Raw genomic sequence first — 72089 nt, forward strand, 5'->3', positions numbered from 1 at the left:
TTGAAAAGTTGAACAAAAATGGCGACAGTGAATCATCTGATGAGGAAACTTTTTAAACATTAATTTCAAACCATTTATAAAAGAAAATAATATGAAATCTGCTGTATATTCAAATTAATGCAAAGACTATCTTAAGGATGTTCTCTGATCTTCCTTTTGACAGATTTTCGGAATCCTCTGGTTTTATCCATATGTCATTAAAAATTAATCCCGCTAACCCCTACTTTTTCTTTTCATAATTTTATTACAAATAGTTTAAAAAGTAATTTATTAAATCTTATAACATCCTTGTTATATTTTCATAGTTTTTGAAAGAAAAAAAGGTGTTAATTTTAAATGCATGAAAACTCTAGAGAGAATCATTTCCCGCCAAATTTCCAATGGCTTATAACTCAAAAATAAGGACAAGAACCTTTCTCGAAGCTACATACATGTACTATAATTTTAGTATAAACACGTATATTAGTACTGAATCAAGGAAACCAAAGCAAAAGATCAGAGGTCTCTTAATCTTACGGTTTATGACCGAATAACACTGACATACCGCATACAGGTCAAATGCGTAAATGTAATAACTTATAATATATATAGGAGTTGACCGTTAATATAAGTTATATGGTTCGCTAATGACCCCCTGCGGATCCTTCGGCCTCACCCCCTATGGGTTTTACTAACCCTCTATGGATCCGTAGGGGGCCAGTAACGAACCGTATAACGAATTTATCGCACGCGGGACTTTTTCTGCCGCGTTTTGTAGACCAATAAAGAATGCATGATATACAACAACATCAATAGATGACGTCACCATTAACAGTACACGTGACGTCATGAACCCCCTATGAAATTTACTAAACCCCCTACGGATCCATAGGGGTCACCACGTGACGGCGTTTAAACAATCACAACGTCATAATTTACCCGTGGTGCGATAAAAATCAGTATCATCTAAAATTGTTCGTTAATAAAATTGAGAAAGTAAACGGGGAATGTGTCAAAGAGACAACAACACGAACAAAGAGCAAAAAACAGCCCAAGGCCACCAATGGGTCTTCAACACACAGAGAAAATCCCGCATTCAGAGGCGGGCTTAAGCTGGCCCCTAAACAAACATGTGTACTATAAAAATATACAAGAAGGCCAGTGGTTCCTGACTTGGGACAGGCGCTAAAATGCGGCGGGGTTAAACATGTTTTGTGATATCTCAACCCTCCCCTGTACCTCTAGCCAATGTAAATAAACAAATACAATGAACAAATACAATTGCAATACACACAGTAAAACTCAGTTTAAAAGAAGTCCGAGTCCGATGTTAGAATAGGTAACAGAAGAAACTAAGCAAAATGACAATGATAAACATAAATTAACACAGGACTACTATCAGTTACTGACATGCCAGCTCCAGACCTCAATTAAACTGATTGAAAGATTATGTCTTCATCATATGCAAATCAAGCACAATACCTCCCGTTAGGGATTTAGTATCATACCATCATAAAATATACGAGAAGAACATAACCCGTATCATGCCAACAACTGGTTTTAGAATAAATGTGATTATTTCCGATGCAAAGACCCTATGATTGAATCAATATTAATTGTAAATCAAAGTACTGAAGTACTGAACATCGGATGACCGCAGGTTCTTGTGGATGGTCAAAAGCACATGTCACAGAAACAGATCACATCTCTATACCTGAAACTGAGATTAATTTACAGAGATTTTTTTTCTTATACAAGTTCGTGCTTGGATGATGAATAAATGACAGGAAATTCAACCTCACCGTAATAACTATTATATTGTAGTGATACACATCAGTATACCTTAAGACTATTATACTAATATAATAATAGTTCCAGAGAATACACTGGTTTGTTGTTATATATTATATTAATATTACGGTTGCATGTATATATAATTTTCATCTATTTGTATGTCATACTATTCTACTATTATTATAGTGTAATGCAAGTGCATGGTGGACACTCTTCTGTAAAAAAAAATCAAAGTCTTAAAGGCTGTAAAAGCAATTGCTGCCATGTTAATGTTTTGTGGACTTTTATTTTTCATCCATATATATAAGAATTAAACCTGACAGGACAGGAGTGTTGACTAGTGAGAAGCAAGACGGTTTTAACTTTATATCAATATAAGACTTTAGCAGGAAATCATTTTAAATATGTTTTATATTTTACAAGGAGACAACAAGTTTACCAGGCTAAAGTTGGGGTTAATTATACATGTGCTGAAACATATAACTGAAAAAAAAATCATTATGGATTATCCCCTGGTAGTGTTTGTAACTGGGCAATAATTTCCTTTATTGATTTAATTTAACCATTTTCATAATTAATTTAAATTAACCATTCAGTTAAAACATTTCAACTTTCCAGACGCTAATGTTGAAAAACGGGACAGAAATAAAATATCTTACAAGACATAAACATGTAAAAAAATAAATATATATTTCAGCTTACTAAAAATATTTTCATAATGTTACTTTGATATCATTTCTTAAAACTAAGTCCCAAACATAATTGCTCAGTTGACATGTGTCATCCTCATGCGATACGAGATAACTATAATTCTGATGCAATCCCGAAAAGGGGGGTCATCACAAACAAACATGACATCAAATTGTCATTATACGAACTAGAACAAACAGCTCTATGTTGCTTTGATATTTATCAATTTTCAGGAAACATGTGAAATAAATTTCAGGTCCATTTCATTATAGTGCCTAACAAGATTGTGTGAGGTAGACGAAATTGACCTTAAAACGATCGTATTGTCTTTTGATGTCCAAAAATAGGCAGATCGGACATATACGGACTTTATCTAATGACTACATAAATTTGGGATTTATTATTATTATAATATTCTAATGAAACTGAAAATTGTATTTTTTTTAGGATAAACAACAATTTTACCTGGCGTAGCCGTTCATAAATGTTTTTCTGCATTTATCTTCGAAAAATGGCGTATTTAATGGAATAGAACGTTAATACAGTAAACTTTCTCTTTTTTCTCCGCAATAGGCTATCAGAAATAATTTATCTAATGTGTATGTGGAAAATTATGTGAAAAGATAAAAAGTGGCAATTGTTACCTTTCATACCTTAAGTTTCGTTCATCTGATTCTGACCAAATCACGGCTTATATACTAAATATCTATTTATATGCCGCTATTATTGTTGTTGTTACCAATTATGTAAATCAATTGTATCTGATTTTATGCCCTTTATGGGCCCTGTAATTTGGGAAATAAAAAAAAATCTATTCATTGATAAAACGTAATATGGACTGGTCCAGTGTCCAGTTTGCAGGTCATTTAATTTTCTGTACACATTCATGCACGCTCTGATTTAATCAATATACTCGTACGAAAAAGCATGAACAGTTTGAAGGTAATCTAATAATAACTTAATCCAATCAAATTGCATAAGATTCAATAACAATGTCAAGTCCATCATAATGAGTAATAGAGGTAAACTGGGTAGGGAGAAAATGACAGATATTTCAAGTTAATATTTATGCAATAACGAATTAAAATTTGTCAACCAAAAGTTTTGCTACAATTTCAAAAACATGGCGTTCTGTATGGGTATAGTTTTCGGATCTTTCATTAGCGTATTTAAGGCTATAAAAAGTTTGGGCTTCAAAAGTTCACACAATTATTGACTTTATACAGAAAATTCGTCCTTGTAAAACATTTAATAGTTCACAAATGATACGCGATTTTAAAGTAAAATTATTTCTTAAAACACTGCAAAAAATTTCATTCATATTGATAAAGTGGTATCGTCATAAAGTGCGTTGAAATGAACTGTGGTATAGCAAACATCGAATTCCCTCACAAAATGTTATCACACACTACAGTAAGGGGAGTCAGTTAAGTTTGTCTATTTTTTGATACTATACAGGTAATCTTTTGACACTACGTATACAACCTGTGTGACCTGTGTAGTGATTTTGATTTTACGATAAATTCATGAATGAACGATAATTTTATGAATGAACATGAGCACCTGACCTCTTTCTTAAACACCTATTAAACATATAAAACCGTATTTAATAAGGAGATAATTCAGTCAAATTTTCAGTACTAAATCAACAACTGAAATGATTCCATTTTTTGATGAAACATCGTACGAACGGAGAACGGAATCGCAGGTATAAAAATGCACTTTTTTCCCTTGTAATGACCGCGGATCTATAATTTTTATAGATCGGTTGAAATCCCAAAACTAATTTGCATAATGGAAATTTAGGCGATAGCAATACATCGGAGTGACCTCAAGGTCATCCTCTGTAAAAATGCCATCTTTAATGACCTGACAACAGTATCGTAACTATATCCCTTCTGAATAAGTCTGTTTAAAGGTTTGGTTAGCTTTTGAGGTGAAATACGACATTTTTGTGCTTTGTATAGAATATTGCCATAAAAGATTGGATATGAACGTATAAGATGTCTGCACGTTGATTCATATTTACGAATAATGTCCTTGTATCGATGATAAAATTTAGTAAATATTTGTGATATCGAAAACCCTATCAAATACGTTGTTACATACACGAGCGAATCGAACAAGTTTAGATATATAAAATCCATAAGATGATGGCAAGGGAACGTCACCATCTTAAAATGAATAATTAACAATAGGAAATGAAAAATCATCTCTTTTATCGTAAAGGAGTAGTGCCGAATGGACCCCTTTTTGGCCCCAAAATATAGCATTGCAAAAATTTGTTAAATATATAAACTGTTAGCTATTCATTGGAAAGGAGAATACTTTTGTTACATAAATATGGGCTGTTTTTTACAATACAATGCACATGCATCGGATACTAGCATCATTACTGAATTCAGGCAAAATTACTGAAATCTTCACAATTTTTGCAATTGTGCTTATTTTTAGACGGTTTTTGTCTAAAATGAAAGTGGCCGCACTTGTGTTCAGTCTTAATATTAGAATATATGTTGTATTTGATAATGATACATACACAATGTAACATATGTAAAGGTTGAGACTGAACACGAATGCGGCCACTTGCATTTTAGACAAAAACCATCTGAAAAGTGACGTTTTGTGGCATATTTGATAGATTTTTCATATTTAAGCTTGAATTTAGGCGTCTTTAATGACCAATTCAGTTCAAATATTTTACATTTACTAATTGAATCGACTGAAGTAGACACTTGAGTGTTTAAGAAATGTCAAAAATCTTTCATCAAATGTACTTCGAATTTTAGGCCGAAATCAGCCCTTACCGGACCTTCTCCTTTGGGTATTAAACTTCCCGTTAAAGATATAGATATCAAGATCCAGGAAAGGGCAGTGTTCATTGTTAGTATTAGCTTTATTTAAAGTCAGCAGGATGAATCTCTTTAGTGTACATACTGAAGTCGTCATTATTGCGAGCCAATATATCATCAAAATATCTAGAAGTGTTATTACATTTTTGTATCAGATGTTGTTTCGATGGGTCTTTGCTGATTTTAGACATAAATTGTAACTCATAACAATACAGAAAAAGGTCCGCAATAAGTGTTGCACAATTAGTCCCCATTAGAATTCCGATAACTTGACGATATACGGAATCCCCATAGCAAACAAAAATTAATTTATAAATATAATGAAACTAAGGTTTCAACTTCCTCCGGCAAAGTTGACATTAGATGGATATGGCTATTTGTAGGTCCTTTTTGCGATATACCTCTTCATCTGTTTCGGTTTTTAAACATCATTGGCTTTCAAATATTCGGCTTTGAGCATCACTGATGAAGGTAAATACAGAAAACCGCTCCGGACGCATGACATTTATAAAGTGTTTTCATTTTTTTATCCTCTCACTTTCATCAAAGGCAGCTTCAGATTTTCGAAAATAAACCAATCTGGAGTTTTTCCTAAACGATGCGTCAATAGCTCTTTTACATTACCTATATAGTAGTTGTCCGTCACAATCTCTATAAATTGGTCCAAAATCAGTTTAAGGTACCCCACCCCCTATTTTCGTTTTGTCAAATTCAGTTTTTCTACTTAAACTTCACATTTTCGAACATAAATCACTCTGAAATGTTTCCTAAACAATACACCAATGTCTCCCTTACATCACCTACATAGTCGTTGTCCGTCACAATCTCTATAAATTGGTCCAAAATAAACTAATATATATATACACATACATAATTGTTAGCAAGGTCTCTGTAATTGTTCGCTAGCTCGAAAAATACTGATCCTCTTATGGCAAATTGGGGTTTTTAGTTATACCTCTAAATTGTTCGCTAGCTTGGTCAAATGATAAATACACTTTAAAATTTCGTGCGTCTGAAGCGATTTTCTGGATTTAACTTTTATTATCAGGACCGATCAAATCTGACAGAAAAAAATGAGGTTGCATGTACCGAACGATTAAAAAACGAAGGCGATATTTTATTTTGCGTATTTTCATGTGGAGCAAAAAAAAAGTAGTGTAAGCATGGTAAGTGGAAATTATTCCCATAGGATTGATTAATTGATAGTTGTTTGTGTAACAACACAACAGGTGCCACATGTGGACAGTATCATCTGCTTACCCTTCCGGATCACTTGAGATCACCCCTGGGTTTTTGGACGGGTTCGTGTTGCTCAGTATTTAGTTTTTCTATGTTGTGTTTTGTACACTATTGTTTGTCTTTTGTCGTTTTTCGTTTTTTTTTTTGGCATGACATTGTAAGTTTGTTTTCGACTTTATGAGTTTGGTTCTGTCCCTTTGGTATATTTCCTCTTTATTTTCTTGACGTCCATTCGATGTAAAAAAAAATATTAAAAAAAAAAAAAAAAAACACATAAAAAACGGTAGCGGAATACCACAGAACAAATTAAAATCAAAAGATCTTTCCACAGAAAAGTTGAAAGACCTAAATATTGTATCGAGATGAATGACAGTTACTTAAATGATATAACAATAACATTGAGTAGTCAGACTAATGAAGAAATCGGAAACCAAATCTTGGAATATTGTATTTTTCTATGTTTAACTGTTATGTTCCTAGGAAAAGCAGATAATTTACCATTTATCAGTTCCTTCGGTATTTTTTACCTAATTTGCATCTTCCTAATGGATTTATGAGATTTTAACATCGGTAAATAAACTCATCACATCTACGATTACTCCTAATGTAACAATGCGTAAGAACGACTGTCCTTTTGTACATTAAGTCAAAACATTTTGGAATCTTGTGCAATTTTTTTAAATGTTAACGTTGGAAAACAGAGTTCTTTTACATTGCATTGTACTGAATCTCCCATTGTGTAATATAATTTTAGTAATGGAAAACAAAGAAACCGAATAAATAAAATTAAAATTTATCAAAATTAAAATTTCAATAAAATACTGGAAATAATTTAAAGAAAAAATAGTTTACTGGTCATTGTAAAGGAAAATATATCACAGTTTTAAGACAGAAGAAAAACAAATGAAAATACCTCACTGTGACTTTGAGAGGAAGAACAGGATTAAAGCGTTGTGCCCTTTGTTTTTGTTTTTTGCTGTGCATATACTGATTTTGTGTCATGGATGGATGGATACCCCATATCCTTTCTTTTCTATTATACACAACCTTGCTTATGTCTGTAAAAATTACAAATGTGAGAGCGATATTTGAATTATTGAATTGTCACAATTTTGACTTTGAACTGTACAAGCAGGCTTATATATTGTTAACCTATAGTCTGTCATCCGTGCATAAAAGTCGCCTCTCTTATTTCATAATCGTGGACTTCTTTTTTATAATGTCATTGAACATATAGACTGGTTCCCTGTCCTTTATCTGTTTGGCTCTGACAGATTAAGGTTTCTCAGATACCCGTATGTTGCAAGGTAGAGAACGAGCCTATTGAACATATAATTTGTATGTACGATTGTTCAATCAAAATTAAGAAGACTTGGTAAGACGTACTAGTGTTGTGTAATCTAACGTCAACCATATTTACAGCTACAACTTTGTCTTGTGATACGGAATATTATCTACAGCATAGACGTTTACTCCTTAAAAACTTGAATACCATATACGTTCACCGAATTCGCAGTGTTTTCTATAACAGATAACTTAACTTCAGAAATCTTATCATTTATTTACATTTGCAACGTAACTGATTCAATTACTTTAATTTATATGTGACACTGAACTCTTTCAATAAATCCAATGTTTTAGATATGTAATTATTTTGTATTGTACGAGATAGTTCACCTACAAAATATTCGACCAGAAGGAAATAAAGTTAACGTTATTCGAGACTTTGACTTTGTCAGGTTTTATGGCCTTCTTTCCTTTATGATTTTACCTTAATGGAGTTCCGTATTTTTGTTTATACTTTTTTTTTTGTATTTCCTATTTTCTCTACTGCTAAACATCTTGTAAGAAATTTGTAATCATCATTGTTAATTTGTAGTATATTGTACTATTGTTAATTTGTACTATATTGTACTATGGACTTCATCAGTACAGTCAACTCTATTCGTCACAGTTTCATATAATTACTCGACAAACTATAATACTAAAACTATATTAAGGATTGAATGTATATACTTATATATTTATGTTATAATAAGTTAAAGGTGCAATTACTATATAAGTAAGCCGCCTACCAAAACAAATAACAACAACTTCATCAGTACGATTTCTGGTGTCTCATCCAACATGCTGATAATCAGCAAATAAAATGTATCATGTATAATATTGCTAGAAAAAAAGCAGAAAATTTACAACTCATCAATTGTTAGTACAGCTGTCCTTTTGTACAAAGAATTTGTATCTTTTACCATTTTATTGGGATTTAATGATGGTCTGGATGGGGTCCTTCATTTCTTTAATTTTTTAGGCTATTTTCTCTATTCTTTATGTTTTTGCCCATTATTGTGACTCTATTCTTTATGTCTTAGCACTCCATTATTCTCTATTCTTTATTATTTTGTTATTTTGGTGTATTTTTCTCTATTCTTTATATTTTTGACCATTATTCTCTACCATGTAAACCCCCATCCAGACCCTCTTTTATACGTTGCATTATACTGAATTTTACATTTTGTAACAAAGAAGGATACAAAGAAATAAAAATAATATAACATTTCAATAAAAGACATGGGATAATAATTTAAAGATGAAAACAGTTTTTTTTTATCAACGGAAGAGAAATAAATCACAGATTTTGGACAAAACCAAAATGAGATATTGATAATAATACAAACTATACAAAACCTTTCACATGTCAGTGAAAATGACAAATGCGAGAGTATTGTTTAAATCGTTGAAAAGGCCAAATACAGTACGACGTTGAAGAGCATTGAGAGCCCAAAATTGAGAAATGTTTTTTTCCAAATACAGCTACGGTTATTTATTCCTGGGGTAGAAATGGAACATACCTAAGCATTTCTTTCCATAGAGGCTAAGGGAAGTTTGACTAAATTTTCCTTGTACAGTGAGAGTTGTAAATTTCAAACTATTGGAAAACAGGAAGTAGTTGCACCGTTGTTTAAATTGCTTACACGCTACAACTCCACATTATCAAGCTGCTGACCAAACATAAACTTTTAAGTCATTCTCTTTCATAGAAGTCAAGATAATAAACTATTCACAGGAGGTGGTTCTCTTAGGTACATTTCCGCATTATAATTAGAGTATAATTAATTATATACAAATCCTTTCGCAAATAGAGTCATTAAAACAAACCAAAGTTGCGTAGGTCCTAAAACTGTCCCTTGTGGGACACCAAAATCAACAGTTGGTTTTGAAGATGTCACACTTTACTAATACCTGCCGTTGTCTGTCAGAATACAATCAATTATCCAATTCAACTTTGGATTTTTGATACAATAATAATTCGGTTTCTGGATTGATCTTTGATGGCACACTTTATCAAATGCTTTAGAAAAATTCTTACATAATTATTGAAACATGTCATAATACCTTGCAGTAGATACCATTCTATAATTAAAAGGTGCTACGTATACATTAGCCTATTTCCAATCTGTTCGAATTATCTCTGAATCTATCGAGTTTTGGAGAGAAATATATTCTAGGAATGTTGACAATTCTTCTGATAGATTATTTAAGAAATATGCTTGGATGTTTTCTGGACCGTTATTATAAATTTGTGTGGATTTATATTTTGAAGTAATTTTAAAATACCATTGATATTATATAATTTGTATATCTGGCGTAATAAGATGGGACTCAAACCTTTGTTTGGCATAGATGATGTGTCTACACAAGTTAAAGTTCAACTCTCTTAGGCAAAGTTGACCTTAGATGTGTTTTGCTATCATTTTTCGTTCCGTTTTAATCATATATTTCTTAAACTGTTTTTGGTTTCCTTATACATCCACGGCTTTAAAATATTTGGCTTTGAGGTTCCCGATGAAGGTAAATCAAGTACAACGCTTCGAACGTATGACATTTATAAAGTGTTGTTTTCGTGTTTTTAAAGAACTTTTTAATTGTTCGTTGGGGATATAAGCCTTGCTGTTATAGGCTCACTGAAAAATAGGCCATTCTTTCCTTTAAAAGGGCAAACTCTTGAAGTTTCAGATTTCGTTTGCCATTTGTAATAGAAAAGAAAGGATATGGGGTATCCATCCATGACACAAAATCAGTATATGCACAACAAAAAACACAAAACGCAAAGGAACAGCGCTTTAGTGTTATTATTGAAAAAAGTCAAAGTGAAGCCTTTAACACGGAGCAAAACAAAAAAAAAAAAGAATTCTCACCTCCCTGAATTTTTCAGACGGCTGTTGGCACTGGTTTGAGTCGAATTCTTTGCAAACTGACGATCACGCCACAACTGTGAATTGAAGAATAAAGCCATTGAGAAATATCAATAAAATAAATCTGGCAAAGAAATAAACAGTGAACTCCAAGAAATATTTTTATAAATAACTTTACATCCTTTCTTCCAGTCTTCTTTGCTTTATTAAAACCCTCCTTGATTTTTATAAAATGCTCGTTGGTAAAATATTTTCTTGTCAAATATAGATAAAGTTATTGTTTGTACTGATGTTGATTACTAGGGCAAAAATGCAACGCATGTGTCGCGCATATACCTTGAAACCCATGTGTTACAGGTGTATCACGTGCGTTACATGCACGTTTCCTGTCACGCATGTAAAACCTGCGTGACACACATGCATTCGCACGTGTCTGAAAATACGCATGTGACACACATGTGTTTGGAAACACATGCGATGTACGCATGTGAAACGCATGTATTTGAAAACACAGGTGACACATGCGTTATTTTCATTTGTCCCATGTGTGTAAGCTTACATTTAATTAATTTATTATAAGTGAAAATCAGATGTCATTAAAGTACTTTCAGAAAAGAACAAAAATAAAATTATAATTTTTGAATGTGAAAAATGATGTCTTCATAGGAAGAATGTAGCTTTAAAATGGAGTATTAAAAATACATGTAACAAGGATTTTTAGTTTAATTTGGCCTCCAAAAATGAGATCCTTTGAGAAGTCTATCATTATCAAAATTTTTTTATTTCGTGGGAGTCATTTAGATCAGCATTCAAAGAGATCATGTGAACTTTTGTCATTACTTCAAATCTTGCAAATAGTCCATCAATAATCATTCAATCCCATCCCACAGTTATGTGTACGAAAATTCTGCATAACTGTTAAGATGAACAATCTTAAATTACTTTACCTTCCTCATACTGGCATTTATAAGCATTTTATTTATTTTCAATGTTAAAAATAATTAAACTGAATATAATGAACATAAAAAAGTGTGTATACAAAAATAGTCTGTTAAAATGACAATTTGAAATCTTTCTCACAAGGCCTGTATTTTACGTATTATTGAAAAGTTCAAGAATATACTAGATAATTTACATGCGTGAGAGGTCAACGGAAACTGTTCTGAACGTGTTGCGTTTGATTTTACATTTCTAGATTAATCATTATCAGCAATTAAAAAAAATCATAAAATTAGAAGGTTATGGGTAGGAAAGCTAAAATCACTGGCTAGTGTTTCAAACAAACAAAAATCCAGAAGAAAGCCTTGAAAGAATCCCAGATTGTTATAATACTATCCTTAAGTGTTGGAAATTACCTGGTGGAGGTCTAATGAAAAAGCCTGAAACATTCACAGATATAAAAGAAAACAAATAGTATGGAACAACAAATTAATTCAATTTGAAACTAAAGCTATAGTTTAAAAAAAAATGGATTAAAAGCAATCTTATTTATGAGAATGATATCATAGATGAGAAAGGCTGCGTTTCACAAGATGTCATTTTGAATAAACTAAAAAAAAAAAATCAAACTGGATAGCTGAAATTAATTTAGTAAAGAAATCCATACTACAAGATTGGGCAGCCATCTTAAAGTCGGAAATTCTATAAAAAGCACTGTTAACATAAGAATCAATTTATATGGAAAGGTTTACCTATAAAATTAGAATCACTATCAAACAAAATTTTATATTAGTCTCTGATAAATAAAAAAATTGAACTAGCTATTGGACCACAAAAAATGGCTGCGTATACTTAATATAGATGATGTGTTATATCAAACCAATCTATATGAGTTTTTATTCAAATATTTAAAAGAACATAAATTTAAAACTTTTAGATGGAATTTGCTACAACACATTCTACCCACACAGAAACTTTTATTCAGGTTTAAAATTGCAAACAATAGTTTTAGTAACTTTTGTACTCCTGAAGGATATTTTAACAAGACAAGACAATATTTCATTTAAGTCTCACCTCTTCATTTCATAAAACATACAAATAGTTTATAAAACAATATCATAAAACATACAAGAGCCACTCTAAAAAGAGTTATGAGAGACTATCTAAAATGTATATAGTATATTACATTATTTACACTAAAATTAGCTATATAAAATACATCTTCGTTTCAATATAATGTCATTGTACATATTTTCATCTCTGAATAAAAATATAAATTTATCGTCATCAGACAAATGCATCAAATTAACATTATATAGAGATGCTTGATAAAACAAATAGCAACGTAAATCTTCATACACTGGACAATTCATTAATACATGTTTTTCGTCTTCGATTAAAACAATTTCATTACAAACGCTGTTATAACAAATTCTATGTTCAACTAAAAGACCTTCATACCTTCCAGTCTCAATTTTCAAAGGAGCAGTACCACTTCTAAATTTGGCATAGGCATTCCTATAATTACCAGGTATGTTTTTTAATAAATAGTTTTCTTTACCAAATTCATTTTTGAACAGTGTGTAAGTACGTAGTTTGCTACGCTCGTTTGACATTAAATCATTATACCATTGTTCTTTAAATCTATTAAAACAGATATTCTCAATATTTTTTATAACATGTTTATCAATAATTAAATCAGTATTACAAAAATGTTCCATATCAACTTCTTTAAACTTTAAGTGTACTCTGAAATTCCAATTTTTCAGTCTATTATTACATATATTATTTGCCCATATAAACACCTTTTTGTTTATTCTATTATTACACATTTTCCTAAATCTACGATATGTTCTAAAAATACATGTCCATTGTTTTACAATACATGGCATCCAACCCATATCACCATATAGGGCTAAATTAGGCGTGTACTTTCCAACACCAATAAAAAAACGCATTGCCCTATTTTTAACAGCATTAATGCAAGAGTATTCTTTACTTCCCCATAATGCAGCACCATATTCAATAACAGACATAACAAGAGTGTCGAAAAGCTTAGTAAAAGTAGAATATTCAAAACCACCATTTGCTTTGCATTTAGCAATTAGTAAACCTAATGATCTGCTGGCTGATTTTGCTACAATTTTCGCCATCTCATTATAATCCAAAAACTCATTTAATAATTAAACCAAGATACATATATTTTAATACAATATCTAACTGGTTTCCGTTCAACATAAATTCCAAATTTGTTTGTGTCACAGATTGTGTTCACAAATGAACAATTTTTGACTTGTCCATATTAACAACTAAGTCATTTACATTACACCATATACTTAAAACATCTTATATTCTTTGAAGGTCATTTTCATTTTCGGCTAATAATACTACATCGTCTGCATATAATAATATACAAATCTTTTCAACATTTACATTTATACCAATATCTAATCTCTTAATGTCATCCACTAAGTTATTTATGAAAACATTAAATAATAACGGCGATAATATGCAGCCTTGTTTTAGGCCAGAATTTACTCCAAACCAATCAGTCAAATTGCCATTTATCTTGACACTAGATTGAACATTATAATATAAAGAATGTAAAGCATTTAACATTTTGGTACTTAAACCTAAAGTTTCTAATTTACAAAACAACAAATTACGATTAACCCAGTCATATGCTTTTTTAAAATCTATAAATGCACAGAATGTTGAAAGTTTACAAAGTTTTCTTGTTTCAATAATAGTTGTTAAAGTTGATAAATGGTCTATGGTACTGCGACTCTTTCTGAAACCATTCTGTTTGTCGTTGATCACGTTAAGATCGGTAAGTTTTCCTGTGAGACGAGCATTAAGGACGCCACAGTATAGTTTATACGCCACTGGTGCTAGACTTATCCCTCTATAGGACATCGGATCTCTGGGATCTGACGTGGATGACTTGGGGATCGGTGTATTGATACATTTATTCCACATAGCTGGCACTTTACGGGAATTATAACATGTATTGAAAACAAGGATAAGCGCAGTCAATGCTGTAGGATGAACAAGCCAGAAATTGAAATAAATATTTAATCATGTTGTTAAAAAAAAGATTGTGAGTCTCAATACATGTATACGTATAATATACATCATTTATAGCTTTATATAATAATTATATTGCCATAATTATATTAAAAAGTGCTCAAAAGGATTAGCCTATCATTCATACTCAGTAAGAAAATCTGGATCTGCCACTAATTATTGTCCAACACTAACTATTGTCTCGAGTCTGTAACATTGTGAATTAATCGAAAAGAAACATTCAAAGATCTTCTGTCAACACACATTCTTGAAATAACAAAAAAACTAAGATTTAGCAAAAAACAACCACTGACTAGTTTTCTTTCTGACCTTAGACAGACACATGGATATGCGCGAGTTGGTCGTTAAAATTGCTTTTGAGATCTCAACCCGCCCCCTTTATATTTTGATCAGTATATTTACATCCATTATATATGAAGCATTGGAGTACTAGTAGTAGTGGTTTAAGATTGATAAGGCTAAATCAAAAATACCTATCATATTGTTTAGAATGATGAAATGTGACGATACAGAGCACATCATATTGTTTAGAATGATGAAATGTGACGATACAGAGCACATCATATTGTTTAGAATGATGAATGTGACGATACAGAGCACATCATATTGTTTAGAACAAAGAAATGTGAAGATACAGAGCACATCATATTGTTTAGAACAAAGAAATGTGAAGATACAGAGCACATCATATTGTTTAGAACAAAGAAATGTGAAGATACAGAGCACATCATATTGTTTAGAACAAAGAAATGTGAAGATACAGAGCACATCATATTGTTTAGAACAAAGAAATGTGAAGATACAGAGCACATCATATTGTTTAGAACAAAGAAATGTGAAGATACAGAGCACATCATATTGTTTAGAACAAAGAAATGTGAAGATACAGAGCACATCATATTGTTTAGAACAAAGAAATGTGAAGATACAGAGCACATCATTTTGTTTAGAACAAAGAAATGTGAAGATACAGAGCACATCATATTGTTTAGAATGAAGTAATGTGATGATTTATTATATAATAGATATAAGAGGATGTGGTATGAGTGCCAATGAGACAACTCTCAATCTAGAGGATGTGGTATGAGTGCCAATGAGACAACTCTCAATCTAGAGGATGTGGTATGAGTGCCAATGAGACAACTCTCAATCTAGAGGATGTGATATGAGTGCCAATGAGACAACTCTCAATCTAGAGGATGTGGTATGAGTGCCAATGAGACAACTCTCAATCTAAAGGATGTGGTATGAGTGCCAATGAGACAACTCTCAATCTAGAGGATGTGGTATGAGTGCCAATGAGACAACTCTCAATCTAGAGGATGTGATATGAGTGCCAATGAGACAACTCTCAATCTAGAGGATGTGGTATGAGTGCCAATGAGACAACTCTCAATCTAGAGGATGTGGTATGAGTGCCAATGAGACAACTCTCAATCTAGAGGATGTGGTATGAGTGCCAATGAGACAACTCTCAATCTAGAGGATGTGATATGAGTGCCAATGAGACAACTCTCAATCTAGAGGATGTGGTATGAGTGCCAATGAGACAACTCTCAATCTAGAGGATGTGGTATGAGTGCCAATGAGACAACTCTCAATCTAGAGGATGTGGTATGAGTGCCAATGAGACAACTCTCAATCTAGAGGATGTGGTATGAGTGCCAATGAGACAACTCTCAATCTAGAGGATGTGGTATGAGTGCCAATGAGACAACTCTCAATCTAAGTCACAATGTGTAAAAAGTAAACAATTATAGGTCAAAGTACGGCCTTCAACACAGAGCCTTGGCTAAGCTTGATTCACATGAAAATCACATGAAATGTTTCACGAAAACAACATTTGTCTGTGGATATAGCTGTTGCATATTGGATGGCCGTCAGTGTTTTCACATCTTAACATAATTAAAATCAAGACTGCTCCTACTACTAGTCATGCATGCAACATACACTAAATCACTGTACTTACATTTTTGGAATATCTGTATTATTTGTTTTGATTGATCTTTGTTTATTTATAAGTTGTTTCACGTTTAATGGACCACGAAGAGTATATGCGATACAGCTAGTTATTAAAGTTTTGCTTCATGGTAAACTGTTTGATATATAAACTCCGTTCTACAATACGCTGTCACTGCGCATCAGAACTACAGTATTGACAGTAACTACATATCCAGTATTGACAGTAACTACATGTCCTCCATCAAGGTCATTGGATATATATTACCATTTAGCAAAACAATATCTGAAACATGCACCGAGTTACTTACGAATATGTCACAGGTGTGTTTTCACATACATGAAACACCCATGTGAAACGCATGATTACATGCGTGAATCGTGTGTATCACATGCGTCTTGTATACATGTGTCACATGCGTGGCAGGAATCTTCTCACACACATGTATGTGACACGCAAGAGAAACGCATGTGTCACGCATGTTCCCTGGCGTGACATTTTTGCCTGTATAGGTAGGGATGTAACTGAATAATTTCTTTTCTGTTTTTTTTTCTTTTTCCCTTTTCACTCCTATACTATGTGTTATACTTATTATTATTTTTTAAACCTTATTCTTTTAGAAAATGTCTAATATCTGCAACTATAATGGATTTATAATCATGATAGTTCATATCTTACATGTATTATATTGTTTGTATGTCATGTTCATGCTTTAAATTGTTTGGTTTTTACAATCTATAATATTACCTTTATAATTGGAAATTCAAATATATGATCTATGCCTAGTTTATTTAGCATATTTACGAATCTTTTGGGTACATTGTGTCTAGAATTGTTTGATCAGGCCATCTTATGTCAGGGAGGTTAAAATCACCACTCAGCCAGAGTTTTCAAAATTTTTATTAAGGCTCTGTAATTTCATTTATAATTTTTTTGTAATATATGAGGGTCTGGATGGGGTTAACAGAAAAGAGAATAAAGGGCAAAATTTGCAGAATAAATGGCTAAAAAATTAAGAAAGAGAGAATAAGTGGCAAAATTATAAATAATGGAGAAAAATGGCAAAAAAATTAAAGAATATAGAAAATAAAATATTTTGTATCAAAAACATTAACTGAAGCAGCAATGAGCTTTATGTCTAACCTCTAGATATTCACTGGGGAATATTTTATGCATACTTAGGACGATAAGTAAACATGATAAAAGTCAAGGTATTAACTTGTCTTTACATTTGCTATAGTTATAGTTTAAACTATAACTATAAACTAAAAACTATAACATTCGCTACCATTTTGCAGGAAAAATGTCTATTTCTAATGAGACAACTATCCACCAAAGTTCAAATGCAGTGGATGTAAATAATTATAGGCAACTGTACGGCCTTCAACAATGAGAAAAAAACACGTATAGTCGGCTATAAAAGGCCTGACATGAAAAATATGAAACAACTAACGGCCTTATTTATAACAAAACAATTTGCCAAAAACAAACATGTTCAGTTCATTCACACCTTATCAACACCAAGGGCGATTTATAACTTGTCATACTGTGTAGTTACTGACACATAGTTCATATACCGTATGTTGACCAGTCAATACCTGGTCATATTTTAATTGGCTAACTTACATAGTTAAATTGTCGTCTCCTTGACATTAATCATTACATTTCTTTTCAATCATATCAAATTATACACAGCAAATAATGTACTACATTCAGGGGAGGATCCAGGATTTTTGAAAGGGGGAGTAATTCCATATAACGGATTATATACCGTCTTATCTTTTTTGGACGATTCTATGCTAAAAAATCATATAAATCGTGAACAACAAAGGAGGGGGGGGACGTACGCCCTCTACGCTCCCTGGATCCGCCACTGACATTGTCTGTCCAATATGCAGATGTTTAGGATAGGGCATCATTTATATATACTTGCGCTGCTCCATTTAGTGACATAAAAATAAACTGGCGCATCTACTGAGCGCTCATCCCCCTTTTTACATTGGTACAACAGCAAAGCATAAGAGCAACATGTAAAAATCTGTTGTAAATGGCTTGAATCATCAGTTTGACACGAAAAATCTAACTATTTGTTTATTACCTTACTGTTTTCTTCCTGTCTTTTACATGAACTTCTCTGATTTTTTTAAAGTAAAAAATACAGAAAACAGAAAGTAAACAGAGCACACATTGTTATATCTCTCCCTAAAACGAAACAGAAAGTAAACAGAGCACATATTGTTATATCTCTCCCTAATACGAAACAGAAAGTAAACAGAGCACACATTGTTATATCTCTCCCTAATACGTTCGAGATATCTTCATTCAAAACACTTATATTTATACACTTAACATTTTCTTGCTATTTCATCTTTCTGTTTAATATCATATATTGAATCATATAAATTATGGAAATGTGGTATGATTGTCAATGAGACAACTTTCCGCCACAGGATGAGGACGTCAATAACTATAGGTAACCGTACGGTCTTTAACAATGAGCAAACACTATACTTTATAGTCAGCTATAAAAGGCATTCTTTTGACAAAATGTGAAACTTTTCAAAAGAGAAAACCAACGGCCTGGTCTTCTGGTCATAAAACTTGAATCAGCACTCGGAGTACATCATTTGTGATCGAAACACCAAATCCAGTATTTTGATTGTTTAATTTCCAGTGGCGAATCCAGAACTTTTCATAAGGGGGGCCCGCTGACTGACCTAAAGGGGGGCGCTCCAGTCATGCTTCAGTGATTCCCTATATAATCAACCAAATTTTTCCCACGAAAGGGGGGGGGGCGGGCCCCCAGGCCCCCCCCCCTGGATCCGCCTATGATTTCTGAGTCGGAGAACGATAATTGAACTTAAATGTTGTATGGCTGTCAGGTCAGATTTATGTTTAAAGTAGGCAAAAGTGGTTAACCGATGTTCAGATCTCATAAATTGATTGAAAAGATACAAATCAATGTACTAGTAACTAACAAAAACCGAAGGAAACGCATGAACTTCAAAAGGAGCGAGACCGGTTGTGTCGACAGGGTAAGGAGCGAGACCGGTTGTGTCGACAGGGTAAGGAGCGAGACCGGTTGTGTCGACAGGGTAAGGAGCGAGACCGGTTGTGTCGACAGGGTAAGCGTGTCCTGCTATGCATGCACCACCCCAATCTCCGGCGCAGAGATCATATCCGTTCCGTTCAATACTTCGTAACACTACACTCAATATGACCTCTGCCATACCTTTTTTGCGTACTTTTTTCTTCCAAATCTTTGCAGAGAATACCGAATGCTTGTCGGCCATGAGTCAAAATCCTCATGGGGTCAGACAATTGTATGGCAGAGGTCATATTAAGTGTAGTATTGCGGAGCATGTACGGAACGGATATGAACTCTGCGCCGGAGATTGGCACCACCCACTAAAACAGTAAACGATAAACAGATATAGCAGACATTAATCAACAATAATCACTGAATTACAGGCTCTTGACTTAGGACAGGCACACTGCTTAACCAATCTGATTAAAATTTTGATCCATATTAACTCGCATGCTCGTATATATAGACTCTGATGAGGATTACTTTAATTAGATTGACTGCTTAACCCTCTCCTTTATAAACTGGGACAGTGATATAACAGCTCAACATAACGTGTCATGTCATGTCAGATGTTGGTTCTGAATTTAAGATGACAAAAAAAAACCAATCAATAAAAACGTTCAGAAGATAGACAATGAGAAAAGTAGCGTAGTTGACTGTTCTAAACAATAGTAGTGCAGCTTTTGTCCTTTTGTCGGTTGTTATTCTATTGAATTCTTAAGATCTCTCCTTATTGACATGATGTCATCTTCTTAGGTGACGACGTAAACTTGCTTGCTATTATACATGTAACGTATGGGTACCCAAATTGCATCTATTTTGACAGTTTTTCACCTACGTTAATTTAAGATCCAGACAAAAGTTTCCATTCTGTGTGCATTTTGTAGATGTATCCTTTTTTACTATTAATAGTTTCGCAAATTTAATTTTGAATCCATACTGAATTATAGAAAAAAAGGTAAATTATAATAATACAAATTATTTAGTCTCTATAAGAAAACTTGTAAGATTTCCGCTGCTTATATTGCAATATGGTTACAATTTATGTACCGTGAGTAACAATCGGAAAGTATACCATCATCCCAGTGGCCCAGCGGAGACAAGATGTGTTTCTGGAGTATTAACCAATCTCTCTTTTTTAACGCGAACAAGGCGAGAAATAAGCACGGACGCTATTTTCGGAGATTCAATCAACAGCACCCTCTTTTCTAATTTTCAAAAACTGCCAAGTCAACCTCTTTAACATATTTCACAGGAAAAAACCTGCACATTGTTTGCGTTTTTGGATTAGTGTATGCATTTTTGTAATTTATGTTGGAAGTGAGCCGTATTCTCATCTATAATTATAAAAGTTCTGCCATTATTATAAATTATGTATATAAATATCCACGTACTTAGATGACATGAACATGTCTGTATACATGTCAAATTAATCACTTTATTATAAATTATTTTTGTCGAGACCTTCAAGGTAAGTCTATGTTTAAGGTTAATATCTAAAGCTAAGAGTTAATATTCAGACAAATCAAATCTTGAGAATGACGTTAATAATTTCAATTACACTCAGCTTTTAAGTAATTGAATTGTATTTAACAATGTTTTGTAATTGGCACTAGAAAACTTTGTTAAAACAACCAATATCCTAAAGTGATGGTGGCAAGTCAGAAATGGGACATTCTTAAGCCGTATCTGTTACTGCCATATTTTTTCTCTCGATATTTGACAGCTAGGTTTTTACTTCTTGAATACTTGAATATTCTTGAAATACGTTACATTTTTCATTTGATACATTTATTTTTTGTTAATTTTTCTTTCGTTTCTCCCTTTTTTTGTTCTTTTTCATGTCTGCTGGTTTTTTTTTTTATCTTAAATAAAGTTGGCAAATCATTTGATTTTTAGTTACTTGAGGTTCTTCTTGGATGTATGAATTTCAGAAAAAAATAAAAAAAAAAGAGCCAATTAAAAGATGCGTGTTTTATTTACTAGCGTTGTAATACATTTCGAAGGAAGAAAACTATATATTTTCCCATTTTTATTTGTACAAATTCCACATAAAGCAATTTTCCCCAACATCCATTATAATCGGTATTATCATATTAATTTTAAGGCAAAGTTTGGGTTTATAGTTGCTTGTCGTCTGCTTGTTGGTAGTTGATTAATGGTCTGATGTAAAAACAAACTTGCATTAAAAAAAATATTGCAGAAAATCTTTTTGAAAGTTTGAAAATAATAACTTGAATCCACCATTTCTATATAAGGAAATGCCTGTATCAAGTCAGGAATATGACAGTTGTTTTCCATTCGATTGATGTGTTTGAGCTTTTGATTTTGCCATATGATAAGGGATTTTCCGTTTTGAATTTTCCTTGGAGTTCGGTATTTTTGTTATTTTATTTTTTGATAGGAGGACATTTGAACACGAGCCATATGAATGTATTATTCGTTATTCGATTCAAAATAAAAACGCTTTATTCTGGTGTGAAGTTTGCTAAATAAACATTTTGAAAAAGAATCATTTTGATGTAAACAAAAATCAAACTATATATACGTTTATTTTCTTATGGATGTGCTTTTTTATGTGTTTATCGACCTTACTGGCTAATACGAGGGTCTAGATGGGGTTTACAGAATATAGAAATAATGAACAAAAAGTGCAGAACAAAAGTCAAACATATAAAGAATAGAGAAAAACTGGCCAAAAAATAAAGAATAGAGAATAATAGAGTCCTGGAATATAAAGAATAGAGCATAATGGACAAAAAAAGAAGAATAGAGAAAAATGGCCTAAAAAATAAAAATACTTAATTTTTGGAAACGTGATCAATACACAAAACAATAACAAAATAAAAATAAAAAAATAATAATAACGGACTAACAGAAGCAAATGATGTCATATCCATGTAGATGTATTTGTAAACAAAAAATATCGTCAAGTTCTACAAATTGACCCTACAGAATGTTTTATATGTCCCAATTATTCATTTTTGACAGTTGATATATAAAACGTTATATTTTGTGAGAACAGGGTAGTGGATGAACACCAATTCAATGGTAAGTGAGAAAGAGGTTAATATGTAAAAAAATTCTTATTCATCTAGGATGAAAATAACGCTATATAAGAGCGTCTGGATTGGGGTCTTTAATTTCTGTATTCTTTAATTATTAGGGTATTATTTTTTATCTTTAAAAATGATGCAAAAGTCTCAAGAAAATGATTGTACTATTTTTTTTTCTGCAATTATATGATTTCTTTATTCTGTATATCGTTCATTTCTGTAATCTGTATTATATAACATAATTCTTTTATTTTCCACAATTCTCCTTTATACTTTTGCCCCCAATTATTTTCTATTCTTTATTTTTTTGTCTCATTTTTCTCTAACTTACTCATTGTATTATTTGGCCATTATTCTCTATTCTGTGAACCCAATCCTTACTCTCATAAATAATGCGACCAACGCGCTTTTCTGGATTTACCTTCACAAGAAACGTCGAAACCGACGAAGTAGAAAGCCAATGAATTGTTATTACCTAAATATGTGAAGAGTTAAATGACCAAATAGGGACACATAGGACATAGGGATAAACAGTTAAGTCAAATTCATAAAGGTAAAAGAGAGGCGAAAGATACCAGAGGGGCATTCAAACTCATAAGTCGAAAACAAACTGACAACGCCATGGCTTAAACAGAAAAAGACCAACAGACAAACAATAGTACAAACACACAACATAGAAAACTAAAGACTGAGCAACACGAACCCAACCAAAAACTGGGAGTAAACTTTGCTTGTGGAAGTTGAACCACCTTTAGTTAGTTTCTTAATAAAAACGAAGAATTTAAGAAAAGTAAGTTATAAATCATGTCAATACAGAAACACTGACTGCTGTGGTGATGTTATCACCCTCTGAAAATACCAGTCCACCAATAGTGGTATCAACCACGTGCTAGAAAATGTTAATACCGCTATCTAAATTTAGTGATTTCAAAGCGCTTTTTTTCATTTACCTTCACCAGGAACAATCGACCCCCCTACCCCACTTTAAAATAAAAAAGAGAGCCTGGGGATATATAAATTCATAAAGTAAATATAAATAAATCAAATGATAGTGAAAAATGTCCTGATGAGAACCACACTGATTGAAAATTTAAAGAAGAAAACAACAACAACAATACTTTATTTCAAAGGGATGCACAGTTAGCTATATAACTAATCTTCCCTGAAAATTATAAACAAAAAATCGTCAAATACTGACAATGCAAACAAATACATGACATAAATTAGCATAAACGTCAAGTATAATAATCAATGTTCAATACAACTGCATAAAATGTTATGACAAAATAAACATGATAAAATAATTAATATTTATATTTTATTCTCTGTTCAACTATCATCCACTTTAAATGTTTGAATAAGGGTTCAGAAGGAGCGAAAGGGTCTGTATAGTATCATTGTAGCAACTTTCTGTTTTAATTTTTTTTTTAATGTTTGTAATTTTTAAATCCTATTTAAACCCTCACTGCTACAACTATTCCACACTATACAACAATAATCAATAAGTGGTAAGATGTAACCATTATAAAATAATTTCCTGCAGTCTAGATTTAGAAATTTCTTAATCTTTGATAGTAGATATATCCTAGATGAAATTTCTGAGCAGATCAAATCAATTTGGTTTGTCCATGTGAGGAAGGGTCAATTTAAATCAATGCCTAAGAGACTTTCACATGTGGAGGGTTTTATCACTTGATTGTTAATAGTTAAACGACTTCCACTGTAATGTGGTATCAGAGGCGGATTTAGGGGGGGGGGGTGGGTGGGGGCAGGGGGAAATATTTGGTTGATTATATAGGGAATCACTGAAGCATGACTGGAGCGGGCCCCCTCTTAGGCAGTCAGTGGGCCCCCACTTATGAAAATTGCTGGATTCGCCACTGGGCATTGCTTTTTGCTTTGTTCCAATAATCAGATATTTTGTTTTAATTTCAAGTATAATCATATACTGTCATCATTGCACCATTTCTCAACGCAATGCTAATCTTCTTGTACCGTTGACTGCAGATTTGATAACAATTATCAGAATGATGCATGTAAACAGGTAACGTTGAATCATCAGCATACAAGTCAGTGCAACACTTTTTCATATAGATAGGTTTTATCCATCACACGGATACACAAATAATCGTTGGCTCTTCTGTTTTATGACATTTTCTAAAATAATCATACGCCATTGCTTTACATTTTTATAAATTATTGTTACGGAATTGATTAAAAGCTTAAAAATGGTATACATAGATATAAGAAGATATGGTATGAGTGCCAATGAGACAACTCTCCATCCAAGTCAAATTTATAAAAATAAACCATTATAGGTCAAAGTACGGTCTTCAACACGGAGCCTTGGCTCACACCGCACAGCAAGCTATAAAGGGCCCAAAAATTACTAGTGTAAAACCATTCAAATGGGAAAACCAACGGTCTAATCTTTATAAAAGACGAGAAACGAGAAACACTTATGAACCACATCAACAAACGACAACAACTGAACATCAGATTCCTGACTTAGGACAGGTGCAAACAATTGCAGCGGGTTTAAACGTTTTATCAGTACCAAACCTTCACCCTTATCTGAAACAATAGTCTAACATCACAACATAGAAAGACACACTATAAAATATCAATTGAAATGGATTAACTCAATCAAAAGACATATTAACAAAAGTGCACATACACTGAACGAATAAATTTGATCTATGATACAATGTATTACTAAATACAAAATCAATAAAATAAGGGATGAATAATTAAAGTAACAGTATAACCATGTTTCCCATAAATAGCACATTGTCAAGCCGTTTATGGTTCGATTTTTATAACCAGATGTGGAAGAACGCGCCATTGTCAGCAGTTCTTATTTATTAGTAATATGTTTGTCTTCAGATGTTTTTGTACTCTGCAGTAAACACTTTATAATTATTTTAAAATAACCAAAATCTAGTCTAAAATTATATAAAATTATCCGCCATAAAATTATACTTGTGTGGTTACATTCTCGGCAAATGGAAACGTTTCAAAAACGTTACAAAATTACAGCAAAATTAATATTAAACCGAACAAAGAACATATAGTGATACCAAGGGGATTAAAATTCTAATCAGAAATGAAAAATGCAAAAGTAAAGAATTCTAATATCCATGCAATGTTTTTTTTTCTTGTGTAATGATCGGAAGGAAATAAATTGCACAAAAATAAACACGTGTAAAAGAATACGTAGTATGTAGATACATTTCTGGTGAATTTATCATTCTGCACACTTCGGCAGATAGAGTACCGGAATCTACCGAAGTTTGTCGATTGGTATTTTTATATTGTTCTTCTTGTTTGGTTGCTGTGTCATCAACTGAACATTGCCTTACAGGACATGACCTTGAAATTAATCTAACAAACAAATATTTGAATGGATTTATTCCACATCTTTCCGTTTTTGTTCGGTTCAATCTCTTTCGTATTTAGTAAAGTGATTTGAGCATTTTTTTCTTCTTCGTCTTTTCTCGTTTGGACATGATGTTGTCTTTTGGTCAATTTATAATTTTGGTTGCGCCCTTGTTATCGACTTGACACAGAAATATCTATCCTGAATTAAAGAAAGGTTGGAGGGGGAGGGTCTCTATCTCTTTATTCTTTAATGCCGGCCGTTTTCTGTATTCTTTGTTATATTTTTGACAAATAATTTTTTATTATATATTTTCGCACTCTATTATTCTCTATTCTTTATTGCTTGTCCATTATACTGTATTCTGATTACCCCATCCAAACCCTCATGAACACATTTTTTAGTTTTATATAGATCAAAACTTTACTTTTCTTCTAGAATACATGGAACCAAGTCTGGCTTTAATGGAAAAGTCTAGTATCTATTGCTGCGTGTTTTTATTTTTTGTCATGCTACAAAATTAAATATGTTCTATGTAGTTAAGGGAATAGGGAGATGGACAGTTATACAATACAATAGCTGAATATTATGTAACCGATGTCATGCCCTAGGAAAACGTTTAATACATCCTTATTAAGAATGAATTAGATCCGGTTTAATATTCAAGCGTTGTCATAGTGATCTGCATTGACTACATTCATCATGTTTTACATATTATGAACAATCTTAACAATTTGTGTAACTTATTGAAATTTATCTTCTTTAAATACCAATAACATGCATATATGAAAAATAAAAATGTGTTAATCATGAGATAAACATATATTTACTACCGTATGTCCTGGGGTGCTTCTCATATAAGAAAACTTCTGTATCACGTTATTTGTACAGTGGTATTATACAACGTTTACGTAAAGTTGTTCAAGGACATGATCTTAGTAACTTTAGGAACTTTTCAAACATCAGTTTATGCAACTTTGGTCAACCTTCTTACGTCTGTAAGTAATTACAAAATGTATACGCAAGGCATTTTCAAAACAATATTTTCTGTAGAATTATTATTTCTATATTTAAACAAGTTTGATGATTATTTACGTATTTTTTTTCCAGGCTTTAAAGGTAACCGTTTCATTGAATTTTGTTTGCACTTCATTAATAATTTTGAAAATATTTTAGCTTCTCAATGTGTCTGTCCGAAGTCAGGAGCCTATAATTCAACGGACGCCGTAGGTTGCTGTCTTTCAATATTTGTTTTTTGTTAATTATATGTCATAAACCATGCCATTGTTTTTATCGTTTGAGTTACTTCACATTTTGTCATGTCGGTTTTTTTTAGCTGATTATACTGTATTGGGTATGCTCATTGTTGAAGGTTTTATTGTATCTTATACAGGTTGTTGCATACAACCCCAGCTTGGTCTCTGATGGATAGTCTTCTCATGGGCAATCATATCACATCTCTTTATTAGTTTTTCCTATTTCCTAATCCATATTTGTTTTAAAGGTACCAAAGAAAAATGACTAAAAGTATCAAAGATGAGAACAACAGTGCAACAAACCATATTACAAATAATGAAGGTGTATGTGGAACGAGATTCTCGCAGCAGACGTGTCTTCAGAAATGCCACAATATAACTGTATATTCTGTAATGTATGGATTAACTGTACTGATGACCAATGCTCTTACTGTCTACATATCATCCCAGATCACCACACTCGAGAGACAGTTTGATTTATCGAGTTCACAGAGTGGATTCATACTCAGCTGTAACGATATTGGATTTACTTTGACTGTTCTATTCGTCAGCCATTTTGGAATCAGGTACCTGTTAGATATAGTTTCCTTTACCGACAAAATCTCAAACTAAAGTTATATCTATGACAAAATTAACGGTACACATTTTACTGCAACAGGCACGAATTTCGACAATTATTGTTTCTTTGATAATACGCGAGACCAAATATTTGAAAGTCCAAAACTTAAAACAAACGACAAAGAGCTTATAACACCAAAAAAATAAATTATGACTCTAACAATTCATTTGTCATGCCAGTCTATATTACACCCGTTTTGCTTACACGAGTGGGCATATTTTATAACAGTGACAATGAACAGACCATACAAGGTAATTTATCGTCCTTTCCTGCGCGAATATCACCCTGTTCAGGTGCTCCATTATTCATGTATCACAGCTTTGAGACGCGAGCAGAACTTATTAGCAACGTCACAATCTCAGGGGAGAAGTCACAACGTGTGAGGAGACGGTATCAAGCTTAATTTTGTGAAGCGTAAAACTGGGGAAAAGATCAGAAAAAGTACGAAATTATCGGCTTTATTGCGTGAAAATATAGGAATAAATCAACCGCTCGATTCAATGTAAAGTTTTTTTTTATCGTTCGCCGAGCTCACTCGCCAAAAAGATTCACATTTTGACTCGATGATCTAAACACATCGTCAGTGTATAAAATATCACACCCACTTGCTTTCCATATTTAGGCAAAATCAGCAACAAGTCTTACTTATTTAATACACGTGGAAATATTTTAAAATAAAGAAAACTATGAGTTTCATATATTTTTTGTTGCAAATTTGGCACATCATGTAACTTCTATGCTACTAGTATCAAATAAGGATACGTACTTAAACTTTTCATGCAGATATTTATCTAAAACAAGAAATTTACAGGTATAACTAAAAAATAAAATCCCAATGTATTAAAATAGGATTTCAAATCAACAAATAATTCCTACCAACAAAGCACCACAACGTTCTATAATGAAAATAAAACAAGTGAATACGAACGAAACTATATCGCATTAACAAATTTTAACCGAATTCGGTAAGCACACGTTATTCTTAATACTCAATAAACACGAAAATTGAAAATAGACATCTTAATTCAACTCACAACATGACACGACTCTGCTATTGTCTTCTTATGAAGTACTGTTTAAAATGGACAGATGTTTACTTTTATGTGAAAATAGAACGATAATGACACGTAGAACAATCGTGAATTAAACCTTCATGTTGCGTGGTTAAACCTATTGCCTTATTTTTTGACAGATTTCACATACCACGTGTTTTGTCACTATTTACAATTATATATGGACTGTCTGGTGTATCAACAAGTTTCCTTAGATTTTTATCGGACCATGGGATTCCAAGTGATGACGACAACTCCATTTCACAAAGAAACAAAACTTCTAACTTGTTATGCATTATAAACCGAAATACAACACTAGACTGTATAACAGAGGGACATGAAGACTCTTCCGGATCTATTTATAGAATGAAAGTTGCATTTATACTTTTGTGTATATTTATGGGGATACAAGGTCTTGGAAAAGCCCCCAGAAGTTCCCTTGGAACATTTTACATTGACAGTAATGTGCCTGATAAAACGAGGACCGGATTTTATTTAGGTAGGATCGATACACAGATTAGTTTTTGCATGATAAGAATTCAATTTCACCGTAGAACTTTGAAACCGAATCATTATATTTACTCTTTTAAATAAAAAGTGTAGAGTAGGTCGTTGAGGCTGAAACCCACAGCTACGCAATTAAACAAGAATAGATATATGGTCTCCAACAAAAAGCGTCTATCCCTAATGAAAGGCTCATACCGTGTATAGTGTTGACAGTATTATATATATCGAACAAAAACAAAAACAACAATTTTTCAAGACAGAAAAAACATGATTTGACAGCATTAAACATTTAAACGATTTCTATCCATTGTCATTCACGTTCAAATGTGGCGGAATTACATTAGTTTTACGAGTATGCCACTTCAAGAAGTTCTGCATTTTACCTCGTCTGGGTTAAAACACATTTGAATTTCTACACTTACGGTTCCCTCAGGCATGTAAGCATATTATAAAGAGAAAAAAATTTGGTGTATTCCAGATGCACGTATTTTATGCTTTTGTCGTCTTCATTCATTAAACACATTTTTCTAACGTTTATTGCGCTCAAAAGCATTACACAAAAGGCTATACACATTAAATTCTTCAGAAACAATGCGTTTTATCCAATCCTTTTAATTCTAAACCAAGAATTATATAAATCTAAAAAAAGGTATTTGCTTTTTTCTTCTTTAAAAATCACCTTTCGTGGAACCCCAGCATTACATTCGATATATGATCGCGCATGAATATATCACATTGAAATCGATACAGGGTTTACGAAAGAGATTTTGGCAGCATCGTCTGTTGAAGAGAGAATTTCTTACGGATCAATCACATTCGAGTATCTGTGTAAATGCATATCCCATAAGAGTTATACGGTGTTGACATGTATTTATTACAGGGATATCCAGTACCATGGCTCTGTTCGGACCATTTCTAGCCATTACCTTAGGTGGAGTGTTTGGTAAAATACCAGTTGATTTAAAGGGTAATGCATTTTCAGTTTGTATTTTATTTTTGTATTTTCTTTTGGATCTTTAAATTTATTGCTTCGACTATGGGGACTTTTGATATTGTTGGGTGGCTGATGTTTAGATGATAATATAGTCTTGGCCAATAGATTAAATCTACCGAAATCGCATCAACAGTCATTTACGCATTTGATTGGACGCTTTTTACCCTTCTGATTGCGCATATGAAAAAAGTGCTAACAAGATCGCTTTGTATGTCTAAAAGAGAACGTTGATTTGTAGATTTCTGTTATGTGTAATCTTTTCTGAAAGGGAAAAACAAACAAATGTTGTCTTGCTCTGCACTTGACGAATTGAAAACTAGACTACGTTAAAAGACACGTGTAATGATCACATAAGTTAAGATTTAAAACAATCAAAATAAAACAAACCAAACAAAACATAAAACTCTTCCAATAATGGTTAGATAGTTCCTGATATACAAGGAACATGCGGGTTTTTTTTTTTCATTTAGTAATAATTATAATTTGGTAACATATATTACTTTGTCTTTCTTTGTTTTTATGGACTTCCACGAAGTTTCAATTTTTCACAAACTGATTGATAAAAACAAATACAAAAGCATTTTAGGGTAAAAGTTTAGTTTTTGAGAACTAAAAAATAATTATTTTTATAGAAATTCTACAAATTTATAAATGTAAATCACTCTTGATTCCGGAACCAAGGTGCCAAACCATCTGGTCAATCCCAATGTCATGTAGTTTGAAAGATATAGTAATTCAAATATTGAATTACAAAAAAATGAATATTAGTTGTGCGTAGCTTTTTTTGGTTAAGTAAACGCTGCGCATTACATCGTCACAATGTAAAGTTTGAATAATGCAATACACGCTTCTTCTCAAAACTACTCTTGCATCTGTACCTTTTCAGTCACTATAACTTTGAAGTACTGTAAACGTATCTAAATAATGTTGTATTGTTTCAGTACTTCAAGATCATTGTACTATTTCAGTAGGTTAATTTCACAGAACTTGAGTTGTATAGGCTAAGTTAAGCTTCCAAGTTGAAAATAATACTATAGTTTATACATTTTAGTACATACATGTATAAGGTACACAGACCATTTATACAAGTCCAGAACTTTCAGCAATATTTCATATTATATGAATGTACCAACGATGTACTTTATATTAATTGTACCGTTGTAGCACTACACATCGTAAGCACAAAATTGATACTTCAAATCTGTCCTACAGATGTAGTACTGTAAAATTATGGTACTCAAATGGAATATTAGTGTTTAAGTACTACAGCAGTACGACATTAATAGGTAGAGTTTCAGTACTGTGAAATTATTGAACTTAAAAGTGTATGTGTAAAAGGAGCTGTGTATTGTATCATCATAAACATTTGTTTATCTATTTATGTTTTATTTTAGTTTCTTTGTACAGTTAGGTTGCTGTCTTACAACAACAACTTTTCATGCAGCTTTAAACAAAATGAAACAAAAAAGAGTTGTGTTTGTCCAATTTTCTTTATAGAAACAACAATGGAACCAACAGATCCGCGGTGGATTGGAGCATGGTGGATCGGCTTTTTGCTGTTTGGAGTCCTAGGGATTGCATCAGGCTTACCCCTCCTTTGTTGTCCAAGAAACATAGTCCCAGCTGATAATACAGATAAGGAAAAACAGAAAAATTTTGGCGATAATTCATGCTGTTCTGTTCTGAAAGGTCAAACAATTAAACTTGTTATTTTGATATTCAAGCAAAGAAATAAATTGATTGTTGTTTGCTAAAACGTCAAATGGCAAATAGTTAATGCATATTCAGGACGAGAACGAATTAACAAGGAGTATAATAGGTTTGAGATGCGATGTAGGGGTCGTCGACCCAGATAAATGGCTGGACATTTGGACTATCACTGAAAAATGAGGGTATGTTGGATAGGAAAAGACATTTTGCCTTGCAACATGCCACATACAGACCTCTCAGAGACTTGTTGCAAGGGTTCGTAGATGTTAGATCATGGCATTCTTTCTCCACAAGGCATCCCCATTTCGACCGGACGTGGCTGCGTATTCATAAATTTCACACAGCCAAACGGACGCCCTAAATGATTGTTTATAAAGTACTTTATAAAGAAAAAAGGTACTTCCAGCTTAACAGAGGTGGCCATGCTCCTTGACTTAATTGTATCTTCATTAATGTAACATGTCAGGTAGTCGAATGGTGAAGACTTTAATTCCCTACGACTATTCACTTCCGAGTTATGGCCGTTCTCCGGAACCTTCGATTGAGATTATATCCCTTACGAATTGGTCATAGCTTTTCGATTAAAAATTATCATAGTTGCATTGCAACTTACATAAAATATTTTCCATCATTTACCTTATCTCTAACTATTACGGTTTCCAATTTAGACCATCCATCAATTTTTAGATAGAAAAGTCACGACGGTTACCTTGACGTAGATCTTTTTTCAAAGTCGCACATCAAGTAGACCAATGGTGAAAATTAGAGCGTATAGCTATATTTCTGGAACCTTCGATAAGAATAATCTACCAAACTTAGGGTTCATAGCTTTTCAGCCAAAACATTACGTAGTATGTTAACAACTACACGACCTTCAACACAGAGCAAAACACATACCGTAAAGTAAGCTATAAAAGATCCCGGCATGACAAAACGTGAAACAATTAAAAAATGAAACCAATATCCGGATAAATGCTAATTATATATATATATATAAACACAATTAACAAAATAATTATGACAGACAGCAAATAACGAAACCCTCTGGATTACAGGCTCCTAACTTGAGACAGGCGCATTAAAACGTGACTGAAATACAAGTGTTTTATTTTGTTTAGTGTTTGAATGCTCGAAACCTCCCACATTTTTCACCTTTCGACAGGGTAAGCGTCTCCTGAAATGCATGCATCATCCAACATGCAAATCCACACTTAGTTATAAATATACAACATTTTGTAAATGACTTCATTCATTTTGTTCTTTTATAGATATTCCAATAGCTATATTTAGAATACTCCGAAGACCCGTTTACAGTTTGACGATATTAGGATTAGTATTTCAGCTGTTTGGGTTGATTGGAGGACTGTCATTTGGTCCTAAATACACAGAAAACCAATTCAATATCCCAACATGGAAGGCAAACATTATATTAGGTAGGTACTGAATAAGTCGACGTTTAAGATTCTAATGCATTCTGGGTAATGATATTCAAAAGCGCACAGCAAAACATTCTAATTGGTTATCATCATGCTCAACAAGGGTTAACCATCCAATGGCGTAACGTTATATTCATTTTGGTGAAGGAAATTCATTATCTTCTGATTATTGCGCATCTTGAACTAAATTAATCACAATATCGTAGGCTTTGATCTTTTGAATTAAGACACCAAATCTCATAAATCGATTCAGAAGACAAATCAAGGAAACAAACAAAAAATGATGGAATCGCATGAACTTAAAACGGTGGGTGGACAATGTAAGCGCAGGACTAAAATAACTGAGTGCAAATACAGTAGATCAACTAAGAGATAGTTGAATGGCAGATTGAAATACTGCTATACATTTTCCTATGATTTCCACGAGCAACTACCTTATGACGACAACTTAATTTTGGTTTTGAATTGAAAAGATATTGTGCATTTACATCCCGCCATTGTGTTATTGTGCTATGGTCAATTTTGAGTTCTTGTTTTTCATGTTTGCTTATGTACTTTGTTTATATGCCATTTTGTGTTTCTTTGTTGAAACAGTTATTTGTTTTTATAGTGATTAAGATTATATTACAATGTTGACTGCTGGACCCCAAATTTTGACGTTTTTACCTATTATGTCTGTATGTTTTGCTCACACATTGGTGTCAATATAATGAAATTCTATGCGACTGTCATACAAGTGAGAGGTTTAGCTAGCTAAAAAACCAGGTTTAATCCACCATTTTCTATATGAGGAAATTCCTATACCAAATCAGGAATATGACAGTTATTTTCCATTCGTTAGATGTGTTTGAGCTTTTGATTTTGCCATTTTATAAAGGACTTTCCGTTTTGAATTTCCCTTGGAGTTCTGTATTTTTGTTATTTCATTTTTTACTAGAAATATTTTAAAGTTCTGAATTCATTAAATGTAGTACATCATTTCGTTTCCTTGTTGTCTAACACATTTACGTACTTTTTTCTATTTTTTTTTAATCCTATCATCAGTTAACAATCTGCATGACAATTTGATTTTTTAATTCAAACACATTATTGTAGATGGTGCGTTTTCCCGCCGTAAAGTAATCATATTGTTTCTATACGATATATACAAATATTGATAAAACATAAAAATAAAAAACCAAATCATTGGAAAAGCTGTTGGAAAAAACTGAGCTCTGTATTTATTGATTATCAGGTATAAAAAGGAAATTGCAACGCGACTTTTAGGTCTGTCTGTTATAACAAATACATAAATGATTTACTTTAGACATATAATATGTTTTATGTCATGGAGACTACTTTTTACACAATGCATTGGAAAAAATTGCAAATAAAGTTTCCTTTATACACAATGTTCAGGAATAAAAATATTAATAACGTTTCCAATGGACATGCAAGTCTTTTTTCTTTTAATACAGAAGATATTAGTAAAAAAGGAACATATTGCTGAATTAATGGTTTTTGTTGATTTGTTTTTAAAAAACATACTTTTGTTGTTTTGTCGTTACGTCGTTTGTTGCTGTACATCATGTTTGTTTTTCGGTCATTGTTTTGTACATAAACCAGGCCGTTAGTTCTCTCGTTTGAATTGTTTTACATTTGTCATTTTGGGTCCTTTTATAGCTGACTATGCGGTATGGGTTTTTACTCATTGTTGACGGTGCTTACGTTGACCTATAGTTGTAGACTTCTATGTCATTTCGTCTCTAATGGAGATTTGTCTCATTGGCAATCATACCACATCTTCTTATTTTTTTATACTAAGTGATTTTTTATCTTGTTGTTTAAAATACATTTTAACCCGATTACTTAAGTTTTTTAAATAAACGAACATGCTGGATATGCTGTGTGAAAATAAATGAACATTCTGTGTGGAAATAAACAAACATGCTATGTGGAAATAATCGAGCATGTTGTGTGAACATAAAGGAATATGCTGTATGGAAATACACGAACATGATGTTTGGACATAAACGAGCATGCTGTGTGGAAATAAACGAACATGCTGTTTGGAAACATATTGACTGTGTAGGATAATAAACCTAATGGATTAGATATATTTTGTACTAAATTACAACAATTTACAAAGGTCCTTTCCCAACAATATAGATATACTAGTAAACCTGTGTCAGCAATAATCATGTTTTCAATTATCATCAAGTGAAAATAAAACTACAGAAATTGTATATCTTATATTAATCAATTATGGACTTTTGACGGATCAATACGTTATATATGGACCTGTTCAGATTATATTGACCGAGGACGGAGTCCATATGTAACTAACATATTGACAGAGTGAAAGTCCTTAATGTATATCCATTGTGTATTACATATGTAACAAATGTATTATGGAAATGGATTGTTGTGTGGCGGAGAGAAATTTTGAAGTACATAAATAGAAACATAGCGTCCATATAATTAAAAAAAAAAAGAATACAAGGCTACATTGAATGCGATTTGAATCACATGATTGTTATAACCAATGAAAATAGAAGAATGCTACACCATATATGTAATACATTTAGAGATGTAGTTCTTAGAAATCATATATCACATGTATGGGCAAACAATTAAGTGAAAGCTTTTAAAAGAATTAAAAATGAAAACTAAATACAGTTGCGATCATTTCAAATTTATAATTTCGTCTCCTTCATTTAACTGATTAAAAAATTCTTTTTATTTATTTCGTTAGATAGGGAATAGGGTAATATTGCTAAAAAAATAAAGTTCAATATACATATCAGTAAGAAAATTTAAACTAGTTTTTGTTTAGAGATTACATTCAAGGATATAGTGAAACGAATCATCAATTTCTTATCCGCAGATACAACATGATTCACCAACTAAACTTACACTTGATACAGCTGCAATTAATTACTGTAAACCAATGTATTTTCGTGGATATTTTATTTTGCATTTAGCCATTTTTGGACGACTTCGCGGCGATTTTTTTTGCGATTTTCTTTTTGTGATGACGTAAATATATAAGGGAAGGTCCAAGTTTTACATATTCGCGATGATTTACATACGCATATTTTTTATACTCGTGAAAGTCGCGAAAATAAGTTGGTTTACAGTAACTGCACCGATGACGAATTCTTGTACATGTAAACTATTAAGGAGGTTTTTAGATAACATTACATCTATTAAACATATAAATATATATATATATTAAAAAGGCGCTGAAAAGTTAGTGACAGCAACACTAGGTACTTTTCTGGGAGGTTATTTGACGTCACGACTTAAACTGCACAGACAAGGCTGTATAAGAATGTGTCTGGTTATTTCGGCAATATGTATATCACTCAACTCACTGAACTTCATATTTGGCTGTGAAAATCCTGAGATCATTGACAAAGGCAACAGGTGAGATTTAACTATATAGGAGGGTCTAGATGGGATTAACAGAATACAGACTAATGGGTCAAAACATCAAACATATAGAAATATAGGCCGATAAAGTATTGAGTCCAAAAACAAAGAATAGTGAATTATTGACAAAAAAATAAAATAAAAAAATAAAAAAAAAAAAACAACTAAGGAAAAGTGAAAAATCCGTGACCTCCCCTTTTACACCAAACACCTCATTAAGGTTTAATTACAGATTAAACATACATATTGACATGTTTAATTTAAGTTTGTGCAATCAAAAGCAATTTTTATTCGATATGAACTTCACAAATACGTTTAGGTCAACTTTGACTCCCACTTGAAATAATGTTCTTACATTTTCACCAAATGCTACAGGTTAAAAAGGCGCTTTGTCTTAGATTGATTTGTTTAAGGATATTTGACCATGCATAAGCATGTGATTATTTAGACATATCCGGATGTTGTATGCAAAGCAATCACGATTATTGGATTCTGAAAATATTGGGTTATGAACACTACTTCTTTGAGAAATACCCGGAACATTGTCCAAAATGAAAGTTGAGTTAATAGTTGATATTTGACCGCCACTTTGACTATGGACCTTAATAAACAATCATGCGGCAAATGTTACTCGATCACAAGCTAGTATTTAAATTCTTTCGCATTCTATATACTTTCAAACCTTTGTTATATTCAAGTTAATACACCTATTCTGAAAAGGTGTTCAGGCTGATGTTTAAATTAGACCAAACGTCGTGTATAAGGTCACCAAGACTGCATAAATTATTTCAAGAGGACCGAACCGACGTGTAATGTCTTTACTGGTTTATAAGTCTGGTATCTTTGGTGCGTTTTAACTTACTCACTATAGGGAAGTTTCTTTCCTGTAAATATTTACGTCAAAATGTTTTAGACGGACAAGTAAAGAAATCCAAAATAAATAATATTTGATAATTAGCAGTTTTTAATGAGGTATTTGTTGATATGGATGCAAAATGTTCCAAAAAAAAAAATGAGTTGAAGGATATATTGTATGTTCAATAAGTAGTTAATCTATGTCATTGTTGATCATACATTTCCCTTTCTTTCCATGATATGTTTATCGCATAGACATAGATATATTCAAGATAACTTTAGAATGAATTGTTTGTATCGTTGAAATCAGGCATGGGGAAAATTACATTGCAATGTAATGCATTACATTACAATTACTTAAACAAAACCAGCATTATATTACAATTACAATTACATGTATTCTGGAAAGTAATACATTAAATTACAATTACTTTACCAAAGTAATGCATTATCTTACACATAACATTTTATTATCAGAAAAAACATACATAAAACGTTGTATACTGCAATCTTGGTAACTATTAAATAGATATTATAAAAATCCTTTCATTGCCCTATAGACCAAATGACAGCAGTCAAACGAATGTGATTAGCTTCCTGAAGGTTATCCTACAATTTTTTACAATCATTCTTGGCCTTAATCTGTATCAATTTAGATGAGAGATGTTTCCGGATTGGAACTTGAAAGTTTGGGTTAAGATTTTCTAAAAAAAATTTAAAATTTTGCTTTCAACTGTTGTAAATAGAAGTAAATCACTTCTACCAATATACTCGAAAAGTGAATCTATGGCTTTGTTTTGCTTTGGGTCATTTAATTGATAATTCTGAATACTAGATGAATTACAAAGTTTGCCAAGGTTGATAGTTCTTCTGGGTCAGGCTTTTAAATATCGAAGTATACATCTCTGTGTTTTCTCACAAAAGAAATAACAGAAATGTTTTAAGGAATTTATTCTACCATTATGTTTTTTTGAATTATATATTGTTAACTTAATCTCAATGTTAATTAATTACTTTAAAATCACAAATTCACTTGTCAAAAGATAGGAATTGATTGGTATACAAACTAATTAGTGGTTTTTGTCAGGTGTCAATTATCAAATCATTCAATTTATTTCTTTCATGTTTAAATATCATGTATTTGTTTTTCAATGACTATAATGGTATATTAAAATGACTACAAGTAAAAAACAATTTTACTTTTGTATGTTTAAAAATAGATCTGTTTTAATTATTAGTATAAATGTTTTAGTATTAAGATAAGATGAAGAAAATTATAAGTTTTACAACAGTTCAAATTTACACTTGTTGTTAATCCTTTAACTAGACATTGATTTGTGTTTAATTTTCCTATTTCCTTAAAAGAAAGAATACAACAGTAGTACTTATTATCCCTGAAACTTGTTGCAATAAATAGCACTACCAGACAAGAAGTAATGCTCTATAATGCCATGTAATGCATAAATGGCATGCATTTTTGCGAATGTAATGCATTACATTACAATTACATGTAATGCAAAAAATGTGGGCATTACACATTTCATGCATTACTCGGGAAAATGTAATGCATTACAGGGCATTACAATTACAAATTAGCATTGCCCCATGCCTGGTTGAAATAGACTTTTTTTTCGATATTTTATTTCCGCAATATTGCCATAGTAGATTTGAATGAATTGATACTTTATACAATTTTTATTCTGGTCTATAAATACACTCATCATAGATAATATCCTTGACATGTGTAGCTCTTCCAAATACTAGTACTGAAAACTACACTAAGTAAAACAATATTAGAGAATATTAGATACTCTAAAAGGTTTTATCGTGACAAGAACGAGATATCTATCATGATAGATACTATAAAGATAACTCTTTTCTTGTAATGTCCATTTTGATTCAGTTAAGCCATTTCAATTGATATTTTATAGTGTGTCCTCTGTGTTGTGATGTTACACTATTGTTTCAGATAAGTGTGAAGGTTTGGTACCATTGAAACGTTTAAACCCGCTGCAATTGTTTGCCTGATGTTCAGTAGTTGTCGTTTGTTGATGTGGTTCATAAGTGTTTCTCGTTTCTCGTTTTTTATATAGATTATACCTTTGGTTTTCCTGTTTGAATGGTTTTACACCATGTTCGGTGTGAGCCAAGGCTCCGTGTTGAAGACCGTACTTTGACCTATATTGGCTTACTTTTATAAATTTTGACCTGGATGGAGAGTTGTCTCATTGGCACTCATACCACATCTTCTTATATCTATATAGCTCAAAACGTTTCTACACTCTCTTGTTGTCCAATATGTAGGATTCAGGGTTCCTGAAGAAGTTTAATTCAGAAAACGTTTCGGACGTACGCAATTTATATAAGATTATTATTCAATTTTTTTTGAACAAAAGAACATTTGCCTATCATCACAAGAAAAATGCATCTTTACTCTGTATAGTAATAATGAGCACAGATTGTATTTCTTTATAGTTCACCACAAGGTTGTCAATGTGAAGGTTTACAGTTTATGGCAGTATGTGATGGGATCGGGAAAACATTTTATTCGCCGTGTCATGCTGGATGTACGAGCATGATTTCTAATGTAAGTGACAAACGTAAGGTAGAGTTTCATGGCATTGCATTATATTTATCATGGTAACAATCAAACACATTCAACATGTCCAAGACGTAATTTTCATTATAAATATGTACATACATTGCTCAGTCTTTAGTTTTCCATGTTGTGTTTATAATGTATACCGTTTGTCTTTTGGTCTTTTTCTTTTTTTGCCATGGAGTTGTCAGTTAATTTCGACTTGTGAGTTTGAATGTCCCTTTGGTATCTTTCGCCTCTTTTACAACTATCTAGGTTTGCACAATAAAAGATAAAGAAACAACTTTTAAGCCCTTTTCAATTAGAAATAGGTAAAGTTTGTCCATAGATTCTATTTGTTCATTTGTCTGTAATATATTTTCAATCATATCTATCAACAGATGAATTATATTATTTGTGTCTAATACGTTTATACGTACTAAATCTTCAATTAACGCTAGCAAAAAGTGTAATATATCAATTGTGTCCCATGCGTACGTTTATCCGTATTTATCCGATTAAACCAATGCTAGCAGTATGTGGAGTGTTTAAGTTATACCAATTTGTTTTTATTTAAACCAATTTGTTTGTTTTTCCGAACTCAATCTTCTTTCAACTCTAGCAATAGAAGGAATATGTCAATTGTGTCCATTTGTTGTTTGCCAATACTAAATTTTCAATGTACTTTAAAAATATCTGGAGATTATCTATTGTTTCCACTTGTTATTTTGTCCGTACTAAATCTTCAATTAACTTTAACAATATATGGAAAATATGAATTGTTAATAGATATAAGAAGATGTGGTATGAGTGCCAATGAGACAACTCTCCGTCCATGTTGTGTCCATTTGTCAATTTGTTCGTTTGTCCGTATTGAATCTTCAACTAACTCTAGCAATATGTTCAAAATATCATATGTGTCGATGTGTTTGTTTGTTTGAACTTACCATTCAATTAACGCTAAAATAGGTAGATCTCTATTGATTGTGTTAATTTATTCGTTCGTCGGTACTATGTATTAAAAAAACTGTAGGAATTGAAGGAGTATTAATTGTGTTCATTCTATCTTTTTGCACACTAAATCGCCAATGAATATAACTATTGGAGGAGCATTTGTATGCTTGTATTCAATTTTCAATCAATTCGAGCAATTGGTGTTGTTTATCAACTGTTTTCATACGTTTGTTTGTTTGTCCTGAATCTTCAATCAATACTAAGAATAGATGGACGTTTATCAATTTCGTCCATTTGTTTGTTTGTCCATAGAAGAGGCTGCGTATACCAAGGGGACATTAAAAACTCGTAAATCGTCAATCAATGCTAAGAATAGGGTGGTTATATCAAACGAACCTATTTGTTTAGGTTTGCGTTTTTTTACTGTCAATCACATCTTACAATAGGAGTATGTCAAATGTCTCAAATTGTTCTTATTTCTTTAGTTTACATTTAATCACCGCTAGCAATAGATGGAATATATCAATTGAGTCCATGCGTTTGTGGGTCCTTATTAACCTTCCATCAACGTCACCGTTTAGAATAGGAGGTGTGTTTCTGATGTCGTTTTGTCTTGTGACATGTACGTAAAGTTTTATATGGTGATCGGATCGTACAAGAGCAGCTATAAAGCATCGATTTCGTTTCACAACCCAACAATCAATATTTTCTACAGTTACAATAAAACCATCTACGGTGATCTATATTATTCCTTGGTAAATACACAGCATCCAAGTATATATTTGCACTTCGACGTAACCATTAACGATGTAGCACAACCATCGCACATCAGCGTGATAGAAAAAAAAGACGCACGTCAGCGTGACTATTGCGGTAAGAGGTACTATCACCTTTCAGAGTCTCATATATACTAGTATATTCATCATATATGGCATAGACATAACATTTGGTAATGATAAAAATGAACAGTGGTTTTCGTTTGTTGGTAGGGTTCATTAGTGTTTCTCGTTTCTCGTTTTTTATAAAGATTAGACCGTTTGTTTTCCTCTTTGAATTGTTTTACACTAGTCTTTTTGGGACCCTTTATAACTTGCTGTTCGGTGTGAGCCAAGGCTCCGTGTTGAAGGCCGTACTTTGATCTATATTTTTTTTACTTTTTTCACATTGTGACTTGGATGAATAGTTGTTTCATTGGCACTCATACCACATCTTCTTATTTATATGTAAATTCGTTTTATGCAGATATATAGCAGCTGTAGTGAGGCAGCCAATGGAACAGTAACAATTGGTATTTGTCAGAGTAACTGTCCTTATTTGATACCATATGTAGTTGTGGAAGTTCTTCTCACATTTGTTGGAACTATGAGTGTAATTCCTGTCTCTCTTATCATTTTACGGTGAGTATTATGTTTATTATTTTATTTGGGGCGAGAACAAAATCAACTCATTAAAGCTAATAGGCTCATAATTTGGTATGCTAAACGCGAGTTTCATTTGTATCGTTTACATACAGAGGCTCTTGAATCATAACAGTTGGAAAGTCAAGTCAAATACGAAATTGAAAAGCATTAAAAACCGAAAATACTGACAAGTTGTGTCATTGCTCTTTAAATATTCTTAACTCCAACATCAGAGTTAAAGGGAGTAACCAAACATGTATGAAAAGTATGGAAGATTTAATGAATGATATATGGATCACCTTGATACACATGAAACGCATATACCGAATTCTATGATAATGTTTGAATTTGAGTAATTGCCCTTTGATTTAAGATTCTATATACAAATACTAATGTTGTTGTTTCTGATTTGATATCTTGCATAAAATGTATTTTAATAAAAACCAACTGACTTACATGTTCCTAACATCTATAAATAAAGGCAACAGTAGTATACCGCTGTTCAGTAGTCATAAATCGATTAAGCGAAAAAAATCCGGGTCACAAACCAAAACCGAGGGAAACACTTCCACTATAACAGTTCATATATAATAACAGAATGGCTTAATCGAATTTCAGTTTTACATATGTTGCATAAATATGTTTTTTTTTATTGTGCTCTGATATGTTTTCAAGTTACCTTTAAAGACAGGGTGAACATAATAAAGTACAAAAATATACTGTTTCACCGTGAATATAACACGTATATGGTGTAGAAATAAAGCTGACAAAAAAATGAAAAAAAAAGAAAATAAAAAAACCCCCACTTATGACCATATTTAATTTAAGCATGAAATCCAATTGAAATGGACACCACACACTGCATTGATCAACTTTGCATGAGGGATTTGCATCCTTATTTTAATCACAATATCATAACTGTAAGAATTGGAAATTAACACACATCATAATTATTTAAAATGAAACAATTTGAGTTTTGATTATTTTCTTTCAGGTCACTAGAAGATCAGGATAAGTCGATTGCTTTTGGAATGCAATCATTCATTTTATCACTTACAGGTAAATACTATTGTTACTGAAACACATTAGATGCATAGTGGATGTAAGAGTATTAAACGGAATGTGTTGAAAAATCAGATACTAGTAGTGTAGATTTACTTATTTTTGTGTGTACAAATTTTCGTGGATTGAGTAAAACCTGCATATTCGTGGATATTTGATTTCGCAGTTCTGCTAAATTCTGCATACAAGCCTATTTCCTCACGGATGAAAATTAATCAAAATTCCATCAGGCAATTACAAAAAAATCCAAAACGCCCCCAAAACCCCGAATAATTGGATATACAAACATGCCGTCATATGAAACGTAATGAATTTGTGAACAAAATATTTGGCTATAGCGATAAGATGATGCCTACCATCTTTACCAAATTCTTGCTCAAATGCAAGCACGGGGGCGGTCTCTTCCGATATAAAAGTTTATACCGTAACACCACTGTCTCAGGTTAGGGGGAGGGTTGGGATCCCGCTAACATGTTTACCCCCGCCACATTCTGTTTGTATGTGCCTGTTCCAAGTCAGGAGCCTGTAATTCAGTGGTTGTCGTTTGTTGATGTGTTACATATTTGTTTTTCGTTCAGATTTTGGTACGTAAATTAGGCCGTTAGTTTTCTCGTTTGAATTGTTTTACACATGTCATTTCGGGGCCTTTTATAGCTGACTATGCGGTATGGGCTTTGCTCAATGTTGAAGGCCGTATGGTGACCTATATTTGTTACTTTCTGTGTCATTTGGTCTCTTGTGAAGAGTTGTCTCATTGGCAATCATACCACATCTTCTTTTTTATATTTACCCAAACGTCCCATGCCGGTGATATGGGTAATGTTTTTTTTAAATGTCAAATATGTCAATGGGATGCAATTTCACGGAGTTAATATATCAATGGGTATAAATTTTCATTCTAACACCACGATGACATAATGCAGTGTTGTTCGGCCAAACCATTGATATCGATAATATCAATATATTAATATCGATACATGCAGTTATTGAGTTTATCTCATAAAACAATGCCATTGTGATGTTTTTCGAGAAAAAGGATCATAAGAAAAATCTATAAAATCTACGTGTACATGTTTTGATCAAATTAATAATAGCTGTGACGAACAATAAAAGAGCTACATGATAACTGAAAACAATAACAGAAATTATTTTATGTAAATTCACGATATAATATGTTTGTTACTAATTTCATCAGTTGTTTTATTACAAAGTATTTACAACTTACAACGTATACTATATAAAAATCACAAATACCAATTTTATGATTATGGTATATTTTTTAAAATATCTATTATACTTGAATTTTGGGATTCAGTAAACGTCCTTAATTGAATGTATAGTCCATATCATAATTGAGCTATGACTACCATATTATCGAAAACAGTACAGACAATCTAAAGAAATACCACAAAGAGTTAAAACAATATACGACTGTATGCTGTTCAGTAAGTTTATCATAAGTAACATTCTCTTTATCACGTGGTTAATTACTCAAGTATAAAAAGTAAAATAACAAAAATACCGAACTCCGAGGAAAATTCAAAACGAAAAGACCCTTTTTAAATGGCAAAATCAAAAGTTCAAACACATCAAACGAATGGAAAACAACTGTCATATTCCTGACTTGGTACAGGCATGGCCTTGTGTAGCAAATGGTGGATTAAACCTGGTTTTATAGCTAGCTAAACCTCTCACTTGTATGACAGCCGCATAAAGCTCCATTATATTGACAACAATGCGTGAACAAAACAAACAGACATAATAGGTAAAAATGTCAAAAATAGGGGAACAGCGTCACAGATTAATTCTTAACATCACTATTTGTTTTCTTTTAGTTTTCATCCCTGCACCGATAGTGTTTGGTTATTTATTTGACAGTGTATGTAAAGAATGGAGTACTTCCTGTGGAACAAAAGGAGCATGCGCATTGTATGACATTGAAGCTATGCGATACACATTGAACTCTGTTGAAGTTGGAGTAAGGTTGATAGTTTTCGTTCTGTACATATTCATATTTCATATTGCAAAAAGAGACGACTCAAAGAAAAAGAACTCTGAAAATGGGCATGGAATGAATAAAACAACAGTTATATAAGATGTTTCAATGTCTAGTTTATTTTGTTGTGGCTTTAAACATTTATTTATCCGTTTGTGTTTTTCATCATGACAGATGTTTTCGTATACCTTTAATCGTTAAGAGTTTTCTTAATATTGAATCTATAAGCATGTATATGTTAATTTAATTAATGTCCAGATAATATGTTTTAAAGACTGAGTTACAAAATTACCTAATTGCAAGGTAAAAAAAAAAAGGTGGAAATCCATAAAACCTGACTTTGGCCAGTAGAAGAATCTTTGTATCTTACCAGGGGATCGAAAAAAGAAGATAATTATATATAAAAAAAATATATAAAATAACATAAGTCAATACAGGAGAGAACATAGAGTGACAAGAAAAGTCAAAAGCAAAAGAAAAAGACTTCAAATGACCACAAAGAAAACTAATGACGGAGCAATACGAACCTTTCGTTTCATATGTTTAATGGGATTTGAAATTACTGTGGATTCATTATTATTCGTTTGATACCAATTTTCGTGGATTTCAAAGGCACATGTGAACCACGAAATTAAAAGGTTCAACGAATAACAAATTTTCTACAGGCTTGTATGCAGACTTCGGCAAAACCACGAAATTTAACATCCACGACATGTAAGTTTTCCTTAATCCACGAAAATTGGTACTCACTTAAATAAAAGAATCCACAGTGTGTTGTTGAGGTTTAATCATTTCCTATCTTGTTGCATCTGCTTTGACACCTTATATACATATATATATATATATATATATATAGTATTAAGAAGAATTGGAACACGTATACCAACATTTAACCATACATATACTGGTATGGTCTTAGCGAATGTATCACTATTTGAAATGACAAGAAGACAGGAGGACGTGATAGACTCGATAATGGCCAATAGAAACAACAAAACAAAATATTATTCCAACAGCTATAAAATAGTAGTTAATATTTTGTACTTGTGTACATGATATCAACATACCAGGATTGAACTTATTTGAAGTCGTTCATCGAAAGCAGCAAAACTAAGCTGTGTACTTTATTGAGGAGAAATCCGAATTATTCCATCCTTTTCCCGATATAAAAAAATAATGTAGGACTACCTTTACCTGTCACAATTAAGGACATTCGGAACACTACTATGTCTGTTTTATGATCCTTGGAATTTCAACTAAAGTTGCCGAACTGGATTTTCATTCTAGAAAAAACTAAATAACATACGCTGACCAACGATTGGTGTGTTGGGTTCTTTTTTATGTTTTCTATTTAGTGTGTAATTGACTGGTGTGTTTCTTGTCGTCGACTATCAATCATGTTTATATATAGATTAAAATGATTCACATTTAACTATCATTTATATCTTTAAATGTTTTTGCCACATTTGTGTTACTTCATGATGTAGTGTATCCTTGCTGTTCTTCAAGGAAGTACCGACTAAGCTGTTTCGAATGTATGGGTACGGAGAAAACTAATTTGGGAGTTAAAAATATATGGTGAAAGCATGCAAGGATCTATGGTAAAATCTTACGTCTACTCCTGCCTACAGTGTTTGATTTGTTGTGTAAACATTCTTAAATAATTAAGGATGAAAAGCTATGCGCTCGTAGGTATTTTGGACGCGCGAGAGGCCTTGAAACTAATTCAGTAGTTGACGTTTTGCCGTGCATGAAGTACAAATACATTGTAAAATGATTGGGTAAGTTTACATCAAGAATTTTGATGTATTTCATAAAATTCAAATTACTTTGTAAGACAGATGGAACTTATGGCGAACTTTAAAACTTCATCCCGACCTACACTATTATTAGAAAGTGTCTATCGACCAATCGTCAGTTTGTCATATAAGGTTCGTTCAAAATTTTTCCGCCAAAAAGTAGCCTCTCTATATGCCCATTAATGTCTATGCTCCGATTCACGATTTATTAAACACTGGAATGTGAAAGGGTGAAATAAATATATTCTAAGTTATTTTGTTTGAGATAGTTTATTAAGAATTATAATCATTTTTACTTGAAACCAAGTGCACATGTTCATTATGATCTGAACTTTTAAAATTGTATGTCACATTCGAATTTTGATCAAAATCCCACAGTTCACTGAATATAGTATGAACAGAGATTTTTGTTTTCAGGCATTCCTTTTCTTGTAATAAAGTAAAGAAAAATGTAGGATAAGGTCACATTGTAAGCCAATTGGCGCTAGGGCTACAAAGTTCAAAACAGCAAACACTGCTTAAAAAGTCTCATTTTGATATCTCATTAAACATATTATATATATTTAGAAATAATTAACAGCTTTACCCAATACGATACTTGTCTACAATATGTGTTTTATCAAAATGTTAATGCGTGATTAATATCTTTTTGTTTAAAGGTGTTGACCAAAAGTATGAAATGAATAGCCATTTAGGTCAAATACGTTAATGTTCAACACGTTTATGACGTCAAAGCAACATCCCAAGTTACATTTCTGTACTGAAATGTCTAAAATATATTAACCTGTTTATTTGACAATAAAATTAACATAATTTTAAATGTTTGAAAGAATTTACCAGTTTTACACTTTCAGAGGCTAAGAAAATGATATGGCTCTCATCATACTCCACCTTTGTTTTTCCCGATTCGTACAACAATCAGAGTGACCTCAAGTGTTTACGAGGTTGCCCGTTTAATTCCTCTCTAGAAATTCAGGCAAATAAACCGATTAAATATCAATCAGTTTCCAAAGCAACATGTCCTTCCTAGTGTACAAAACAGTCTCACTAGTTTCTTCTCACTATCAGCTAGTATTCTTACAATTACAAGAAATTGCTTTATAGTAATTTTTAAAGCTATGTTTTATTTATGCAAATCAGTCAGAACAGAACCTAGTATTACTTTCTAAAATTATGTATTTTGCAACACAAGAACTACAAGTGGAGTGAGACCAGGTTGTTGGACAAGGTGAGCGTCTTTTGCTAGGCATACTATGAAAATAGTTTCGTATCTCCGTAATATAGATTGAATTGGATTGACAATACTTAATTTGTTATCCGGGAAAAAATATCTAACAATTTTGATTAGGACTTATCTTTGATTAAAGAGAGATAACACATATTTAACTTAAATGAATTGCCGTATTGCAACTGAAATGGTATAACAGTATACGGGAGGTTACTAGGAAACATATTATAAATTAACGTTTTTTAATACCAACTCTCTTTGAAATTTAGCTTTTTTTAAGCTATTTAATAACCATGTTTTTACTTAAAACTTTTACTAAATTCTTTCATAGAAACAAAGATTTGATTATTAAATCTGGCTGGAAAACTTATTGAAAACTCGCATCCTAAATTTTACGGTGATATTGTACTAAAAGCGCGGAAATCACTATGTGATCCGTGTAAACTCATCGAACCTTTAAACAAATTTATTAGTAAAGGTTATCTTATCAATGTTGTAATTAGATCTTGGAATATTGTTTTCATTGGCACAAATATCGATTTTGTCATCAGCAAATTAAAACATAAATTAATTTGTATTTTTTTCAAACGGTGTTTTGGGATGTTTAAATACACAGCCACGTTCATTTTCTATATAGAGATTACTTTATCTATATATAGCATTATACATATTTAATAAAAGGTTAAATCCTAACTATCCTACTGCCTGTCGATACTTTTTTTTGGCCTTGCACAAGTCATGTCTTCTTTGACTGCCCATGACGTTAAAACACTAAATCCCTTGGATGTGTTTTAGTTGATTTTAGTCCCTGATTGTTGTATTTTATTTATTATTTGATTTTGGCTTTAAAGTAGCTTTCAGTAACTGCGAGTACTCTCAAATCGTATTTTCGTGTTAATTTGACCTGTTGATACAATTTTTAATGCATTTTTGTTATTTAATGTTTACTTATTTTGTGTTATATCTCGTCTCACTATTTTTAACATAAACCACGTTTGATAAGTATTTATATAATAAAAGAAAATATTTCCGTCCTCTATGTACTTCTTACAACAAAATTATTTTTCTTTTTCTGTGTACGTTATTTTATTTAACGGCTATTTGTCCAAGGTTGTAGTTGTCTTTCTAATATTGTTTTACATCACAACCCCTCTTTTATTAATTTTGTATTGACATTGTGTCATAGATCAAATTTATTCGTTCAGTGTATGTTTACTTGTTTTTGTTTATATGTCTTTTGATTGAGTTAAGCCATTTCAATTGATATTTTATAGCGTGTCTTTCTATGTTGTGATGTTACACTATAATTTCAGGTTAGGGTGAAGGTTGGCGCCTTTTGAAACGTTTAAATCCGCTGCATTTGTTTGCACCTGTCCTAAGTCAGGAACCTGTTGTTTGGTGGTTGTCGTTTGTTGATGTGTTCATAAGTGTTTCTCGTTTCTCGTTTTTTATATAGATTAGACCGTTGGTTTTCCTGTTTGAAAGGTTTTACACTAGTCATATTTGGGGCCCTGTATAGCTTACTGTTCGGTAAAAGCCAAGACTCCGTGTTGAAGGTCGTACTTTGTATTGGTTTACTTTTACAAATTGTGACTTGGATGGAGAGTTGCCTCATTGGCACTCATACCACATCTTCTCATATCTTTTTACAGAATTCTGGACCTTTTTAGATATATCGTGTAAGCATCCAATTGAAATATGATCATTTGTGGCGACCATAACTCGATGATACATACTCATGTATAATTATTAAATTTAATCAATAATCTCTTTAATCTTATTGGTTAACCCTGTCATTCTAACGTAAGTGATCTAAAGCATCAAAAACAATCTTGTGCTTAAAAAGCACGATAATTCGTAATTTTTATCCGTATTGGGTTGCACTAAAGGATGTACTTAGGTGAAATTAAAAAAATCTAGAATTTAAAATAGATACCATAAGTCAGAAGAGTCTATTAGTTAAGGAACAAAATTAGCTAAAATGTTGATAGGTTATGGAACTCCTTTTTCGAGATATTTGATATTTTTAAAATGGAGGGAAAAGGCTGACTAGGACTTTTACCTTATAGTTTGCATTGACATTATTTGGGTCTCAAATCGTATGAAAAGAAAGCTAGAATCTGCTTGAATTTTGGTAATGACCTTTTTATGAGCTATTGAAGTCTTCTTTGAAAAAAAGTGGGTGAGTCCGAACATATAACAAAAATTCCTAAACCTGACCTAAGCACATCCTTAAATTAATAAAATTGAGTCATCCCTCTTTCCCGCTAAGCTATGAAATCAATGTAAAGTCTACATCAAACTAAAAATAACTGCAATAAGAAGGTTCTGTAAAGTAGGTTAAACGAGATAAAGGATTTTGATCTCGACTGTCACTGGAAATCGATCATATGTTGCATCTGGATACTATGTTGCAACATGTCACCTACCGAATCAAAACGTTATTGACAGATTTATTAAGGGGAAATCCAAAACTCATTGTCGAAGAAGTCCACAAAACACTACATAGAAAACTTCATAATGACCAAAACGAACCTCACCAAATACTGGGTTTAACTGAGGTGCTGAGGTACAAATCTCTTAGCATGTAAAGGACACCAATTATAATCTCTTTTCGGTTTGACGTTCCCATTTTGGCCGGAAATGGCTGTGAATTTAATCATGGTGTTTCCTATCGGACACAAAAGTTACAGGGTAGACCACATTTCTATACCCTTGTCAACCTTTCAAATCTGCCAAAACACCCCAGAAAATTAAAAACAAAAATGTCAAACTTGAAATTTTGTATGAATGATCGTATGTAGTAAAGATTATTTCACAGATGACGACGGATATGCTCCAACTGTCGTATCATTAATCCCATCCTCATTTCTGTCGAATGTGACATCACCAAATTATACTTATCACTGAATTTGTACTTACACGAGCAGCACGACGGATCACACACGAGGAGCAAGATCTTCTTACACCGAAGAACCTGCGATCATCACGTTTTTGGTTTTGTTAGTGTTGCTCAGTCTGCTCAGTCTTTAGTTTCCTATCTTGTGTTTTGTAGACTGATGTTTGTCTTTTTGTGGGTTTTCGATTTGTGCCATGGAATTATCAGAATGTCTTCGCCTCATAGGTTTGAATATTCCCTTTGTGTCATCCACTTTTCTTTTATTCTACAAACTCTAGGGTACGGGAATCGGTACTTCACCTTTTTAGATAATTCACAGTTTAGGTAGGGCTGTACTGCAACTAATGGACTATCAGTCTTTAGGGGTCCATGTACGATCTACTCAGTAGATAGTGATTCACTACATGACTGTGTTTTGATTTAACCATTTCATCTGTACATTATCAGTTTATGAACATATAATTTTGCGAAAACTGGAGGTCGAATCTTCGCCAGACAGAGTTCACCCTGGACAGTAATTGCTGTGCTGTTTCGAACACTTTTGGTGAATATACTTTCCATATGTCAATTTGTTTTGCTTTCAAAACATTTGACCCCAAGCGTACCTGATGAGAGTATTCCAAAGATGCATGCGCAAGAAAATCGGTTTCATTAATTTATTGTTTATTTCAAAACATGTCTCTAGTCAGTTGATACGCAGTCGAATATTATCGGTCAACTAATATGTGACCAGGAGTGTGACATTTATGTAGTGTCGATATCAGTTTTTCGTCCAAATTATCGTGCTGTAAGAGATTTTGCATAAGAATGACTTACCTATTGATGAGTTACATATAACTCAAACACGAAAGCAACTACTGCATCATAACGTAAATGAGATGTGTAAACCGTATAATGCAATTAAGCATGTATCAAAGGTCATAAGTAAATCTTTTTTTTTTAAAATGCAATTATTTTTTTGTTTGACATTTTGACATAAATATGAAATGAGTAGCTTATTTTTAATCGTAGCGCCTTAGATTTTATGAATTACTTTATATTTCATCAATCCACATACTCGAAGCAGTATAAGTTGAGCGAGGTAAATAAAGACAACAGTAGTAAACCGATTCTTATTTAGTTACGGCCAAAAATCACCTTTAAATTGTAGCCAACAAAAGACAAAAATCAATAATAAATTTAACAAGATTTATCATACAATTTTACAAGAAATATTATAGAAATTGAAATGTCAACTTTACTGTTAAAATATATGTCCGATCCTTTGTCTTTCCTTTATCCGGAATTCTTCTCTTAACTGTACGGAATCCAATGTAATAGATATGTCCAAAAAGTTCACAATCTAGTTTGTTCGTAAATAAAAGTGTCAATCCAACAACCCCAGATAACTTCTGAGAATTCAAGTATATATATGTCTGTCTCAAAGCTTTACTTCGGTGTCTGAATATATATAGCTGTTACGGAAACTTCTAGAACGCTTTAGAAGAGAAACTCATAGAAAACTATAGAACGGAAACTTCTAGAAGTTTAAATTAAGCATCGTAGATTATGATAATTCCGGAGTTATTATGTAAGTCAAATAGAAAGTTCTTAACGCATCATCAGTATCTTTGATTGTTCCAGTGATTTCTAAACTTCACAGTTATAATGTTATTTTTGTAAACAATTATAAGGTCACACAAAACAAATTAGGCCAAGATAAATAAACATGATAATTACAATAACAATTTTTATAAATCAATGTAGAAGAAAATACAAGGTCACAAAGAAAAACTGATTGATTTTCATGAATTCAAAATTGAGCGAGACTGTTGAAACAACTCAAGAGCATCCCATATACTAAATTGCAGAAAACATTATTAGAACATATAATCTATTCGAAACAAAAAATAAGGACTTGGTTGAAATCATGAGTCAATAAGGGTAAATTCAATTACTAAAGAAAAATATAGAACATTACTGACGGACCACAATATACTTGGTTAAATATGGATTCACTCACTCACAAATCCATTTCTATCATTTTATCTAGGTGTAATGCATGTTTTTGCAACTACAGACGACTTCATTCACTCAGCTAAAAGTAATTTAGGAAACTGTACAATACTTCAGTTTCCGATTGAAATCTCAGACACTTAATGTTGTATGTGTGAGAATAAACGGGATGTATTATATATTAATAAGAAGTACATTCATGCATTACTAAGCTGTATTTATTTCATTTCCATTTAAAGATTTTGATGTTATTTTGGTCATCTCAGCATGTTTTATACGATGATTATCAGGAACATTTCCTTCAATTTTCAAACTTTCCTTTATATTTGTAACTCCTCTGACTTTTTCGTAGACAATGCGATAACAATATTTCAAATGTGACGTCACTTTGTGCGTTGATGCTTTGGCTAACTCGGCTGTGTATTTTTATGTGTTGGATTAAGTTGTTGTATGTAATGTATCCTGTTATTCTGTAGTTAGTCCCCACTTCGGTTTTATCATGTATATCTATATATAGTCATTTTATAAAATTTACTGTTTGCAAAATTATAAATTATTCTAAATAATAAGGATGTTCTTGTCCCAGGCTGAAAACCCTGGCCGTGTTAGGCGCAACTTTTTGGAAGTTTTGGTCCTCGGTGCTCTTCGGCTTTGTACTTGTTTTGGCTTTCAGGCTTTTTTCATCTGAACGTCACTGGATGGTATTGTGTGGATGAACGTCTAGCGTATTGAATTTTAAGCCTAGTACCTTTTGTTAGCTATTATTCGTGTGTTTCTTTGTCCTATATGTTCTCCCATTTATTTGTATTGTGGTCCTGTCATTTGATGTTGTCGTTTTGGTGTTGTGTTTGACGTTGCCATTAAAGCGGGAGGTTTGGCATGCCACAAAACCAGGTTCAACCCACCTTTTTTTTCTTAAAATGTCCTGTACCAAGTCAAGAAAATGGCCATTGTTATATTATAGTTCGTTTCTGTGTGTGTTACATTTTAATGTTGTGTTTTTGTTGTGTCGTTGTTCGCCTCTTATATTTGATGCGTTTCCCTCAGTTTTAGTTTTTGACCCGGATTTGTTTTTATCTCTATTGATTTATGAGTTTCGAACAGCGGTATACTACTGTTGCCTTTATTAAGCCCTTATCTTTTTCAAAAATAAGTACAAGTCTAATCTAAATGACACTGCCAGCAATATATTTGTAAATTTTTGCTATTTGGAACATATTTCCCATGCTGTTGATTGCTTGATATATTTGTAATTGTGTTGAAATAGACGAATATGTCACTAATACTTTGCGTTGTGTTAATTTATGTTCAAATCTATAACTAAGGCGCCCATACAAAAGTACAAAGTAACGTCAGAAACATAACACATAAAATACGGGAAGCATAACTTGTTAACTTGAACTATATTCTCAACAGCCATATCAAAATCTCGACACCCTGGCTTTCCATACTTATTATATAAAAAGTAAAATCACAAAAATACTGAACTCCGAGGAAAATTCAAAAAGGAAAGTCCCTAATCAAATGGCAATAAAAAGCTCAAACACATCAAACGAATGGAAAACAACTGTCATATTCCTGATTTATATATTATCTAAAAAAGAAATCACTTTAATAATATGATGTATTGGCTTTTATTTTTTAAATCAAACAGCATGTATCCTTTATAACTCCTTCAGGTAATGTTGACCTCAGACGGATTTCGAAACTTATTTTTATGTCCTTTTTGGTCATAAATATCTTCAACTGTTTCGTTCTTTTTTTACATCATTGTCTTACGAATATTCGGATTTGAACGTTCCTGATGAAGTTAAATAATGAAAAGCGCGTCAGACGCATTTGAAAATATAACAAGTGTTGCTTTCATTTTTTTCCATAGAAAAATAAAGAGACTTGGTAAGATTGCCAATGATACATCTTTCCACCAGTGACCAAAGGAAGATGCAAACAAAGTAAGATACCCTAAAGCCTTCATAAATGAGCAAATCTTTCGGAATGTTTTTCTTAATGCTCTGCAAAAAGTATTACAAAAATACATTGATTGATTGTTTGATTGGTGTTTAACGCCACATCAACACTATTGTGGTATTTTGTGGCGGTCAGATTTTTTGGTGGAGGAAGCCGGAGTGCCCGGAGAGAACCACCGACCTTCGGTAGGAAAACTGACAATCCTATTCAATTAAGATTTGAGTCGAGCGACCTGCCCCTCGCGGGATTCGAATTCACAACATCAGTGTTGACTGCCTAGTGATACAGTGGTTCGACTACTTAGACAACTCGGCCACCGAGGCCCCTTAACAAAAATACAAAACTCCAAAGCAAAATCAAAAAGGGGAAATCCATAAAAACTGACAAAATCAAACGCTATCCATCAACGGAACAAGTGAAAAACAACTGCCATATTCCTTACTTGGTACAGGCATTCATCGAAGAAAATGATGAGTTAACCCTGGTTTTATAGGTAGATAAAGCTCTCACTTGTATGACAGTTGTTTATAGTTCCGTTGTATTGACAAATTGGATAAGCAGCCCAAATAGACATAATAATTGGACAATTATTTTGATCGAACAGTCAAAACTGTTTTAACATACATTATAGACATACAACACAACCGAATTAAAAATTAAACAAACATACAAATTAATCTAACAAAAACGCCAACAAAAAGGTGTAGTGAGTATTGATAACTCATCATAGATGACACGAGTAACATTTTGTACGTCAGTACTTGCAACTCCGTTCTTTATTTGGCCTTTTTAATGTTTTTGATTCGAGCGGAACTGATTAGACTTTTGTAGACGAAACGCGCGTTTGGCGAACACAATGTTAATCCTGGTATAGATGATGCGATTAATTATATTCAAACCGTAGAGTAACAATTAAAATGCACCGTTCTGATAAAAAATAAAATAATTGAAAAGAGAAATCAAACGCTCTGAGTTATGCTAAAACAATAAACGAAAAACAAAGATGACATACAGCAACCAATGACAACCACGGAATTACAGGTTTCTAGCCTGGAGTTAAACAAATATTTTTTTCGTTCAACCCTCCTACTGACCTGGATCATTAATAAACCAGCACAGCATACAAAACTCTTCAACAATAAGGTAGGGTTAAAAATCAGATTAGGACGAAGCACACAGAAAAAGTACCTTACAGAAAGGTAAAAAAAAAACCACTGACTACCGAACTTAAATTACTCGAAGTTACCGAAACCTCGTTCAAATAAGTAAACTAATATATCAATCAGTAAATAATCAACTTGTTTTGTGTGGACTTCACAAACTGTCTGAGAGAAGCATGTTCTTACATGTAAGTAACACCAAAGTTAAAAGTATTAAAAAGGATCTAAAGTGTTCATAACTGCATAGCAATACATATTATTACAAAATCAATGTTAGCACCGAAAAAGACAATATACATAGACCTTGCTGCAGTGTTAAACTAATAATCTTTAGAAATAACTTAATTTTAAGCATCAATAAAATGCCTTGAATCGTATATGAAATTACGGATTCCATGACCACAGCTTCTCCGTAAAGTCATTCCTTTGAGTTGGTTTATACTTATGGAATATCTGTTTCACAGATGACGATGGACGTGTTCCAATTGTCGTTATCAATATTCCTTCCTCTTTTCCCCGACTGAGACATCCCTGAATGAGACTTATTCTCGAATATGAACTTACATGGTAATACATATGAAGCATGGTGTACTAAGTCTTACAGATTTACCCCCGGTTGTTGAAGGGGGTCGAGTTGCTCAGTAATAAAGTTTCTATGTTGTGTATTTCAGACTAGTGCTCGTCTTTTCGTTTTTCGCTGTTTTGAATTATGAATTTTATAATCCCATTGGTATCTTCCGTCTCATCATGCTCATAAAGTATTATTGTTACGAAATTCATGACTTACCAATTATAAAATACATAATAAAATTGCCTGTCATGGCTGGAGTTTTTATATATAATTTTGCAGTTATTTCTGTTACGTAGTGTTGTCATTTTAGCGATATTTTTCTACATTGCCATATAAGCCGGAGGTTTGGCTAGCCATAAAACCAGGTTCAACCCACCAATTTTTCTTAAAATGTCCTGTACCAAGTCAGGAATATGGCAGTTGTTATCAAATAGTTCGTTTCTATGTATGTTCCGTTTGTTTTTGTTGCACTTTAGTGTTCTCGTTGTTCCTTTGTTTTCTTCTTAGTTGATGTGTTTCCCTCGGTTTTAGTTTGTAACCCGGTTTTGTTTTCTCTCAATCGATTTATGACTTTTGAACAGCGGTATACTACTGTTGCCTTTATTTAGCAACACGTACTATCAGTTGATAATAATCGATCTTTGCCTTTTAGGAACAATACTATTGTAGAATGACATATGATGAACTTGGAATGCGTATGATTTGAATTTGTATGTGTTTATGCCTCCGCCGCAGAGGAGGGGGCATTAAGTGTTACCTTGTCCGTCTGGACGTCCGTACATACGTCACGAAATTGGTTTCCGTTCTCCAACTTTGCTTATTACAAACAAACATAGATCAAGTTTGAATTTGGGTGGCGTTACTTTTACCGTTCTAGAGATATGTCTTTTAAAAATGAAAAAACTTTTCGTTTCCGTTCTTTTACTTAAGTTTGCCTCAACCAAATGTTAAGGATCTTATACGCAATGCTCATTACCTCTTTGTCCTTTTATAGGGTTATATGCAAGCAAGGGCATCATCTGTGATGAAAAGACATCTGCTTACCATTCGGGAGCACCTGAGATCACCTCCGGTATATCTCCTCATCCTATTTTACCTATATAGTAGACCTATCAAAATGACCTTAAATAATCAGATTTTCTATAAGATTTTAAAACAGCCATAAAAGTTGCTACAAATTTATAGAAATCTAGTATATTTTAAGCATAACCTTAAAATTAATGCAGAGTTTAGAGACATTTTCCTTTTATTGGCGGCAATGGAGATTTAAAATTCAAAAGTCAAAAATCAAAAGTCTGAGGTAAGTTTACTTCAAATTGGTCATTAGAAAAGAATTCGAAAAAAGACTTCATGAAAATCAAAATAATTTACGTTACTTTCCGGTGAAAAGATACACACGACTATACTTTATTATTTTTCCAAAATTTAGCAATATCTTATATTGTTCGTTAAAAGTGTTCTGAGATTTAAACAATTAAGATGAAGAGGATTTTCTTGTTTACAGAATTTGGTGTTAATAACTTCAGAAACGCTGTGAAAATATTTCTACTCATTTGAATAACTTTAAAAAAAAGTTATACGCAAGAGAAATGTTTACCGCAAAGAAAGCAATGCGGTTGGTGCCTTTCTTTTGTTATTTGGTATATGTTTACAGCTGAACATTATATAAACTTGGCATCAATAATGCGTATTTGAATTAGGTCATTCTAATGATATAAAACCTGAATTAATTTATAACTTCGAAATGTTTATCACCAATTATTTTCACTTACTTTATAATGACGTAAAATACCAATCGAAAGTACAAATTAGTATGTCATAATTCTAAATAATTATCACTTGTCAAAATAATTTTCTTTGACCCTGTGTGTGTCAAACAAAACATTCAATATATTAGGCCTCAATTAGCAGAAAATATATTTTTTTCCTTAAGACATTAGAGGTTTCGTGCGAACTATTACATTAATCTTGAAAACCTAAGAAAATACCATCTGTAAGGTTCTAAAGGTCGTACATGATGTTGATGATTGAGATTCTGACATTTCAACTAGACATATTTAACTTTAAGCGTAATACCCTAGAAACCATTTCCAAATGTCATTTAAACTATGACGTATTACTTCTTATATAAAGCAGACTCAGAGATGGAAAATCCATTCGCAGTTTTCTGACTTTGTAGAAACAGACGTAGAAAAGTATAACACAAATACGGAACTCCAAGGCAAATTCAAACAGGGGAAGATTATAGATTGATCGTCGGTGTTCAACAGTTTTCAAATTCAAAAAATGGAAAATACATTGATGAATGCTCTGTCTGACGGGAAAATCAAACTTGCTAAACTTTTAATTGAAGGAGGACACAATGTTAATTGTTGTAACTCATTAGGTGCTACACCTCTAATGCTTGCGAGTATACTCAAAGTAGTGAACGAAAATATACCAAAGAAGTTACAGCTCATCAAGTGTCTTCTTGAAAATAAAGCAAACTTAAATGCTGTAGACCTACCTGGACGAACCGCTTTAATGTATGCACTGTTGTCCGGATGTAAACAAACAATACAGTTACTAAAAAGTCGCGGACTAATGGACTCAGTTAACACATGTTCAAGAACCAAGAGAACCAAATCTAAAGACAATTTGCTTTTTGGTAGTTTTTAAATCTAGTTATATTTAATACGAACATGCAATTATATTATAATTATACAAACATGAAGTATCAGGAACTATCAAAACTATATCGTTAAATTGTTAATGAACTAGATAAGTATTGTTCAAGGCGAACTGCAAGTGATTGTTTTATATTTTGTTATCTTTATCTAAATTAAAAATATATGCTAAAATTATTATTGTTTGTTTCTTTGTATGCCTTTTTGTGAACACTTTCTAAGTAACATTAAGACAAAAAAAAAACCTCGGTATTCTATCAGTTGTAGATTATTATGGAAGGTAATGCAAAGATCAATATTCAATAATAATTGTAATTATCTCGCGCATGAAATAGTACCATTCCACTAATTATGTTTTACTTCGAAAATATAATCTTATCTTCTGGGAACAAGCGGACATTTCTATCATACATCATGTACATTGAATATGAAGTTGTGTCAATTAGCTAAATATTAGGTTGGAACTTCTCACGGAAAACGTTTTGGGTGTTTCATTTTAACGGTCTAAATGGTTTTGATTTGTTTTGCTCCCAAAACGTTTCATTTAATCGTACCTGAAAAGGTATATTTCAGAAACTCGTAATTTGCTCATAACAAGCTCATTTTGGGGCTCTGAAGGTAGAGTATCAGTTCTTTAGGGGTACCATCAGCCTATGTTCTTTAGAATTTAGCATTATTTCGTATAATCATTAATTCACGTTAAAGCTAAAAATTTATATTTAAACTCCCTTTGGCTAAGTTAACCACACACGATTTTGATTCGTCTATTCCGTTTTGTTTTGGTTTTTATGCTTTCAAACAATTAATGTTTTTGACAATCCATATTTTTTGGTTACTACAGTTCCCTATAAAAGAGATTTCCAGAAAATGACTCCAACATGGCCAAAACAGACCTGCGCCCTTGGAAGTTTGGCGACTGACCTTGCGACCTCACTTCTCATTTAAAAGTACCTGTTGCTTTTTATAATGTTCAAAACAGAGAATGATTCAAAAACAATGAAAGTCAAATTGATCTGTTGACATGAAGAAAATTTCATGATATTGAATGACAGAAAAAATAGAATAAAGGCAACAGTAGTATACCGGTGTTCAAAAGTCATAAATCGATTGAGAGAAAACAAATCCGGGTTACAAACTAAAACCGAGAGAAACACATCAACTATTAGAGGAAAACAAAGAAGCAACGGGAACACTGAAGTGCAACAAAAACAAACGCCAACATACATAGAAACGAACTATTTGATAACAACTGCCATATTCCTGACTTGGTACAGGACATTTAAAGAAAAAAATGGTGGGTTGAACATGGTTTAATGGCTAGCCAAACCTCCCGCTTTATGACAATGTTAAAAAATATCACTATAATGACAACACTAAGTAACAAAAATACAGCACATACACACGTAAGAACATTCATTACAGAGAAACGCACAAACAAATTATATAATACGCAGCTACATTAAGGAGGCAATTTTGTAAAAATGGCGAAAAAGGGGGGTAGAAACAGAATTGTCAGCTCTGGTTTAATATGAAATATTTCATAGTCGTACATGGGCAATAACGAAAGGTTGTCCAATCACTCATCACTGAACATAAAAATATGACCCCGTGACCCTAACTCTGTCACGTGACATGCCGTTTTTATAAGTTAAAACTGGCGTTTGTATTTGTCTCGAGCACAAGCTTTTACACCTCACCATTCTCTGCCAAATTTTTACAGTATGTTAACCAACTACCAAGGTCACTTAAAAGTGCAGGGGGCTAGAATAGTTTTTCAAATTGTTTATTTAGAATGAAATATACATCTCTGAAGGTCAAATGCCGTGATTTTGTCAACTTGGTTTACCTCGTATGACTCTCGCAGATAAAATTGGAGAAACCCTCAACAAGATTCATGATCTTTTTTTAATGCAAAAAATTTTTTTTTTCAGTTGGTGGCATTTGTTTTAGATTGAAAGGTTGTTCTAGGCCAAAATATTAAAAATTAAACGAAAATTCTAATGTCGGCGATGTTTTATTATCGCGATTAAGAATCGGTACCGGGGAAAGCGAGGATTGTTTCCGCTCGAAACGAGAGTTTCAATAATTCTTTTTTTTAATATAAAACCCGGTGTTTTTTACATTTATAAAAAATTTTCAAATTTGTGTGAGTGGATATTATTTGAGGGGACCTTTACTACAATAAAAGAGTGTTAGGGTGATGAAAAGTCCAGTAGAGTTACCTTTTTCAGATACATACAATTGTATTATATGTCTCTGCTTTTTTGTAGTTGCCAGTTGGACCAAGTTATAGTATTAAAATCGTTTCAATTATCTTATATGTGCAGAAGACTTAAATAATGGAAGATAAACTGTAAAAGATATTGATTATTAAAAAGAACTTTGAATCTTTCAATTTATCTGCAATGATGTTAAACACAAGTGTGTCAATATGTGAATTTTCATTTCAAAAGGACCTATAATCTTTAAACTTAACCAGAGACATATAAGTTTATGTCTCTGATTTTATAAGTGTAAAGTGATAGGTCCTGTAAGTGGCTAACAGTTTCAAGTCTTAAGAGAACTTGTACAAATCACTAAATTGAACCTAGAAAATAAACTACCATGGGATACATATATATATACATATGTATGTATGTATACAATAACTAGACCAACTTCTAAAAATTATATTTGATTGGTGTAAGACTGCTCTGCACAACGATATATTATTTTTTTGTTTTCTCTATTATTCTAACAGGTAGAGTTAAGCAATATTCCAACAGAAATTAAAGAAGAACTCTACATTTTGTAATGAACATAGACAAAGAATAGATTTTACTTTTACAAACATATGAGTTTTCAGCCTGTGATAATACATCTCCAAACAATGTAAATTCAAGAATTATTGCAATGTTTTAAGGCCAAAAATGGGACAGTGTCATGTTAGCAATAACATAATCTCCAAATTTCAGCAGTGATTTTCCTTTGGAATTTTTTGCAATCCCAATTTTACCAGTAATCAGTGATATGCAAGAATAAATGAATGCATTAATTTCTAAAATTACAGAAATTCTATTTGTCAAATAGTGACAGCAAAATCAACCATTAACATATTTGCAACATAAAAATACTAAAAGAAATATAGAAATCAATATATCTTAAACATTGCCCTAATCATGTTAATGTTACATATTGAATTTTGCATACGTTAATTGTACATTTGCATATATATCTCCTGTGAAGGTCAGATCGCATTCCAAGAATTTAAACAATTTATTCATGTTATTTATGAAATAATATTGTTACAAATTTATGCCAAAGCATGAATTAAACAACCTTCTTAATCATTATGTTTCTTTGATATTAAATAATCATGATGCTTGATACTGCTATATACTCATCTTAGTCTAATTGTGTGTAAAACCTAGTGAATAGGATAATGCACTAATGTATACTTTGAAAAGTGTTTAGGAAGTCACTTTGTACATGATTTTTTTCATTTAATTTTCCTAATTGAGTTCTGTTTTTACATTTTAATTGAAATTTAAATGCTTGGTATAGCTGATCAATGCGATATTTTTTCTTAGTTATGTAATAAGAAAATATCTGTTCTTTTGCATGCATTTTTTGCAATGAATTTAAGCAAACATGGTCCTATAATTTTGTTTTTCAGCAATATGATATGAGCTAACAAGTATCTCAATAGTAACAGTTATAATTAACGTATAAAAAATTATTGTACAAATGTATAATTCAACGTCTGTTACCCTTACACTTAAAATGCATACAGCGTGAGCCACCTAGGAAATATTGTGTTTTGTCCTATTAAAGAACGGTCCATCATTAATTATTGTCAGCAATGGGAACTTAAAATTGCATTTCCCCACACATAACCTCTTCAGTTTAATTTTAAGTTTGAACATTAATGGTCCGTTGTACAATGTAACATGCTTTCTACGATTAAATATATATAAATGCAATATACTATTGGCTATCGTGAAAGAAAAACTTACAGAGTTAACCTGGTATTTCTTATGTTATTCTTCATATTATCTTTTAAGCAGTTTCTACTCTTCAAACAACATTCATGGTGTAAACTATTCAAGAAATTTCAATCAATATCTTCTAGCATGACGACCAAAAGTGTGTAAAAATGATTATTTGTATGAATTTTTTAAATCTGAGGACTATCTTCAAGCACTATTAAATAAACAGCTGCGTCATGAGCGCATGATACGCCCGTCGCATTTTCTAAGAATAAAGTTCAATAACTTCTCAATGTCATATCAGAAATTTATGAATAATCAAAAGGAGGTTATCTTAATAGATTTAAACCAGGCACCAAAGTTTAAAGAAAACTGCTCAAAGCACTGTAAAGGTTTTGTCTATAAACTAGAAAATCAACCCTTTTTTATGAATAAAATCCCATAACTAGGAAATGTAAAATCGAAAATCTATGAAAATCGAAAAGGAGCTTACGTCAATAGATATAAACAATTCACCAAAGTTTCATGAGAACTGCTGATAGCATTTTTGATTTATTGTCCGAAAACTGGAAGATCCCGCTTTTTTAGTGAATAAAACCCCATAACTTGGAAACGTAAAATCTAAAATTTATTAAAATCAAACGGGAGCTCATGCCAATAGATATAAACAATTCACCACAGTTTCGTGCAAATTGGTAAAAGCATTTTTGAGTTATTGTCTGAAAACTGGAAAATCCCCCTTTTTTAATGAATAAAACCCCATAACTCAGAAACAAAAAATCACAAATTTATAAAAAATGAAAGGGAGCTCACGTCAGTAGATATAAACAATTCACCAAAGTTTCATGCAAATTGGTTTAAGCGTTTTTGAGTTAATGTCCGACATGTTGACGACGGAAGGATGGACGGACGGACGGACAGACGGACGGACAGACGGACAACGGTATAACATAATACGTCCCGTAAACGTGCGTATAAAAAAGGTGTGGAAAACTGATTTGCTAGACTGAAGGCTGGACAGACAGACAGATACAAACCTATAGTCCCCTTCGACTTTGTCAGTAGTAATTTGAAGTCAACAATGAACATTACCAGGTATCTAAAAATATAAACATTTCAAAAACAATGTCTAGCTGACGCTCTTTCGGCCCTTTACGGTTTCATTTAATGCATACAGAGACTTAGAATACACTATGAACCCTCATATTTTACTTATATCATGTACATTGTACCCATGTATTCACAGTTCATGCTGTATCATTGTCATCAAAGCGTATCTTGAAATTTTTTAATCCGCTCATACAACTTCTTTTATTTTTGTCAAAACAATTGCACATTCTATCTAATAATGAAAAATAATTTTGTAAGTATTATCAGTTTAATTGTCTGATCAAAAATACAATTTAAAGCTCAACAGTACCAGTTATTTTTGTTGTTAGGTTTCTGTATGATTTAAAAGTGAGGAGATGAAGTATGATTGACAATGAGCAAACTATCCACCACATGACCAGACTCAAAATGAAGTGGCAATAAGCAATTATAGGACTTCATTCAGCCTTAAATACTAAAGTGTTGATAATACAAGTTAAACAGTCGATTCCAGATAGTAAAAATTACAAGTAAATGGTCAGTATGGACTTCTTTTACATCAGCAATTGAAATAGGCACAGACCCCAGGAGCTCATCATTTTAGTTTCATTCTTTTTTCTTTTCATGAAAGCTTCATCTTCTTTCTGCCATGTTCTAAATGCTGAGATATTTTACCCTACCCAGCAACTGTGAAGTGTTACAATTTTAATGTAACAGCACATTAACAGTAACAAGCCAGGTGATGCCATGAGTTACGCTGCTTGATTTTCTAGGAAGCTATATAAAAATATAAATAGTATGTTCATGTTGAATAAAAATGCAAGTTTACATCAATAAAGGCCATTGAATTACAAAATGTACATACATATACATGTTTCATGTTGTTACGTACATGTATGTATTAAACTCAAAGCTGACGTGTCCACATAGTTAGTTAACGTAGCTTACATGTGAATTTTAATATTTATTTCTCACGTGCCTTCCTTTCTGTTATGCAATTTCTGGACGTAGTAAAATTATACCCAGTTATAGTGAAAGGACTGGAGCTATCATTCTAATAGTGACATCATGACATGAAAATCAGATATACATGTATGTCCATAGAGTTATTTTAATTTAGATGACAGGGGAATGTTTATGTATATATTTATGGCACATGCCTTCTTTTCTGGTAAAAACATGTCACTATGTATGTTTGTGAAAATTTATCCAGTATGAAATGACTCGCATTCAAATAGTCGACACGTATGAAAAGCAAATATGTCCATAGGGTATGAATATTATTCAAACTGACTATAGATTGTTTACCAATCTGTCGTAGCATGTATCTTAAAGGGATCATCCTAAAAAAAATGAAAAATTGATATTATGTTCATAATGTATAAAAAAGTACAAATTCATAAATATTAACGTTTTATACTCCTACATAAGATATCACCATCGATTTTAAATTGAGAATATCAATTCTCTACATGTAGCTATCTTGACGGAATCTTGGTTAAAAAAACAAAACATGTGATAACTATAAACCACAAAGTACCAAAACAAGCAGGGATTAACATAGTCGTAATTAAGTGTCGAATTCTCTTGTCAATCATACGGTTGTTTTACCCGACAAGATAATGACAAACGCGTAAACAGTTTCACGGATCATAAAAGAAAAATTATACCAGACATGGTTTCTACCTATCGGCAAGCCTTTTTTTTTTTACTTAACTTGATACAGAGCAATGTTTTTTAAAATAACAAAAGTCTGCTGTTTTTAAACTGTTTTTTTACTAAGTAAATATAGGGGAATTAATGTTAAGATTACTTTTACAGATTCTCTCATAGTTTAAAGTCATAATTAACTAGCTGTTTTCCGTGTAAAAAAAGTTTTCAAAAATCTAAATTGTTTATAACGCTTTTATGTAATACATTAATTTTATTCTGTCCTTCCCTAATTTGATCATCAGTTGACAGAGACACGACCACGAGACATTGATACGACAGATTTCCTAAAATCCTTTGGTCTGCATACAAATATATATCATTATTTGAAGAACGATTTGAATTTACACCCACCAAACGACTTGAAACGTATGGTTAAGTATACCATGCAGCCATGTAGATATATTGAGGGACCACCTACAACACCTCATATAAAAACAAACACGCTCTATTCATAAGAAAACAAATATGCGAATAAAAGTTTATTTGATGAGGAAAATTAGTCTCCTTTGATCTCAAATTAACTTGTTCAACAACTAATTAATTAGCTAAAATTTTCAATGAATGCCAATCCTTTAAGAAAGAAATGATTGGCATTCTATTTCAAAAAAAAAATTCCCCCCAAGAAATAATCTACAGGTGATTTTTCAATGAATTCATACAATAATTTTTTCTTATTGTCATCGGATATTTAATCTCGGTGTATTGAACTCGCCATTCCAGCTCTTTCTGATAATCCATTCAAAATGACAACATTCACACCTGTAAAAGCGTACGCTTGAGGCTTAATTGCCTTCTGGTAAAATAAACGAATTGTTTTACAAAATGCTCATCTATTCGAGAAATAAACAATGACTTTCCCAAATAACAGACACATTCTATTCAAACAGACTTTTCGTTGAAATGAAATTTTTAAGGTAAATAAAAACGAAAAATATTTTCAGTTCAAAATCAGTAAATAATTTGTCTTAAATAAATATTTCCGGAAACAGTCGCAACTATTAATACATAAAATTAAACCGAAAGTATATATCATAAGATTTTTTATTTAATCAATGCAAAACATTACATGTGTGTCTATTTTCTTTCATTCTAATTTTGGAGCTATTAGCTACGAGAAACGGTCAACTGTGCGCTTTTAATTACGAAAAAATTCGGACAAGAGATTAATACTTTAACTGATTTGAATTTTTCCCAGCATTCACTTAATCGGATTAAAACGTCACAACCCGATGACGTATGTCAACCAAAAAAGTTACAAATACTTGATTTTCTCCGTTATTAGAGGGAATATAAATTTAAAACTTTGTGAATGTGTTTTTTATGTTATGATGAACATATTTAGATGATAAGTAAAAAATCATGAATTTTCCATTTAAATATTATTATTATTATTATTATCATTATTATTATTATTATTATTATTTGAACTATGGTATTGGTGTAACATGTTAACAAAGCTGACCACAGTGTGGTTACAAATCTGTCGTAGGAATGTGTCACATCATTTAGTAAAAATAACATGTATCTCAATTATTATTATTATTATGTGGACTACAGTACAGGTGCAACATGTTAACTAAGCTGACAAGGTAGTGTTTAAAAATCTGTTGTAGATAAAGTCCTCGTAAAATTACAAGTAACTCAAATATCATTATGATTTAGGGCTACGGTACAGGTGTAACATGTTAATAACGCTGACCACGGAGTGTTTACGAATCTATTGAAGAAAAGTATCAATTTGAAAGTAAAATTACATGTATCTCAAATATTATTATCATTATTATTGAACTTCAGTACAAGTGTAACATGTTAACTCAGCTGACAACAGTGTTTTAAAAATTTGTCATAGAAAAGTGTCCAATTAAAAATTACATGTACATGTATCTAAAATATCCTTATTATTCAGGGCCACCATACAGGTTTAAAATATGTTAACTAAACTTATCATGGAGTCTTTGCAAATCTGTCATAGGAAAGCGCTAAAGTAAAAATAACAAGTATCTCAAACATTATTAATATTTGGCTATGGTACAGGTAAATTTATGTTTTCTGATAATTTTTGTGAGAAGCCGTAAGTTAATTGCTGCATAAGCCATAACTATCACAAAATGAATGACAGAATGGGCTTGACCACACATGCAGCATGTTAGTCAGCATAACTGCACCAACTCTGATTTAAATATATCACTTTCTCTGCTTGAAGCCAATGAAGGGGGATAATTTCTCCATCTTTCAAAAAATGTATATCCCCCCTATCTTCATTTGTAAAGGAAACACGACACAAATACAACTTTAAATCAAATCAAATCAAATGTGAAAATAATAGAACGTATCAGTGCAAATAACTTCTTTTTAAGGATGTTTGCTACTCTGTTTCAAAATAACAAGCTTTTTTAAAGACTGTTTACAATTGAAAGTATATGAATAAAGGAACTAAAAAAGCAGAAAAAAATTAAGGGTCCGTGTGCTTGTTTTCGAGATATAAGCCATTGGAAATTTGGCGGGAAGTGATTCTCTCTAGATTTATCATACATTTAACGTTGGCACCTTTTTTCTTTCTAAAACTTTAAAAAATAATAAGGATTTTATAAGATTTTCAAATATGGCTTTTTAAACTATATGTTATAAAAAATGAGAAGAAAAGTAGGGGTTTGCGTGCAAAATGTTTTAATGGCACTACATGGATAAAACCAGAGGATTCCGAATATCTGGTAAATATTCAAAATCAAGAGGACCGAACATCTTTAACCGAAAGAATGCATACATTAGGATAAAAGATACCCGACACTGTCGGAGGCACAACATCACCAGGCGGAGGCCAGAATTTTGCTAACTATTCCGCTTATACGTACCGTTTGTATTTTTTTGTGATGTTGTTTGGTTAATTCTTACTAAATATCTAGCTAAAATAACAACATTTCCTCCATATTTTCTCATTTTTCGTCGCCTTACAGGAGCTTGAGAAAAATGTTGATGCCAGCTCCTGAATGAAGCAGACAGTTTCTGATTAGCGTAAAATTCGTAGAAGACGGGGCTTAATACTCGACAGAAAATCGTCTAAATCACATAAATTCTTCATTAACTTTTACTATTTTTCGATAATTACCCTGATTTAGACCATTCCGCATGGTAAGGCAACGACTGCTGCAACGTTTTTTCATCAAGAGATGGTGAACTGGACATTCTTGATCTCGATCATGGCGTCGCGGGTACATCAGCGCATGAATATTTAATGAAATTGAAAGGAGTTATCTGCCCTGGTCGAAAGTAGTGTACAAACGACATTAATGTAGCTGCGTAGTCGATACAACATGCAAACCGCAGAACAACAACGAACATATTCCATCAACCACAGACACCACATGATATCAAACACAGTGACGCGCTGACGTAACTAACATGCAATCTCGAACTTTATACAATTATTTTCACAATACTCGTCCAAACAATTTTTTTATGAAAATGATGGTATTGAAAGGCAATTTTATATTATTATTTAGACTACAAACGATAATACATAACACATTATTCAACCGAAACCATAACAGAAACATAAAAAATAAATACATGAATGTTGGATGTACAAAATACCGAGACACGTCGCATAGCAATGCAAATTCACACTCGGTATATTGGGGAATAGGTCACGTTCGGTACTTAGCAGACAGACATCATAGATGTTAAACCACAATCTAAGAATGTCATTAGTTAGTTTAGACACTGACACATCGTATAGATCAACCAATTCGTGCTGGTGTCCATAAAATTTACGGAGTGTCAGTTTTAATCTTTCCTCCTCGTAACTCTGTTGGAGCAGTTTCTACGTAAGGAGCACACTTCTGTATATGAAGTCAGTATAGTTTGAACATGCACAAGCATAACGTATCAATTGAGATATGTAAACACCATACGTATGTTACTGCTGAGAAATGGTAAATTGTTAATTGGGAAGTTGAAATCATCCCGTTTGTTTTAGATTTTAGTATGAAGTCGTCCATCTGTGTCAATATTGAGGAAAAGATCAAGGCATGAAGCAGTCCTTCTTGTATCAGAAGAATCCTTAATTTCAAGTTCAGTTGGATATATGAGATGCAAGTACTGACTGAAATATGGGTTATTCAGCGATAGGACATCATCAATATACCTGAAAGTAAAATTAAATAATTTTGCAAGGTGCGTTTTCTTTTTGTCTTTTAGAAGGGCGTGAATGAATTCTGCTTTATACGAGTATAAAAACAAGTCGGCCAGCAGGGTTGCTGAATTAGTACCTATCAGAATACCGACTGTCTGTTGAAATATCAATCCTCCAAACTCAACAATAATATTGTCGATTAAAAAGTCCAGCATTTTCATAATGTCATCTTCACTGTATTTTTCGAAAGAATCAGTGTGGTTCTTCACAAAATAAGAATTATTATAACCCAAAACAAGAAATTTATATCTACGATTCCCATTTTTATAGAAAAAGCTCTGTTTAATGAGATGGTGAAGTCGATCTTTCAATTAAGCATGGGAATAGTAGTGTAAAACGTTGAAAAATCAAAGGTCTTAATGTTGCTGCAACATTGCAGAGATTGTAATCTGAGATTTAGCAGTAGATCTTTAGAATTTTTGAGAATCCACATCTGATTGGCACCACTGGTTGAATATATTTTAGAAACTATAGGTCATACGGATTTCAACAATGAGCAAAACCTAAACCGTATAGCAAGTCAATTAAACTAAGCTGTGAACTCCTGTTATCAAGATAAGAAGATTTGGTATGATTGCCAATGAGACAACTCTCCACCAGAGACTATATGACATAGAAGTTATTTTAAGGGATTGATTGATTAACTGCAGTTTGTTCAGTAGCAAATAATTCAGACACATTTTGAGCAAAAGCAAGTTAAACAATATATGAAATAAAAAGTAAATGATACAACGAGAGGTCGGCTAGAAGAG

General features: G+C 32.3%; 2 protein-coding genes across 2 annotated transcripts in view; both read left to right on the forward strand.

Moving 5' to 3' along the window:
* Positions 1-287, forward strand: part of LOC127723026 (uncharacterized) — an 8234-nt gene extending 7947 nt beyond the window's left edge. Inside the window, exon 5 of the mRNA XM_052229435.1 lies at positions 1-287. This exon is cut by the window's left edge and continues 1306 nt beyond it. Coding sequence (XP_052085395.1) covers positions 1-56 — 56 coding nt within the window. The 3' untranslated portion in view covers positions 57-287.
* Positions 288-27763: 27476 nt separating this feature from the next.
* LOC127723027 (solute carrier organic anion transporter family member 3A1-like) lies at positions 27764-46239 on the forward strand. Its single transcript, XM_052229436.1, has 10 exons — positions 27764-28078; positions 29324-29682; positions 30571-30657; positions 32182-32373; positions 33663-33827; positions 37052-37238; positions 40575-40686; positions 42874-43028; positions 44026-44090; positions 45929-46239. Exons 1-10 carry the CDS (start codon positions 27774-27776, stop codon positions 46186-46188), a joined length of 1887 nt encoding a protein of 628 aa, XP_052085396.1. The 5' UTR covers positions 27764-27773; the 3' UTR covers positions 46189-46239.
* The last annotated feature ends 25850 nt before the right edge of the window (positions 46240-72089 follow it).

Source organism: Mytilus californianus, unplaced genomic scaffold, assembly GCF_021869535.1.
Source record: "Mytilus californianus isolate M0D057914Y unplaced genomic scaffold, xbMytCali1.0.p SCAF_13, whole genome shotgun sequence".
NCBI classification, from domain to species: Eukaryota; Metazoa; Mollusca; class Bivalvia; order Mytilida; family Mytilidae; genus Mytilus; species Mytilus californianus.

Coding starts and splice junctions, on each gene's coding strand:
- LOC127723027 (XM_052229436.1), top strand. CDS start 27,774: ATGACTAAAAGTATCAAAGATGAGAACAACAGTGCAACAAACCATATT. Junction 28,079..29,323: donor GTCAGCCATTTTGGAATCAG/GTACCTGTTAGA, acceptor ATTTTTTGACAG/ATTTCACATACCACGTGTTT. Junction 29,683..30,570: donor GAGGACCGGATTTTATTTAG/GTAGGATCGATA, acceptor TATTTATTACAG/GGATATCCAGTACCATGGCT.